Source organism: Chionomys nivalis, chromosome 18, assembly GCF_950005125.1.
Source record: "Chionomys nivalis chromosome 18, mChiNiv1.1, whole genome shotgun sequence".
Classification (NCBI taxonomy): Eukaryota; Metazoa; Chordata; class Mammalia; order Rodentia; family Cricetidae; genus Chionomys; species Chionomys nivalis.
The window spans coordinates 58,226,306-58,298,394 of NC_080103.1; the positions used below are offsets into that span (position 1 = coordinate 58,226,306).

Below are 72,089 nucleotides of genomic sequence, written 5' to 3' on the forward strand. Positions count from 1 at the left end.
GTGAGGAACCCACTTTTTCCTAACACTAGGTAACAGGAATTCTCATTAATGGTTCTTATACAAGAGCCTTTTGAGCCTTACGAGGCAGGCAGTTTATCTGACACTTTAGTTAAACTGTGATGGTTTAAATTTCTTTTCCCACCTGTAGTGCAGCCAGGGTTCTTGGAAGCTGTGATTTTAGGTAAATAGTTTCTATTTCATCTATTTAAAGTGATATGAGGTTACAATGGCAAAATAGTGTCATAATAAAGATAAAATTAGAGAACTGGTAAGAACATGAATCTAAAATTCTAGGCAGAAAAAGTTGATTTTCATAGCTTCATGAAGCCTGTGGGAAATCAACTTCGTCTTAGCTCAGAAGCAGAGAAGTGGTGAACACCCTTGGTACTGATGAAGGAGACCAGAATCTCACAGAAGAAAGGAGGCTTTACACTGTCATTGCAACATGGCACGACATCTACAAGGTTTATGCTCACAGCTTCCACAGTGGAGTGGTGAAACAAAACAAAACTAATGTTCTAAGTAATCTCACAGTTTTGTGTTGGGTCAGATTCATAGCTGCCCTCAACCACATGTGGGTCCATGACTTTCAATTTGATATACCTGGGACAGGGGCTGTTTACTCCCCCAAGATGATACGTTGAGGCAAAGAAAAAAAGACCTCTCTTTGTCACATTAAATAGTTTGAACTTGATCCTGTGGACAATGAAGAATAAAAACCAATTTCAAAGCAAAGGTGTAAAACAATTATTATTTTCAAGAATCAAATTTTGAATTTGTTGTGAAAGTCAAAGTACTAACTGCTCACGAGAGAGTAGGAGGAAACACAACAATCATAGCTACACATCAAGCAAATGTAGCCATGCCTGACCTGCAGTGGCCAAAGCAAGGAAGAGGGAGTAGAGAAGTCTTTCAACAGCGGAGCAAAGGATGGCTGGCATCAATCAAAGTACCACTGAACACGGATGCTCTAAATGCAACCTCTATCACGATGGTGTCAACATTTTACAACTTGATGAATTTCATACTAACTTGTAAACAGTATTCAGAATTAGAGTAAAAATACTGAGTTTTAGGGAGAGCTTATCATCTTATAAAGAGTTATTGTTAATGCCTCTGAGAAACAAATGATTTCTAACAATGCTAGATCAGCTTCTGCTCTCAGATTTCATGTTTTCTTCGGAAGTTGCTGACATTAAAATCTTCCCTGCTTACTCTCCAATGCTTCCCCTCTCTGTACCTCAGCAATCTAGTAAGTTCTTAAACACAGATCAGGTGGGTGATGCTAATGCTAGTCAACAGGCTAAATGGTTTTATTGTTACTTCCTTAGGTCAGAAGAAACTTCTATCTTAATTCTGAAATAAATTTCAGCAAATTGGTGCACAATAAATTTTTATTTTTGTTGGATGTAAGTTATGATGAGAGTAAATTTATGAAGATCTAAATGACCTGTCTCACTGGGGTCAAAGACGAGCTCGCTGTGTGATGTGGGATTCCCCTCTGTATACTGTGAATACCATGGTTAATAAAAAAAAACTGGCTTGGCCTGATAGGGTAGAACAGAGCTAGGCAGGGAAAACTAAACTAATTGCTGGGAGAAAGAAGGGCAGGGTCAGGGAGAAGCCATGGAGCCACTGCCAGAGATAGACGTGCTGAAATTTTGCTGGTAGGACACGACCTTGTGGTGATCACAGATTAATGGAGATGGGTTAATTTAAGATATGAGTTAGCCAGAAATACGATTAGGCTATTGGCCAAACAGTATTGCAAACAATATGGTTTCTGTGTGATTATTTCAGGACTAAGCAGCTGGAAACTAACAAGCAGCCTCCTACAATAGTGTGTATTTAGGAAACATGGAAATGAAACCCAGTTGGTTTTCTAGGTGGACATTGTTACACAAATCCTGTGCTTTCTTCCTTGGACCCAAGGTACTGGGCTCTTTGCAGAAAACTTTTTGCTCATCTTAAATTTTACCACCTGCCTAGTTTAGATGAAAATAGCCTCTTTAACTCCCAGGTCACTCCTGAGCTTTGTTTTTCAGTGTCTCTGGGAGGAAATCTCCTTATAAATTGAGCTCACAAATGTCACAATTCTAGAAAAACAACTCTGATTGCTATTTCAGCTATCCTAATCACTCAAGCTTAGAAGCTAGTGTGTTTGGCCCTGAGATCTTAGGTGGGTGTGAAAAAAAAGAAAAAAAAAAACTCCCAAACAAGCCAGGTGATGGTGGTACACGCCTTTAATCCCAGTGCTTGGTAGGCAGAGATAGGCAGATCTCAGTGAGTTCAGGGACAACCTGATCTACAAAGCAAGTTCTAGGACAGCCAGGGCTATTACACAAAGAAACCCTGTCTTGAAAAAAAAACTTTGAAAATGCATAGTAACCAACTACAAATTCCCCTCAGGAGGAGGAGGAACATCCGTAGAGGAGTGGAGTCTTGCAAAAGGGTAGCTTGGGTTTCTGAGTCTATAGATTCTGGTGTGTGTGTGCATGTGTGTCTGTGTCTGTGTGTCTGTGAATTCAAGCCCAACCTGGTCTATAGAGCGAGTTCCAGGACAGCCAGAGCTACACAGAAAAACCCTGTTTTGAGAGAACAAACAAACAAAACTTTAATAAATAAATGCCTTTAGGTTGAGACCTGATTGTCAATGTGTTTTTATTTTGTTCTCATCCACTTAATCTCAATTGCCGTTCTAATCCCATTGAATAGAATCCATTTTAATAATTTACTTGCCATAGAGTTAAAGTATTCACCTCCTTCTCATCTTATTTGGAAGTACTCAGAACTCATCTTGAAAGCCAACAACTAACTAAAGAATTTTTTAGTATGGTGGGAAGTGATTTTAAAACCAACTGAACTCAAACAAGAGTGGAAAATACCAAGATCAAAGAAGAATAGAAATATTGTAAACATTGGAATCATAGGAAGGAAAACATAAAATCAACCCAAATGGCCTTGGATTCTTTTAAGAAGGAAGAAGGAGGGAGAGACCCCAAAAAAGAAACGTTTAGCTATGAAGTCAAACTTTAAATAATATTCTAAGAGTCTAGTGATGAAATTTCATCTGTTTTCTGAACAATCCTTCTAAAACTAGTAAGAGACTAGAGACCAGCTAAACCTTGTCTCACTATCTGCTTGTGTTGTTTTTATACAACTTCTTGTCCATATTCTTTTGGCAGACATTTTTTTTTCCTAATCAGTTTGCTTAGAGTTGGGGAGAAAACTAGGCTAGGTATGAAACAGCCATTATGGAAACAGTGATGAAATTTTCCATTGTTACATAGATCATTTATTTGTTCTTTGTGCATTTCAGGCTGCAACATTTGGTTGGTTACCTGCATGCTCAAGTAGAAATATACCAATGGTTCCCAAAGTGTGTTCTTCAGACTAGCATTGCCTGATACCCTCATCTGAAATCCAATTACAAAACACATTCCTCTCCTACAACCCCAAACTTACCAAACCAGTCAATATAGCAGGTCACAGCAGTTTGTTTTAAGAAATCACACATCTCCAAGGTATGCACACCAATATTTAAGACTCGGTCCCTGTGTGTATCTGCATCTCGATGTCACTGTCTGTACTGCTGCTACAAATGAAATTGTAACCTTCCAATTGTCATATATTATAATTATTTTTGTTAGTAGGATCTTTCTGTGGTAACTAAAGTCAAAAAGATAACAAGAATGAGTCCTATTAAAGTTTGTCTGTGGCTGTCCTCCTCAGGAAAAACAGGGGCACAGATGTTCAAAGAGGGATGACCACATGAAGACAAGGGGAAAAGACACATCTACAAGACAAGGAGACAGATCTAACCATACACTGATCCTTCTAAGCTTCTGCAAACATAAGAAAAAGTCCAGCTAATGTCACTGGCTCAGGGTGGCTCTTTGCTACAACAGGTCCAGCAAGCTAAATACCTTCCCGTCTCACCACAAACCATGTGATGTGAATAGCAGTGTATAATGGTGGCAATTCAAGTTTGAGTTCTCTGAAGTGAGTCCAATGACTAGATTGCTTACTAGACAGGAGCCATGGGCAAGGTGCAAGCCTTTGTAAGGGTTATAGCACTGACATTTGAAGCTGTTTGATACGGTGGACTTCTGTAGGGGAAGTGAGGCTCAGGTAAAAGAACCAGAAATGACACAGATGAGTGGGCGTGGAATGAGTAACTAAAACATAAAAGAAAATTAAAGTGCTTACCACTTACCAACAAATACCAATGGAAATTCCCCTTCAAGAGTCCCACGTATGTACCACTTCCTAAAGCCAACTAACCTTTTGTGATAAATATTAGTCCATGCTTATCACAAAGCCATTTAAAGTTTCAAGCCAGCCAAAGCTTTTAGACAGCATGCAACACATACAAGTAATAGTATGTATGCATTAATGATGCAAGTAATAATATATACATATTATTATCATTTACTCTTTTACTACAAGTGTGAATAGCACAAAACACATTCATTCACATAACAAAGGAACCGCTCATTTCTTCTTCAACTGAATTGTGTGAGTAATGAGTTGAAGTCCAACACTATTTACCAAGTGAAAAATCCTTCTGAGAACCGGGTAATGAATTAAGAAAATGTACAATCCCAGTTTTTATATTCTGATCCTAGAAAGCAGTTCATAAGCAGGCAACCCAGCATTCCATAAAATCTCATTATGTATATTAGTGAGTACCCTTATTTAGCTCCTAACCTCACATTTGGCACAAAAACGAGGCAGAATGGACTTTTAAGACTAAAAGGGAGAAAATAAAACTATTTGGTGCATAACAGATACTCAATTATGTGCTAGTTGGTATCTAGGAATTTTCTGCTTCATATACAATTAAAAGCACGTTCTGTCTTTAGAGTATTTCTGTCACCTCATGAAGCCCACCAGCAAGTAGCATGTTTTCTGTCGGTACCCACAAGTAATTCAATTCAGTATGCTCTCCTGGAAAATAAGTGACACGCCTTTTATCCCATTTTTATTAAACAATTACAAAGACTCCAAAAAGGTCGGATATGTTTAGTGCTTGTTTGCCTGCAAGAATCTAATTCTCCAGAAACCAGTGTTTGGATAGTGTGTGAAGGTATGTACAGTAGGTGACCTCATGAGACAGATTATAAATGTCAAAGCAGAGCTTACACACTCACATCTGTGAGCTTGTTGGAAACATTTCTACCATTTATTATATGAATAAGAACAAACTCAGTTTACACACTGATAACTCAGGAGTTACCAGTGAGTGCTCCCCTCCATTGCTCATTGTTCAATACACTGTGCAATAGGTCAGCTCATTACCCAACACACTGTGTGATAGGTCAGCTCATTACCCAACACACTGTGCGATGATAGGTCAGCTCTATACAACAGTGACAAGGACAAACAGAATTTTGGAGTCAGATATACATTAAACTTTTTTTCCAATTTTTTATATTTACATTGTGTGTTTAGCCTCATCTTAAGATCAGTTAAATTGCCCAAAAAGTAGGCTTAGAGAGTATGGATAAATTATCCAAAATCTGTAGAGATTAACTCCTTTGCCACTTCCCGGAGCCTTGCCTCCACCACACGATGACGTTACAGGATGGTCTCATTGCAGATGCACATGGGCAGGGTGACAGCATAGCCATGAAAGGGGCTCACAGAGAAGGGACCCGGGGCCTCAGAGCAAGTTTCTTCTCTGTGTCTTTCCCCAGCTGAAATGCACGGACATGTGCATTGCAGAGTTTTAGCAACTACGATGAGGGCAGATGGAGACTGGCTTCTTCATGTTGCAGTTTATAGGATGCCAATACCTTATTGCTATCGGAAATAAATATCGGTTCTGAAAAGAAGTGAACCATCCAGAAGTTTTTCCAAGCTGTAAGTGCTCTTGAAATTCAACATGATAACATTTATGTAATATAACAGCAATCACAAACTGTAATGGCTTTTTACAATCATATGCATTATATATACATGTGCACATACAATACATAGACACACAAATTCATACACATAATGCATGTACACTTGAACATGCATACATACATGTATACATGTGTACACCACAATAACCAACACATAGTTGTCAGCTTAAGTTTAAATTGGGCACAACCTTTTACAATGTCAGGTCCAATTTACACAAGGACATTGTTGTCTATTATCTGACACATTCTCTACATGAGAATCAATTGTATTGTTGATGTTCTTATTGTCTTTAAGTTAAGATTGTTGCACAATTACAGTATGTATTCCTTGTAAATTCACTACAAATAATTTCCTTTGTGTCTTCAACAAGGCTATTTGCTGATTTTTTTTAATTTACTCATGAGAATTTACCAAAATCAGTAATCGTATCTAATGTAAACTATTAATCAAAAGCAGAAATTTATAAAGATACTAATTTAATTTTATTAAATTCTCAGAATTTCTAGAATCTGAAGTATTTACAGGTAAAAGCAAGTCTTGGAGTCTGGAGGAACAGCTTAGCAGTTAAGAGCACTGGCTGCTCTTCCAGAGAACCTGGGTTCAATTCCCAGCACCCCCATGGTAACTTACAACCATCTGGAACTCCAGTCCCACAGGATCGGATGCCCTTTTCTGGTCTCAATAGGCGCTGGAAAGATACATGATGCCCAGAAAGGCATTCAAGCAAAACACCCATACACATAGCAAAGGAGGGGGGAAGTCGTATTTTTATACAGCCAAACTTGATGAAAGCAAGGACTTTTTAAATATAAAAATGCATTTCTTTGTCAAACATAACCACTAACCCTGGTCACCAGTGAAACTACAATGCTCCAGATGACTACCGAAACCAAAACTCTTTCTGTTAAATTACACAAACAAGCAAAGAAGTGTGAATTAGGACTGGGAAACTTGGGGACAGAGTCTTGTCCCTTGATCTCTGATTGACTATAACAATAGGTCCCCAACTCTGTCTAATCTCAGATCCTTCCCCTCCACACTGATAACACGGGCCTTTGAAAATGTGGTCCAGCAGATACAGTGAAACTGCTGTCAGCAGAACTTCCCTATGTCTGTGTCTGTAAAGCAGAAACACACGAGCTGCAGACAGACTTTATTTGATTGGTTCTCTTTTATTCTCTGACTCAGAAATGACAGCTCAGATGATGCAATATTTGCCCTGTTTTTGGCATGTACCACTGGGATCTAGATGGTTTACATAGCCCACGATAAGACATAGTGGGTGTGCTACCAGAAGCTGAATCTGTGCTAAGATAAAGCCTGTGTTTCTCTACAATTTTCATAGGAAAAGAAGATCACTTAAACACTGATAATCAATTACTTTATAGAAAAAAAATTCTTCAAACAATAATTGGCCTTCATAAAAACCAGCGCAAGCAAGGACACGTGTCAGTTGTGACAAAAACGGCCATGCTCACCAGCCTCACGAGGTCAGACTGACCCAGTGGATATAGTGGTCTTCACAAGCCACTGTGCATCCCACATGTCATGGTCACGCAGACATTGACCGAGGGCATGTGGACTGGTAAACTGACAAGAACCCCACACACAAACAACTGAGTCTCTTGTCATTTTGAGCCTAGCCTATAAGTCAATGAAATGACCATTTCATGGTATAGGTAGCATTAAGGTATCTTGGAAAATAGGTCAAGTTCATTGGCATCGGGCTTCAACAGATTTATTTATTCCAAAAACACAAGTCACACAACTAAACTCAAAAGTTGCGTTCCGCTCAACTCCACCACATTGTAACCGTCTACCTCCTATTGACAAAAACAAGTGAAAATGCACAACCATGCAGCAGCCAGTACAACAAAATCCAGAAGCTGCGTCCCTCCAGTGTACTCCCGAACTACACACCGTGGTCCAAAAGTTCCAGTTAGGCTATGGATCTGATTGACTGAGATGTTTCCAAAACTCCCCCGATTTCCTTCCAGCCCTGCACAGACCTACAGTCCTGCTTCACTAGATTCTTGCTGACTCTCCTTCTCTGCCGCTGGAGACTCAGAAATAGCGGCAACCTTTAATGAATTCTTGATGGAGCTGAGCTCCCAGATGTGCAGACTGATGATGTGCACGCCGCAGCAATGACTGGCAAGCTTATACAGGTTCTTAAGGACGGCCTTCCGCAGCAGAATATAGACCCAGGGGTCTAAGATCTGATTCCACGTTGCCATCCGGAGAGCAAAGAGTGTCGTTTCACAGGACACTGGGGAATTGTTTCCATTTATTGCGATGTTGGCCATTGTTACCTAGAAAATAAGCAAAACAGGGAAAGCTGTTGATCACAGGCATTTCTTTGGTCCCATAGTTTTCAACTTGACTACAGATGTGACATGACCTTTGTACCGCATCCCACAAAGCGCTGCTATTTTGAAAAATACTGGGGAAATATGGTGTAAATTGTGCATGCAATTTTAATTCAAATTGACGTGAACACTACAATAATGATATCCCACGGTATACAAACAGACTCATGGGCAAACAAATACTGATATCAGCAACTAGCCTTATACTTCTGGGAATGCAAATTTTAAATAAATAAACATTTGTTTATTCAATAGAAAATGAAAGTATAGTTAAACAAATAAATTATACATAAGTTTTTAAAACAATGAATTTTGCTGGACACTGTAATACTGGTATTCTAAGTTCATGAGGTCATGGCCAGTCTGAGTTGCACAGAGAGTCTCTGTCTCAAAAAGAAATTTAAAAAGAACTTTAGAATTTCCCTTTAGTAACTACAATATTACCAGCCTCTTCACCTGATACCAACAATCCTACTTTTCTTCATCTCCCATCTTTACTCAGCATTCATTCCCAGGAGTCTGCATGGAACTTTCCAAAGGCTTTGTAGAAATGACTCCCTGCATCAGCGGTGGCTTAGCCATAACAATGTCCATTTCACATATATATTGTTGTAAAGACCATTTGTGGGACTGGTTGTCACCCTATATTAAAATAAGACAAATCACCAAGTCTAGCTTTGACAACCACACACAAAGTACCAAATAAGAGAATATTGAAAATATCCTGTCTATGAAAATGGATAATAAATAAATTAATATAAGATAATTCAGAAAAAGTATAAATGCATTTGGTCCATTATGTCATCTGGATTACAAGATTATATAGCAAACCTGAACATTTTAAATGAAAAAAATACCAAGACTGTTGTGGGAAAGAGAGGTCTCTCTTCACATCAACAGCATCAATGACTGAAGGGTGGGGCCCTTCAACCAAACCTTCATTGTCCTGACAGCACACTCCACAGTGGTTGCTGCCTGATGCACCCAAAACTTGATTCTCACAACCTCATATCATAGGGACAAACCCTCTGCTCTCACTGCTTGGGAGGCCTCACTCGTCCCAGGAGTATAGCACCCTTCTGAGCATCAGCTCAAATTGCTTTTCTTTTAAAATACTGCCATACTTTCCTGGTCACTAATTCCCACCCATTCTACAACCTTCACCTAAGAATAGTCACCTCCCATTCATCATCCCATCAGAATGAATTTGGAGCTGAGGTGGTTCTGGTTCCTATGCATACCTACTTAGCCACTCACAACATATGCCAATCCTGAACTGACCTATGCGCCTTTGAGTTCTTTTTATTTCTATTACCGAGTACAAAGTAGACACTTAAAATGTACTTCATAAACTCATTCACGTTTTTATTCCTTGAGGCTGTACCTCACAGGCCAACTGATCACCTGAGAAACCTTGGCCCAGTCCTCACAAAGGTCCAGTATTTTGAGCCGTTTAAACTTTCTAAGTGCTTCTGCAGCAGCATAAGCTAATGGGGATTGCAGGGTGGTTTGATGCCCCTCAAAAGAAACAGGGTCTTCATCCCAAGCAGATCCTTTGGGAAACAGCTTCCTTTCCAGGAAAATAATGGATCCAGCTGCAGACCTAAATGTGCTGCAACCAACGAAATGAAAAGTGTATCTGATGCTCCAGAGAGCACCTGGATCAGATGCAGCCTCCGTTACTGCTCCCCCTAACCATGCAATATGAAGAAACCTACCTATATGGGTCTCAGTCCTCACAGAAAAGGGCCAAGACTTGACGGGCAATTGGAATGCGGTGTTTTCACTTTGCTTTTTGTCTTCACTCATCAAATACCCATTTACCTCCTTCGGCCAGGCATTGAGCACAGGTTGAATAAAGCAGGAACTGTGAAATCTATCACCTGTCTGTGGGAATTTTATCATATTGGTTTTGGTTCAAGAACGAATGAGTAAATATTTATCTTGCCTTACAAATATAAAAAGCATATGCTTTCTATTAGTGAATAAACTGTGCTCCTGGTATCTCAAAGCTCAGCCAGACACAGCCCTGTAAATCCGGGAGCAAACGTTCTCCATGCGATCGCATCAAAGAGCCATCCTTTTGCTGGAGACACGCACATTGAGAGAGCCTGTGACATGGCGGCCCCCCTCTGACTCGCCTCTCTCCTGGGAACAGTAGTTTGACCACCAGGTGACTGTGAAGAGGCAGTCAGTCATTTGCTGAAAGGGCCTATGTCCTAGCCCCTCTCTAGAACACAGAGCCAGTTCCCAGCCATTCGTAACTCCGCTACACACGGTAGCCTTAGCCAGAAAGAGCAGTTACTCCAGGGCCAGATCATTAGTTAGATAGCCATTAAGAAAAATATAGGCAGACTATTTCTGTAAACGAAAACACCAATTAGGATGTTATTGATAATAGTACAACACTGAGGGTTGAGCAATCATGGTGTCCAACAAAGGATAAATTGTGGTCATAATGAACTATACACAGGAATTAGTGTTGGGGTTTAGTGCTAGCATAAAGAAAGCAAGTCACATAATGATTTTTATATGATCTCAATTCTGAAAAAAATGGCATTTTATGCATGCAATAAAAACTATAGAGGTATTTATCAATGTTTTGCTGGTTTTCCTTTTTTGTGTGTGTGATTTAATAACTTTTTTAGTAGGTTACACATTGCTTTATTAAGCAGTACCTCTCCCAGCCCTGGGAGTTTGTGGAAATAACAATTTTACTAAAGAATAAGAATACGTGGGGACTGAGTCCATGTTAGCTAAAATTTTGCTATGGAAGATAATATTAAAGCAGCATATATTCTGTGTTTATATGGGTGTTGATCTGAGTCAGGACTCCAATGGCCATTTAGAAGTAAAAGCAGTGGTAAACCAGACATGATGACACATAATCCCAGCACTTGAAAGGCTGGACCCAGAGTATCTCAAGTTTGAGAGCAGTGTGGGTTACATCATAAGTGTAAGCAAGCCTGAGTTATGCGATAAAGCCTTGTCCCCAAAACAGAAGACAAAATCAAACAGCAATGGCAAATTTCAAAAGTGTGTTTATGTTTCTGTCTCTTTGAGCTTTCAAGAAACACACTAATCTAGAAGTGAATGGATCTCACTGCAGACTGTCCAGGTGTTATGCAAGATTGCCATGATACTGAAGCAACAATTAAGAAAAATCCTTTTAAATAAATGATTAGTTTAGCTTTGTTATCTAGCCAATCGTCACACTAAATTATTGTCATCTCAAATACACATTCTTTTGTCTGACTAATTTGTCTGCACCTGACTTACAGCAGGATAATCAGGTTTTGTTGGGTGAATTGGGACCTATAACGTCTCTAAGTGGAGAGACCAACATGATGCAGTTATAATACTGCATGTAGCCAGGCGGTGGTGGCGCACGCCTCTAATCCCAGCACGCAGGAGGTAGAGGCAGGCAGATCTCAGTGAGTTCAAGGCCAGCTTGGTCTAGAGTGAGTTCCGGGCCAACCGGAACTGTTACACAGAGAAACCCTGTCTCAAAAGCAAACAAACAAATAAAAATGCTGCATGTAGCATAGTAAAGACAGGGAAGCTGCTACAAGGAGGGCTATTTATAAACACCAGCATGGAAATACATTTGTCTTTGGAATGTTGTACTGCATTAGCTCATCAGTTGTTCCGGCTTAATTAATTTAAAGCGCTGGAGCTGCAGCTGAATGGTTAGACGCTTGCAGAGCAAGCATGAGATCCTGGATTTGACCAGCGCACATGAGAACATAAATGCCGCTATTGTTTGAGCCGTTCTGAACTTCGCATCCTTCAGATGTAGAATTGATTTTTTCCTTGGCACAACATTTTTTAAATGATTTAAGTGACTATATAATCAAATCATTTCCTGGAGAAATGCCCTATTCTTAGATACCAAGGCCTTTATGGAATGGTCACAAGAGTGCTTTCCATATGAATGACGTTTGTGAAAATTACATAGAGTTCTCGTCTAGTCATTGAAGCAGATTAGGCAGGCTGGTTTTATGTCAACTTGACACAAGCTAGCGTCAATCCAATTAAAAAAAAAAAAAAATGGAGTACAGACCTAAACAGAGAACTCTCAACAGAGGAATCTAAAATGGCTGAAAGACACTTAAGGAAATGTTCAACATCCTTAGTCATCAGAGAAATGCAAATCAAATCAACTCTAAGATTTCATCTTACACCTGTAAGAATGGCCAAGATCAAAAACACTGATGACAACTTATGCTGGAGAGGTTGTGGGGTAAAGGGAACCCTTCTGCATTGCTGGTGGGAATGCAAGCTGGTACAACCCCTCTGGATATCAGTGTGGCAATTTCTCAGAAAATTAGGAAACAATCTTCCTCAAGACCCAACAATACCACTTTTGGGTATATATCCAAAGAATGCTCAATTGTGCCACCAGGACATGTGCCCAACTGTGTTCATAGCAGCATTGTTTGTCATAACCAGAACCTAGAAACAACCTGAATGCCCCTCGACCGAAGAATGGATAAGGAAAATGTGGCACATTTACACAATGGAGTACTACACAGCAGAAAAAAATGACATTTTGAATTTTGCAGGAAAATGGATGGAGCTAGAAAACATCATTTTGAATGAGGTAACCCAGACACAGAAAGACAATTATCACATGTAGTCACTCATAAATGGTTTTTAAACATAAAGCAAAGAAAACCAGCCTACAACTCACAATTCCCAGAAAACTTAGACAACAAAGAGGACACTAAAAGAGACTTACATAGATCTAATCTACATGGGAAGTAGAAAAAGACAAGCTCTCCTGAGTAAATTGGAAGCATGGGGACCTTGAGGGATGGCTAAAGGAAGTTGGGGAGAGGCAGGGAGGGTAGCAGAGAAAAATGTAGGGCTCAATAAAAGTCAATTAAAAAATCAGTTTTAGTAGAAGAAAGCTAGAATATATCCTACCAAAATTTGAGGCACTTTTTTTTAACCATGCATTTTACGGCACTGTGAATTCTGGTTTCCTGTAATGCTGACTGCTATTAAACCCACAGTTAATATAAAAATCTGTTTATATTCTAAATATAGACACAGGCATTTTCATCCTAACCAAGAAGTGTTTATCCTTTATGGCACAACCAGAGCGATCACAAACACCATGTGTATGAATTATGATGAAAATGACGAGCTGGAAGCTGGTCACAGGACTAGAAAGGCTTTCTTTCATGAGCAAATCCTACTGTATTTGTCTGTTTACAACATGCCTCGTATAGCAAAAGCAGACGGTACCAATAAGGTGTTTTGGTAAGCCATCTGTCCTGAAACACAGAATGTTTTTCCAGAGAGAAATTTCCAATTGCCCCAGTGGTTTGTTATTGCAGTAGTTTGAAAAGACTGCCCAAAGCATTTCTAAGCTCTAATACAATCATTTGTCGTTTGATGGGCACTCTTAATGAAATGGGTGTCCCATTAAAAATAAAAAGACAGTCATAAATTTTAGAGAAACGAAGGATTTCAAAAAGCCATCCCAAGCTCACAGACCACATGTGCTCTCCACAGCTCTCTGGGTAATTTTATATTCTCTTCCAGACAAGGAAATGGAACTGTGGATTGTACAGCTGGAAGGAGCTGGGCCAGGATGAGACATGAGGACTGCTTGACTCTAAAGCAGAACTGAAGTATAGTGAAAAAATACATACAAGCTTCTGTCCAGGAAGTGGCCCTTGCTGATCAGTCAGCCAGACTAATTTAGATAATTTCAGTTATGATTTTTTTCATCCATTTACTTAATGAGTAACTATGATAAGACAATATAAGTTATTGGTGTTTAGCATCTGAACTAACCCATTTAGGGTCATATAGTTATGCTTTAGTTTGGTCTTTGGTTATTTCTCAGTTTTTTCACAAGGTTTTGGGTAGCCAAGGATGGCTTCAAACTTACCATGTAACTGAAACTAGCCTTGAATTTCTTTTTGTGTCTACCTCCTGTTTCTTCTCCCCAAATGCTGAGATTTCAGGAATGTTACCATGCACTCCTACATCTGTGCTTCTAATTTTCTTCAGAAAGGAGTAGCAAGCTGAAATCCCTCTTCTTTGAGAGTCATAACTCATGATTACTACTTGTCGACTTGAATCTTTGATAAAATTTGCCTTTGTCTATGTAATTTTCAGCACTTTGAATACCCATCCTATCTATCTATGTATAGATATAGATAGATGTCTAAATTTATATATGTATAAAGTACATATAGTCTAGAATTCTTGGCCATTGAATGCTACACTTTGTGTATTTCCTTGAAATATCTAAGTTCACAGTGGTTACTACAGTAGAGACATGGATCAGAGGTCTCAATCCATGGCCATTAGGTACCAAGACTTTTGGTGGCAAACCAGAGAAAACTGTTCACCTAGTGACATTTAGGAGCAAGGAGTAACAGAACAGGAATTAGAGTCTCAAAGGTATGCCTACAATTATCTAACATCCTTCCACTAGACACCATCCCCAAAACTTTTACCATGGACCAGAGCTTCAACAAATAGGCCTGTAGGGTACATTAAGATCCAAATTATAGCAATGCTTTCCGAGAAATGTCACTGGGGGCTAAGAAAATGGCTTAGTGGGGAAAGCACTGTTGTTCAGCAGCTATGAAGACGTGAGTTCAAATCTGAGTATGCCCTCAAAAATCTGGGCATATTTCTAACTCTAGCATGGGTTGGGGGCAGAGAGAGGTGGATCCTGAAGGCTCACAAGCTAACCAGCCTAGCGGAAACAGCAGACGGTTCAACGAGAGACCCTGCCTCTAGGCAACAGTGTGGAGAGGAGCAAATGAACGCACTCTGTGCTACTTCAGCTGTCCGGATTTGGGCTGCAGAGTCCTGGTGGCGCCCAGCAGAGGGCAATGGCAGCTGTCTGCGCAGGAGGAACAGGCTGCCTAGCCAGCCTATAAAAGAGAGATTTTATCTTACAAAAAAAAAAAAAAAAACAACAACAACAACAAAAACCCAAGGTGGATGGAATCTGAGGAATGGCATCTGAGTTGACTTCTCACCTCCACAAACAGGTGTGTAACATGTGCACATGCACCCACATACATGTGGACACACATATATAAACATACACAACACATACACTTTCTTAAAGAAAAAATAATTTCTCCCATCTAAGGATTTTCCTAGCCAGGAAAAACAACACAACTATGGCACAAAGTTAAGACAACTCAGAGATTGCAGAGAACAACAACAAAAAAAAATAACAGAATAAAGAACAAGTCTACAGCTCTGGTGGAGAGGATTTAAAAAGGCAGTTAACCTATATGGCCAGCACCCAACCAGCAGAATGGCCCTCCTATCCTGCTTGAGGGTACAGAGTCAAAACTACAGCTTAGATGCTTCTCTATGTACGAGCTCGGACTTCTTCCAAACACATGCATCCTGGAAACCTTGCCATGACCTGACTTCTGACTGGGAAATGACAGAGTTAAAAGGCTCTTTTGGAAGTTCACACTAGGGCCCCAGGGAGCAATCAAAAGACAGTGTCAAAGCCCAATATCTTTCTCCAGAACCTTGACACAGTTTACCACAGTGATGCTGGGTAAGTAAACATGAAAAAACAGTTATCAGTTCCAAATTGTTCATAAATTGTGAAGACATTCAAGAAAGGCAACAGAGAAATCTTTGTGTGTATTTTATAACCATTTCCAAATCGAAAGCATAGTGCCAGCAATCAGTATCAACCATTCTCTTGTCACTCTGTAACACCAAGTCTCTCTTCCTCTGGAGAAATCAATGGATATCAGAGAGTTTCTTGTCTGCACGACTGCGTGAAACTGAAGCTCACGTTCTACCAGCCTTTTTTCCGTTATATTATTTCTGCTACTTCTTTCTATCAAGTTGCCAGGCCTTGTGGTATTATTTGTAAAGCCAAGCCTTGCTCTGCAGTTATGTGAAAGATATTGTATTCTTGAGAGGTTTTGCAAGTAATGCCACAAAAATGGCCTCACTTAAAACAATATGGTTTCTCTAGAAACACGCAAGAGAAAATAAATAGAGCCAACGCCTTGGATTCCAGTCAACTAATATGGATGATGAAGTGGATTGGTATCCAGATTTCACTGACGGGGTTAACTAGTGTCTAGTATGAGACACAAAATCCCTCTAATCCTGAACCCCAGAAGTCTAAACTCCCAAAAGGTAATGGAATCTAGTTGGCACCTTAGAGAAGATTTGATTTGATTAAGCATGCTCATATTAAAAAAAAAAAAAAAAAAAAAAAAAAACCTGGGATACGGCATGAACTTCTAATGGCATTTGCTACAGTTGTGGAAAAAACGTATGAGGAGAAGACAGGGCCATTAAGCCCATGCAAGAAAAAAAGTTCATGAATTAACAATAAAATTCAAAAGGTTCTTCTCAAAGAGAACACAGGTAAGAACTCATTTCACAAAACAGAGGCTAAAGCCTCTCCTCCCTGCTGCGGAAGCTGGAATGAAGTGCTCCGAAACCATAGAGACCTCAGGGCAGAATTTGCTGAGGCTGATTGTGGTAGCACCATCTTTCTTTTTTCTCTTCAGAAACGTTTGCTTCTTTCGGGAACTCATTAAAATAGTGTAAGGTCTTCTTTAAAAAAAAAAAAAAAAAAACCATCTTCAGTGTCATCCAGAGCTGTGCTCTTTTAGACATGCGCTGTCCGTGCCATCTGAGCTAAAACATCCATATACCAACCCCAGCTCAGCGTAACCATAATTTGAAAACCTTCCTGATAATTTGTGTGCTAACCTATTCCCTGTTCCTATCTACACTGGCCTTCATGCTCTGTGACCAACACCCACAGAAGAGTCTACCCTTCACAGGCAGGAGATACTGACCACTTCACGGCATAGCCTTAGCTTGAACAAACATGGACAAATGAATGCATTGAGGAAATATTTAGGGAATAAATGAGTAGATATTTGTAAGCATTAAATTTACATATGTGTTTCCATTGGCTTATTTTTAAAAAATGGTAAATTTTCATTAATGCCATACCTTTGGATTCACTCAAAAAATCAAGAGCTTAGAGTTGGAGAAATGACTCAGCAACTAAGTGCAAGTACTGCTATTGTAAATTCAGTTCCCAAGACCCACATCGGATGGTTCATAACTGTCTGTATCTCTAGCTTCAGGAAATCCAGCTTCTGATCTACAAGGGACACTATACTCGTGTGCATGTAGACACACATACACGCATGCATGTGCACACATACACACATAGGATGGGGGTGTGAAAGCATGAGAGCCTGAGTTCAGATACCAGAACTCACATAAGAAGCTGGGTGCTGCCATGAATGCCTATAAACCCAGTACTTCAGAAGAGGGACACAGGAGCACCCCCTGGGGCTCACTGACCACCATTCTGGTTCCAGATTCAGTGAGAGATCCTGCCTCAAGGGAACAAGATGAAGACAGAGCAGCCTCACAACTCAGGCTTCCCCATGCACAGGTATGGATATGCATAGAAGACATATACACACACAAAGAACTATGATGTTCTCCGAGTACAGACACATCTGGGTATGAATGCAAGCAGTGGTGCACTGATTCTAAAGCCATCAGATGTTCAAGACACTTGGGCCAATAAGCATTCTATTCGAAGTGAGATGAATATAACAAGAGAAAGATTTGCTTTATTTTAACCAAAATGCTACACCAGGCCTCTCGCACCTTCCTCTGGTTTTAATCAAAGTCTGGCAGGTCTTGGTCTGGCATGAACACAGTCAAGGGTGACCTCTGGGTGACTGTGAACACATGGGAATGACCCCCTCTGGGTGACTATGAACACATGGCAGGGACTTATGACCTCTGTGTGGAGTTTTAAGATTCCAATTACAGAGGTAAAGATGCTTCTCAAAGACCAAAATACTCCTAACAAAATTAAGAGTGATTTTAATATCCATTGCCAACCAACGGGACTGCCTATTTTTAAATTTGGAAATTTTAGGTTTTCTCAGGTAAATTAGAGGTTAGTTTAGATCAAGGATGAAAAAAACTAGAGACTAGGAAATGTCATGGTCTATAAAGGAGAAGAGAATAATTCCCTTTAAAATTATTTTAAGTGCTAATTTTAGCAGATTTGTTCCAACAACCCTTTAGTCAGACCTACATTATCATAACAATAGAATGAAAATGAATACTCTTTTTAGTCACATTATTTTTCTCCACAAATCACGGTCAAATCAAAGTTTTTATATTTTCCTTGTGTCAGAACACCTTTGGCCTTATGTCTGGGGATATTTTATTTTTAACTAAAATTTCAGATATAATAATGAGTGACTAATGTGTTGGATAATATGTCACAGTGCTAAATACAGACTTTGTAAGTTGTTACATCCTTTGGGTTAAGCCCTCCAAATACTCGCTAATGCTCTCTGTGCGTGAGGACAGATAGAAGAAGAACACTGTGGGAGTCAATAGGTTGGCATCTATAAGGTACTTTGAGCCCTATCTGCCTGTGTACACAGTAGGAGATAGGCATGCAGGGTGTTTCTTAATACATTCATTAATTCTGAATTCTTAGAACAAAACTTCTAAGCAAGAACTTTACAAACAAAACAATCACCACAATGACAGTTTTATAGTTATATTTCAAAAACGTTATAACATTCTTCAAAAAATATTTTTCAAGCAAAACCCTTATATGACATCCTGGACACTTAATAACCGTTGCCATAAGGATATTATTTCCTTCATGGATTTTTATTTGTGATTAAAGGATTTTAAAGGACGAGCTGTGTTTTCCTTGGGCCTTTCCAAACCACGTACGAGGCACCAAAGGAAGCAAAGTAGAAACAGATGACGTTGGCTTGTCACTAAGGAGTTTCCACTAACTTGAGAGACAGTCACCAAACAAACACACTAGGAACAGATCAAATTTGATCTGTTTCGTCCAATGTAAGATAAATGTAAGCTAGAATAATCAGCACAGGTTCCATAGAGAATACAATAAAGGTAATAAAAGGCAAATCAAGAATTTCAGGATTACAATTCAAAAGAAGAATTCAATTAATTTAATGTTCTGTAGCAACATATTATTTTGTTGTTTGTTGATTTGTTTTGTTTTATTTGTTGTTTTTATTTTTGGTTTGGTTTGGTTTGGTTTGGGGTGGGTGCAGTTTGGGGGGAGAGGTTTTTTGTTTTATTTTATTTCGTTTTGTTTTTTGTTTTGTTTTGTTTTTGGTCAGAATCTCAGGTAGCCCAGGTTGGTCTTAAACTTAATTTATATCTGAGACTGACCATGAACTCCTGATCCTCCTGCCTCTACCTTCCAAGGTAATATACTCTCAGAGATGATTTTCATCTCTTCCTTCATACCCAGGAAACACTTTTAGCATGGATGGTCAGTGTTGAAAAGCAAAGCCCTCTGCCCACAGTCACACATTTAGAATTATTTCATCTTTTTTTCATTACCAGAGTAGTTGTTTGTGTTCCCTTGAAATAAGAAAGAGTTGGCCTTAGCTGCTTTGGGCTTTCAGTGGGGAAAAGAACCACCATGTACCCTACAGAAGTCCTTGAACTTACTGATTTTTATAAGGACTTTAGATGTTTGTTTCTTTGTTTGACTGATTGTTTTGTTTTGTTTTTTAATTTTTGGGATGGTGGGTACTTTTCTCATTTGGAGATAGATATGACCTCTACAGTTTAAGGTGGGTCTTTCTTCTTGCCCTAACTTTATTGGTATGACCAAAATTATCAACACCATACAAGTCTACCAACCTTGGCAAAAATGGATGAAGAGCTGAGATGAACTCAGAATAGGGAAAGGAGAATCACACACTATAAACTCTGGGAACTACTAGTGGTAAAATTATAGGGAAGAGAGAAATGCAATTAAATTATAATCTCAGGAATAGAAAGGTTGACCAGATCACTGGAAACATATGACACTAAACTGCATCAGAAACACTCTCCAGGGGCTGGAGAGATGGCTCAGTGGTTAAGAGCATTGCCTGTTCTTCTAAAGATCCTGAGTTCAATTCCCAGCAACCACATGGTGGCTCACAACCATCTGTAATGGGGTCTGCTGCCCTCTTCTGGCCTGCAAGCATACACACAGACAGAATATTGTATACATAATAAATAAATATTAAAAAAAAAAAAAGAAAGAAACACTCTCCATTCATTGGACAACAGAGCCTTCTGTTGCTCTCTTAGTTACACTTAGGAAAGGAACTGAAATACTAGGAAATAAAGGACATGGAGATCGTCACACGGTTTTATTCCTCCCATGAGCAATTCTATTCAAGCCTTTCTGAAAAGAAACATTTCTTATTTAAGCAAACCCTTAGGGTGTGCCACACTGGGAGGAATTCTCAGAGGTGTCTTACTAATACACAGGTCTTGAGCAACACTGAACCCAAACCGTTCAGGACTACGAGAGGGATGGGGTAATTCCAGGTACTGAGGACCACTGTGGTCAGCACCAAGCTCCTGGAGCTCTTTAAAAACAACCTTTTAAAATGGGATTTATCGCCGGGCGGTGGTGGCGCACGCCTTTAACCCCAGCACTCGGGAGGCAGAGACAGGCGGATCTCTGTGAGTTCGAGACCAGCCTGGTCTACAAGAGCTAGTTCCAGGACAGGCTCCAAAACCACAGAGAAACCCTGTCTCAAAAAACCAAAATAAAATAAAATAAAATAAAATAAAATAAAATAAAATGGGATTTATCCACACTCTTCCACTCTCTGACCCCCATCTAGTTTACCTTCACATTTTCTGAATTAGCAGAGAAAACATCTATTCAGATACAGGCTGTGGCGTGGGGATAGGAAGTTTCAGCTGTGTAGGAGAAGCAAGTTTCTAACCATATTTGATTTTTTTGCTTCCAGTCTCAAGCGCCAACCAAAAGGCACTGAAGACATGAGAGATGAGAGAAGAGGAAAGGAAATCTTGACCTGTTTTGCTTGAAAGATGCGTTTCAGGAATGTCTATACCCAAACACAGTCTGCAAGTCAGCTCAGTGCTACGTGGCTATGCTGTTCGTTCCAGCAACTTACAGACAAAATTACTGCATTGGCAAAAATCACATATTAAATTAATTTGACATTGTAAAACCAGTTTTTATTGTAAGAATGTGAGTTTTGAGAAACAATGACCTATGTGGTTTAAGCAAGTGACTCATTCTTCATGCCCTGATTCCATCAGCATGGCCAGTTCGTGGCACCTTCCATGACTACTAGCCTTACCAAAGAAAGTGTAAAGAGCTGAGGGGCTCGGTGGTAGGGAGACGGGACTGCAGTGTAAAGTGGGCCCTGGCACTCAGTCCCTGACTGTCTGTGGTGTGATAAAGGCAGTCATAGCTGCCATTCAGACTAACAAGGGCCAAGGTGAAATAGGGGCTGTGCACAGGTGACCCTGGCTATAATAAAGCATATGGAAAGAGGATTCTCATCTAACCCATGCTGTTTCCAAGCACACAGGAAACTACTATTACCGAATTCCAGAATACAACCAGTACGATAAAAACAGGACATCAGATTTCTTCAGATAAATTGTGTAGAATTTTGTGAAGGAAAGAATGAAAAGATGCACATGCTGGATAAAAGGGAGGTAAATGTGTAAGCACAGTGGTGTATACCTTTAATCCCCATTCTGGAGGCAAAGGCAGGGGAGCTCTGTGAGTCTGAGGCCTGCCTGGTCTACACAGAAAGTTCCAGGATAGCTAGATCTACAAAGGGAAACCTTTCCATAAAAAAAAGAAGAAGAAGAGGAGGAGGAGGAGGAGGAGGAGGAGGAGGAGGAGGAGGAGGAGGAGGAGGAGGAGGAGGAGGAGGAAAAAGGAAAGAAAAAAGAAAAGAAAAGAAAAAAGAAAAGAAGGAAAAGTAGATAAATGGAATTGGCTAACAAGTTTGAGAAGATCAAAATATGTACTGTACAAGACTTTCATATACAGTCACTAGTTATTTGAGGACAACTAGATAACTATTCAAAATAAAACCCAGATTATTAACTTTCAAATCAAGCCAAATTGAGCTGTAAATGTATTTAAAATCTAAACATCATGGAGATTATGGAAAGGACTCCATGGCAAGAGTCCTTCCTATGGAAACATGAGGCCCAAACCGTGAAGGAGAAAGGCAGCTACCTACGAAAGGCTCTAATCCAAGCACTGGGAAGCAGAGGCAGGCAGAGTCTAGGAGCTTGATGGCCACATAGAAAGACAGAGATACAGATGTGATGTGTATATAGACATATACATAGATGAAGACATAGTTATGAATGGGACTATAGATAAGGATATATAAAAATAAAGGGTCCATGCTAGAAAAGAGAATACAATAAATATTATCACATCAGTTTTTCTTAGAAAATCACTTCCTATGCACCAAACAAAAGGCAATAACCACAAAAGAAACTGATCAATTTCCTACCTACAAAATAAGTACTAAATTAAATTCTAATAAAAATTGAAAAATATTTCTGAACCTTGTGTAATTCATTTTCCAATTATTTTAAAGATCAGAATTATCTGTTCTTTGCTATCCAAAGAGCTTTTCAAAACCACTTAGAAAAATACATATGCCCTTGCACAAAAGAGACCTAGCAATCAGTGGGACGGAGAATCTTTAGCCCATTAATCAAAGACCCAAAGTGACAACCACCCATGCTATCTGAGCAGAAGAAGGCAAGCAGACTGTGAAAGGCAGTTCCGTCAGGGTAGCAGGGTTTAGAAAATCTGACCCTCACTTGCAATCTGCCATGCTTTTGACAAAGGTTTTGTAGCTAATGGAGCCTCCCCATGTAGCTTAAGAGAATGCATTTCATGAAACTGATTGTTCTTCAGTGATAACAGCTGTGGATGTGAGGGAAGCCTTGCTTTCCAGCAGTGCTCCTAAGCAGGCCCTGCACGCGCACGCACACACACACACACACACACACACACACACGTCTCCATCTCCATCCCTGCCTTTCACCTCCCAGCCATCAACCCATTTCAAACTCCCTTTCTCTCTTCTGAACCTGAGCCAGGTGAAAATGTGAAAAGCCAAATGATGAATATGTGATCATCACAACAGCTAGTCACTGCTGTGTGGCTGCTACGAGCATATGATTGGTGCTCAGTCATGTATGTCTGTGCTCCACCCAGGGCTTCATGGTTGGTGAGCAGTTAATCCCTTGCTTGTTCCAAAAAGAGGCAAGAAAAGAAAAATTGTTATGCCCATCCCATATTAAAAATGGATTTGTGTGTAGCAATTAGATTTACTAGACAGATTGTAGACATGCATTATAAATTAGTTTCATTACACACAGGTATTTTTTCAGGACAGGGATTTACTTTCAACCTTCTACATTCAAGAGCAAAGCTCTAACCACTTTCTAGCGCAGCCTGTGAAGCTGGCAAGTCTGTTTCTGAGAGTCCACGGCAATTGTTTTCCAAGGGTGTTTCTCCTACTGCTTTCTCTGCCCCTACCTGGGAGACACCAAGTCCTTCCCTCAGAAAGGAACAGGGCAGTGAAGGAGTTAGTAAGTAAGGAAAAAATATAAGTACTTTCTTAGTTTCACAATTTCTATTATTAAAATTCATAGAAATTTTAATTATTATTTTTAGTCTTTTCCAAGACTAAGTGCTTAGAAAGTTCTAGAAACTGCTACAGTTCCCTTTTCTCAAATGGTTTATGTGTCTTCTCCATTCTAAGTCATGTCACTTATCCGAAGATTGTATGAAATATTAATTCATCATTCAATATTTATTATCTGTTTTAATTGTTCTATTGTTCACTTCATTGCTTGAAAATTACTTCTTAATATTACTTCACAGCAGAGCCATGCCAGGATGAGTGGAGTGAGGGGAAACTGTGGTCACAATGTATAAGAGAATAATATTTTTTCAATTTAAAAAATATGAATTCTCCGCAATCTACTGTATTCTAATGATGTTACAACCTGCACAAATGACACTGTCTCCAATGCACACTTTTCTATCTGTAGACATTATTCTTTTCTCTTCTTGGTTTTAACTACTACGTACCTTGGCTTTGGATTTCCATGCCAAGTAACTTTTCTTTCTAAAAGACATATTCTAGACACTTTTCCATTGTACAAATCGTCAAAGATAGTCTCATACATAATAAAATACCTCCTATTACTTTATTTCAACTTCTGACACTCCCCTCCACCTTATTTGAATACCCTTGTTTGAGGATATAAATTTTAGGAAGAGTTGAATTATAGCAATTGATATTTTAGAATAATATAACAGGGCCTGCCACATGATAAACGCCTAATAAGAATTTGTCAAATCAGTACTAAGTACTAGTGAGTCTCTAAAGTGGGAGAAACAGCTCCTCATGCAACACTCATATCATTAACTAGGTGATTATAAAGTCCCTTAGATTATCTCATTAACAAAATTGCTATACGATAGAATTGTCATTTAATAGTAACAGCATCAATAAAATAACAGCATAATAACTGAAAATACATAGCACTTAATGTACATGAGACATGTTTTTAAGTGCTTCTTCACACATATTCATCTACCCAGTTTTGCCACAAACCTATAAACCGGGTGCTATTGAGATGCCCACTTTGTATGAGAGTAAATCATTCCAATCACATGGCCAAGGGTGAACAGGGGGCTTGCCCGGCAAAGTGCAAATGATAGGCAGGCGTCATCTGCTTTGGATGGGACACTGAAATAAAGATTCGAATCAGGAACAAGGAAAAATTTCCAAAACACCTCCCTGAAACTGTAAAACCTTCTACCCTTTTCCCGTGCCTCAATCAGACCTTCTCAGTGGGGAAAAAGCAAGAAGAACATCTATTTGAATTAAACACAAGTCATTTCATCAGCACGGTGAGCAGAAACCACGGCAATAGCTTCACAGAGTGTTGCTGCTGCTGCTGCTGCTGCTGCTGCTGCTGCTGCTGCTGCTGTTACTGTTGCTGTCTACTGTGTGCCGATGGCTCTGTTGTGGTTTTCAGCAAGTCATATGATTCGCCCCAATAATATTTCAAATAAGTATTCTTATTGCATTCAGCTCCCATAAGTGCAAAATTAGCTGAGGGTCACTCCAAGGTGATAGCTAAGAGGTGGTGATGCGCACGGTCCTGCTCCCAGTCTCTGTGCTCTAACTGCTCTCAAGGGAAGGCTTGGTTTTCCACACAGCTCAAAAGGCTAGGATGATTGCACCTACAGAATCCAATTGCCTCCATATCCTTCACTGTCACACCACAGCCCCACTCCCTCTCAGCATCCTACAGTCTGGTTTTCATTTGAGGAGGAGTGAGGAAACTGTCTCCCCGTCTGTGTAAACCATAACTGCGTCCAGTCCTCTGCGGCATTAACACCCTCACATCCAGGTCAGAGCACAGACAGAGTGACATGTTTGTACAAGCGTTGAAAGATAAACTTACAAGGATCAAAAGATGAATTTCTCCCACTCCCTCCCGAACACAGATAAACAACATGGTTGCCAGCACAAATTGGCGTGGCTGTGAAGACCTTCCCAACAAATACAGATGTGATCGCACTTCCTATACCTATTGTTCACATACATCCAGCATGTAAAATTATGTCTGTGAATCCAGAAAGATCTGGAAATATTCATATCTTGAATTGTTCCTTAAATGTATGAAGGCTTAATAAAAATCCCACACAGCAAATCAGAAAACCCGAGGACATAACTATAATTCACATGTTTCTGACTTGTTTATACTTAAATGGTTCAAGTCATGTTTTGTAAGCGTTGTCTCTTTGTGACATCTTTGGGCATTTTTACGTCTTTCTTCTTGAAAACAAGAAATCTTGTTTTGCCAAGAACAAATGAACTTAAAATAACACAATCTTTCAGACCACCCTGCTCATTTTAAGCAACTGATTTTTGTGTAATTTCTCAGCCTCATGGTGTCTTTTATTTAACTAATCAACACTCACTGGGCAGATTTTCCCATGGGGAAGAATGTTACTTTTCTCAACCAAGTTCAGTTCCATATACAGAGTAAAATATGCCTTTCTGGTCCAGTTTCAAATCTATAGGCAAAATACTTTATATGTAGATAAGACTGGAGCAGGCAGACTTCCAGGAAATTAGCATTGAGTTGGAGGTCTGTACATCAAACCCTTTCCAAACTGTGGGTCCATGAGGGTAGCAAGACTAGGCAGAAGACAAGTTGTCAAGAAACTATGAGTAAAGCCCTCTACTGATACCTCAGCATGCCTGAATGCAGGAAGTGCCCTGTAAACATGTCCCAAGTGAGACACAGGGCAGAGTTCTCCAGTTTTATGCCTATATATTACTATATAGAATGACCACAGACAGAGACAGTGGCAAAATCATGGTCATGGTAGCTACCCTCAGCTGAAGGAAATATCCCTGAGGAAGACTCACCAAGAGACCCTCCTTATGGGATGCATCCACATCCACAGACACGGGCTGCCTGGTTATTCTAAGGACTGGTTTCTAAATATAAAATGTGCCCTGTCTTCTAGTCTTACTAAACAAACCAAGAGCTGGAAACATGACCTGTGTGGTGGCCTATACCTGTAATCTTAGAATTCAGGAGGTGGAGATAGGAGTTTGAAGTCATCTTTGGCTGCAAAATGAGTTTAAGGCCATCCTGGGATATCTAATACCTACCTCAAAAAATATACAAATCAAGATATAAATAGGAGGTTAGACAGGTAAATAAATAGCTAAACACACACACATATTAATTCAATCAGCCAGTAGAGACATGACAATATCAAGCCCAATGTTAGACAAATTTCTATATTTAGAGTAAAGATTTCACTTTATGGCAGTGAGCAAGCCATATCTAGAAGTCTTTATTCTAAGTAATTTTTCTTCTTGCTCCCTGGCATGATTCCCACATGAATGGGGAATCAGGAAAGAGAAAGACGATGAAAACTATTGGGATAGATTATACTACCTTTTGGGGTTTTTTCCTTAATATTTTCTTTTGCCTCAGTACTTCTCATTTGGTGCTTGGGTTATTAGCTTTTTGTTAAACACTTGTTGACTAATCCAATGTCCCGGTGTTTAGAAATTAAAACCCAAATGCCATAAGGCACAACATCAACGACCACTGAGACTATTGTAAATAAGAAATAAAAGATTATTGTAAATAAGAAAATCCCAAGCCTTATTTATCATAAGATTCTTCTAAGATGCTAAGATTCTAAGTTCTAATTCAGATTCTCCAGGGTTCTCCAAGGTTCTCTTGCTTGGGAGACTTCAGATGGAAGTTTTTCTCCTCCCAGGATATTCCAATTCTAATCATGAATTGGAGGTCCAAATCCAATCAACTCATGGTTTAGAATGCAAAGCTGAGACAGGATGGTCACACCGTAAGCATTCCTTTGTTTGATATTCTGTTAGCCCCTACAATACAAACCAACCACAGGCACCAAACAGGTCTAAGAACTGAGGATGTAGCAATAAAGAAGGCTCCCTTCTACCTTTTGGAGCTTACGTGCGAGAGGCAAAATCCAAATAACTATAGGCAAACTAAGAAATATTACATACTTCTGAGTGCTTTGAGGGAAATAACGCAGAGGGGGGGATGAGAGAAGATGTGTTTTATTGTGTTTATTTTAATTTCTTTACACAGGATTTCTCTGTATAACAGCTCTGGCTGTCCTGGAACTCTCTTTCCAGACCAGGTTGGCCCCAAAACTCACAGAGATCTGCCTGCCTCTGCCTCCAAGTGCTGCAATGGAAGGCGAGCACCACCACTGCCCTGATGAAATGTTATTTTTAAGACTGCCCAGAAGAGGTAATATTTGAGCAATAAGAAAACAGCATAAAAGTCACAGGAATGTAAGAAGAGTGTTCTAGGCAAAAGATGCCAAGACTCGGGGTTGGAATGTGCTCCTAGAGTTTCCAAGTTCACTGCTGTGCCAGGCACTCAGTGACCCTTGCTGTTCTCCATCGCATGCCTACCAAGTGTGAGAAGGCTGCCCTCACCTGCATGACTCACACGGTGCTGGCACCGTCCCACTTGCTGTGTTCCTTCTTCTGAACGGAACTCCCAAGTGTATGTGTCTGAGCTGTTGGGTACCTGTAGAGAAGTGGAACCCGGGAGTCACAGATTCTGCCAGGGACCTGACTGTGATGCTCATGTTCTAAAGACTCACTGTCATTTAGGACGGAAAGCAGCTGAGACAATGGAAATCGGCAGCAATCCTCCAATGATAACCAAAAAAGAAAAAACCACAAACAAGCAAAAACAAAAACAAAACAAACAAAAAGGAAACAAAACACCTTTTGCCAAGGTAGGGAATAGCAGCTTGAGAGTCGAGTCCATTCTGCTCTTTTTGTTTGTTTGTTCACTTTTTTTTTTAACTTTTATTCTTTCATACATCACATTCCTACCAAAGTTTTTCCTCCCTCCACTCCACCGGTCCCTTCCCCCGCCTCCACTCTTCCCCAGAGTCAGAGACAGCCCCCACTCCCACTGAACTGAGAAGCACTGACCCTGTCTGAGACTGAGCTGTCTTCTGCATATACCTTATGGTTAAGTAGCTTGGTATCCACTTTGCTCCTAATCTCAGTGGAATCCCTTCTATTTGACATGGTCAGACACAAAGGTGTATTAGTTAATAGTTTTAATTTTGTACATAATTTAACAATTGTGTGTGATCTCTCTCTGCATGTATACATATATGTATATAAATATATGTATATGCAGATGTACAAATGTGTATTTTATATGTATGAAAATACATATGGCACTGGAGAGATGACTCAGTATTTCCCAGCGCTTGCTTATCTCCCAAAGACCCTGAGTAACTCCAGCTCTAAAGAATCTGATGGTCTCTTCTGACCTCTGAGGGTACTTGCATATACATGGCATATATCAAACACATACACACACACACATACACAATGAATAAATAAATATAAAATAACAACTAAAAAATCTAAGAACATACATTATATACACACTTCTTATGTACATACACACACGTTACAGGCACAGATTTACACATATCAATTTTTGGTTGACTGTCGTCTACACAGAATGTGAAGAGATTAGAAATGTTTGGCCAAGATCCAGCTCGAAACGCATGTTTATGGATTTTCTATATTTTCTTTTTACTTAACACATATAGATTTGTATTCATCCACAATCCTTCAGTGCCAAAGCAAGGACAGAGATACATAGAGATTTCTATTCAGTGTTTTTAAAAATTGATGGGAATCGGCGTTCCAAATAGCCACAGGGTAGATAGATATCCTCTATCACCATCATTGGCTCCCACTCTGTAACACCTGCTCACTATAACACTGGGACCTTCAGCAAATTCAAAGTGAAACTAACCACCCAACTGATCTATATGATAATCACCCTAAAGACTAAATATTTAACTACAAAGGTGACTAGAGGCATTTCCATAAGAGTTACAACCTTAGAAAAATTAAAATTCAATTCTACATAAACAAAAGAAGGCATTTCTTGGGTAAACTCCATACAAAGGAAATCATCTTGTTCCTCAAATGCTTCCTTTTCCTTCCTTTAAAATTATCCTTCTGAAGAGGTAGTGAAATAAGCACCTGGTCTCTACCAAGAGACAGCTGAATGTCAGCAGCTCATAAGCCACAGGTCCTGTTGTAGAACACAGTAAAACTTACCATTTGACTTCGGTACTTCCTTAACTCTTACCTACAAAACTCAGAATCCATTCTGGTCAATGATTGCCAATCTCTTGACATCCGTCCTACCTAAGTTTCAATCAACCAGTTAACAAGTATTTATTGCCCTACCAAATTTGAGAAATATGCATAGCAATTGTAGTAAACTCCTTTGAAAGTTATACATTCTATGAAGACAGCATTAGAAAGGATCGTTGCATATACAAATACAAAGGCAAAACAAAGATTATTAAGAAATGGTTACTTGGAGCTGGGCACAGTGGCACATGCTTGTCATTCCAGCCCTCAGGGGACAGCAGGAGAGGACAGACAGCACCACAAGTTCTTCAAGGACAGCAGGTCTACCTAGTAAGTTCCAGGTAAAGGTACTTTGCCTAGAACGCTCAAAAGATCATTTAATAATTGTTGCTTGACTCTCAGAGATTGGAGTGAGCGTATTTCTATGGAGAACTCTAAGCTAAATGCCTAGTGTGGTTTCTTACGTTTGTCGGCTGGAATTTTAATTCAGTGAATTTATCTGAGTTAATCTTAATTACGGTTATGAGATACAGATACGGCAAAACCTAATGTTACCAGGAAGTTATACTTTAAGCAAATGTAATGTTTATTCTTGACTTCTAAATCTCAATTCCTGGGGAAAGCAACTTCCATTTTCCTCCTCCATGAAATGAAATATACCATACCACCTGGTTACAAGCCAGAATGGGGTGATCGGCAGACACTTAGCAAACCCTTCGAATGGCTGAAACCACTCCTAATATCATCCGGTGGAGAGACAACTGCACTGTGTCTCCTCTGCACCCTACAAAGGAGGAATTACACACTGGAAAGCATGTTAGATGTAGAAACACATAAGTATGTCAACAGTTCCTAAAGGAAAGAGAAAGGAATGCCTCAGGAAAGCCTTACTTAGCATGCTAATCAAAAAGAGAAGGAGGTGGAGGAGGGAAGAAAGCGGCCTCATAAAAATAAAACTCACTGAAAATTATTCAAAGTATAAATTAAATCACATTATCTATCCAATCAATAAAAGAAACCAAATTTCCCAAAATTTCTTTCCCCATAAAAGAGAAAATGTAAACATATCCATGGCAAGAGTTTGGGATTCCACTCTTCCGTGGTCTTACGGGAGGTAATTTTCCACTCCAGTTCCTCAAAGTCAAAAACCAGAGCTAAATGGAACCTTCATGATGATCGGAGACAAATCAGCACATACCTCAAGACACCTGGTCTGAGTGAATTGTTTGTCCCTTTTAATTCTCTCATTGCCGGGCCTTATAAGCTATGGCCTTTGCCCTTCACACTCAAAGTTTCCCTAACATTCCTACCCACATTTTTTAATTTTACCTCCATGTAATTACCAAATTAAGAACAGTTCATTCAGCCTCATTTTGTATTTTAAAAAGCCACATTAGTTTAAAAACTTAAGAAATTCTTTTGCCAAGTACCATATACTTACATTAAACCACTCAAAAGGAACACTGATGAAATTCAAAATGTTTTATCCAGTTTTTGTCCTTCAGTTAGAACATTATGCTACTAAGGACAAAGCAGACTCCAGACTCAGGAGACAGCATGCAGTCTTCCAGAAGCTGAATCGTCATGAATAATCTCAGCACTCTGAAGTGGACCATTCTACCTGGCTAGTCCAGGGAAAGTGTGAATAGATTCCTAAATGATTTAACAACTGAAGAAACTTAATTGAGATTGCAAGGCCATAAAATGAGAACAAATGAGTGTTATAAAACAGGTCTCTTCTTGGCCCCTGAGCATGAGCCATACTCACCACCTTTTGTGTGCACAGCAGTCGTCTATGCTGTGTATCAGAGCTGTGCATTCTCAGACAGCTGGTATACTTGGGATACGGGAAAGTGCATGACCAGCAGACCTTCAGCTAACATCCTTTGTGATTACCATACCCAGCATTGCCTCTAGCTCCACCTTGACTCTCCTCCTGCCTCATTTCGACTTTTGGTCCAACCTGGATTCTCATCTCTGGATGCCAGCCACTTCCCCACCACTGTGGCAAGGGAATGCAATCACCTGACACTCTCCCTTCCTCTTACAGAAGTTTGGATTTCCTCTCTAATTGCATATTATCATTCCTCTCAACACAAAGTGAATTTGGTGAGTGGGCTTGGACCATAGCTTCTCTTACAGTTTTTCTGTCTTCTATCTGGAAGAGAATATGAAAGCTTTACAAATTTCTTTATTTCCAGTTTAAAATACCAAGCTGTCACATGTACCTGCTGACGACAGAGCTTCTAAAGAAAGTAAAAGGATGAATGTCTGACCTTCCCGTCAATCATCCTTTCTGCCTCCCACACACACTGCCTCAGCATCACCTGTCAATCATCCTCCCCGCCCCCACACACACTGCCTCAGCATCACCCGTCAATCATCCCCCCCATATACACTATCAGCATCACCTGTCAATCATCCTCCCCGCCCCCACACACACTGCCTCAGCATCACCCGTCAATCATCCTCCCCGCCCCTCCACACACACTGCCTCAGCATCACCCATCAATCATCCCCCCCATATACACTATCAGCATCACCTGTCAATCATCCTACACACACACACACACACACACACTGTCAGCATCACCCATCAATCATCCCTCCACACACATACACACTGTCAGCATCACTCTGGCCTTAGCGATCTTCTCTTTTTTATCTACAGGGTTGGCTAACCTGTCAGTTATCCCAGCTCATCCCATAGTCGGCAGGCTGTGACTTCATCTTTACATGTTAGAAGTAACATTGCAGCTTCTCTACTCCGCCCACAGATTCAAATCTGTGTCACTTCCTATCAAAACCCACCTGATTCTGACACAAGGGTCTATCAACATTTTAGTGGATAATCACACCTGGTATATGGAAACTACTACTTAGGCTACTTCACACTGTCCCATGTGGAAACAAGAAAGACTACGATTACCCTTGTTTGGAAACACATTTAATTTGGGGCCTATGGGAAAATAAACATGTCGTCCAGAGCTGAGCTTGGAGTCAATTTTAGCATTTAAAAGACTGGCATTCTAGACCAGGAACCCTGATAAAGACAACAGACCTTGCACAGAACGTAGGTAAACCCCAGAAAGCAATACTTTAAGATCTTACCAGGAAGGGGCTCCAGCAGACGCAGGAGACACACATTATGGCCAGGAGCTGAATGACCATCTCGAAGTGATGAGATCTGCCTTGCCTGTGCTGCTGACTCTTAAACTTCACCCTTAGGAGTGTAACTCCTGTGATGGCATTGCACGAGAATGACACACCAAGAGCTAAGAGGCCCAGAAAAGAAAAGAACAAGAGATGAAACCTGTCCTCCCAGTCTTCAATGTGCTCAGTGTTGTAGAAACACCAGGTTCTGGATGCTTGGATTTGATAGTCTCTGTGTCCAAGGATGGGCAACAAAGCCACGAAAACAGCAAACATGCACACGCCACCCAGTATCATTTTCACGTGTTTCGATGTAATTTTCGTAGAATGGAATATAGGATTGGTGACTCCAATACACCGTTCGATGGCCATCACACTGCCTAGGAAAAGTGGGCACAGACCGGAAAACACCATGGAGATCCCAAAAACACTGCAGAGGATGTTTGACTGATCGAAGCGGATCCAGTCCTTATCAGAAGCATATACGAAGACAGCTATCCCCCCATTGATGAGGTGGCCGAAGAAGTCTGTGATCACGAGGCCACTAGCCAGGAGCAGAAAGGAGGCCTTTGACTTCTGTCTAAATCTCTGATATGCCTTCATGAGAATGGCAATGGCCAGGCTGTTAGATAAGATTCCCACTGTCATGAAGATTATTGAAAAAAATACTGAAAGTCGGTTTTGAGTTTGGCAGGTCGTGTTGGCGATTAGTCCAGCTGCAGGAAACACTGGCTGTTTGGAACTGTTCATGGACATTGTTGTGGAGATAGAAGAAGTCCCCTCAGGTCATCTCTCCGTCACCACTGGGTAGTCTCAAAGTGCAGACATCTGTAGCATACAGGACAGGAATTTAAAAGACCAAATTGCCCGTCATCTGACATTTAAACCAAGAGCCCCCAGCACCCTGGGCTGGGGTGAATTTACCCAGCCTATCATAAGTCAGGTGGCAGCATTCTGAAACCAGCATGCATCCGCTGGATTCTTTTTTCTCTTCAAGGTAAAGATGCCGCCCAAATTAACAACTGTCAGTTCACTTCCCTCTAAAGACAGAAATCTCTGAGAACCCTTCCGACACGTAACTGGTATCTTAAATCATTTGATGTCTTCCTAAAGCGTGAAGATTAGATTTCAATCCAATGGGTTTTTGAAGCATGACCATTTATTTAAATAACTAATCCTTTAAGCACTTGGCCTTTTCTCTATGGGACCCTGACCAGCAAGTAGGTGAACTTCTAGGTGAGCACCTGCTTGCCCTGCAGATACAGCTTATGTAAACTTCCAGGGCTTCTTCTGGCGTACTCCTGCCAAATAGGACCCTTCTAAAACCTAAACCATGAAAGGACAGCACACAGAAACACACACTCATTCCGGGGTGGGAGTGGGAGAGAGAGAGAGAGAGAGAGAGAGAGAGAGAGAGAGAGAGAGAGAGAGAGAGAGAGAGAGAGAGAGAGACTCTCACTTTGACTCCTGGAAGAAAGTGTTAAGGCTCTAGGTACTGATTTCAGAGTTTTTCCCGGCTCTCCTTTTGCCAGGGCAGAAATCCCTACGCAAGACTAGCAAATGAGAAAGCATCGTCCCCTCAACACTTTGGCCTGAAAGATGCTGTCGGGTTCGTCCAATCCCCAGTGACAAGTACTGTATTGTCCTCCCCTCCCCCCCCAAGGCACCCTCACTAGTTACAAGACCACAGCCACTCCTCCGCTAGCTAATTAGATTGGTTTCCCAGAGAAGCTTTCCCGGAGGCCGCGGATCCGACAGCACAGTGGCTTTATGGGCCCCAGGGAAAGGCTGGCTACCCCCTCCGTGTCTTACTCACAGGCTGACTTTCGCCAGTTGCAAACCCCGCACCCCATGGGGCCTCAGCTTGCAACATCGTCTCAAACCCTACCCAGCTTGCTGAAACTTTTTGCAATTCCTCAAACTCCCGAGAGTTCTTTTCCCTCCCACCCTGGAGGGCGCCAGAGGTCTGTGGCAGACTCTATGAAGGACGGTCAGCCGGGAATCTCAAGGAGAGTAGTCTGCCCGGTTTGCCTGCTTCTCTAGTGGAGGGATCCTTGCTACCGAGCCCCATCCATACAGCCCAACCCAAACACCATTCTCTCTACACTCTCTACACAGTGCACCACGAATTGGGTCCAAAATCACTGCCATTAAGACTCTCTCCACCAGGACCCCTACCGTTGTCTCCATAGGAGTTTATCAACCCTGGATTCGGCTGGGGAATCCAGGGACCGTGGGAATCCGGCCGTGGGAATGCAGCCACCCGGGTTGCTGGTTACCTTGACATCGTGGGCCACCGAGTGGCTGTGTCCGGAGTAGAAGAACTCTGCGCCCCGCTTGCCATGGCGCACCCAGCCTCGCGCAGCTGCAACCTCAGGCTCCGCTGCTCAGGACTTCCTATGTTCTCTCTGCGCCGCGGGACCTGCTTGCCCAACTGTGCCCTGAACTCCAAGGCACCTCGCGATGCTCGCTCGCAGCCTCCGCGGTGTGGAGGACTCAATGACCTCCGCCCCTTCCTTGTCTCTCTCTCCTCTCCGCCCCCTTTTCCTTTCCACACAGAGTGAGGCTCAGGCACGATCCTCTGATGCTTTGGCCACCCAGCAGCAGCAGACAATACTTCCAGCCACCGGACAGCTACGGAAAGTTTTGCTTTAAACTCATTTCCAAATAAAAAGGGCCATTTCTGAGTCCTCAAGACAGGAATGAGAAGGGCCAAGGCATGTCTCGACCCTGATGTGTTCGGTTGTGGAATGCAGCTTACAGAATAAACTCGTTCCAAGCCCAAACAAAAAGGGGTACAGGAAGAAAGGGCTGCCTGTTTGAAAGAAAACTTCGTGGCAGATAGCTGCTGTAAGCGGAACAAATTTAGGCTCCAATGTCACTGGAGCCTAAGTCCCTCTGGGTAAGGGAATGAGGAGATGGTGCGAACAACATTCCCGACCACCTGCTGGCCTTTTGGTAGCATCAAAGTCCTTGAGAGAATATCGGGTGTCATCCACAGCAAAGGATGTGCGCCTGATAAGTTTTGTAAAAATTCGTTAATGATCAAATAAAGACATGCTTCTTTTTCATGATGAATTGTTACTTGGACCCAGTTATATCGTAAATGTGTAATGTTGAATGAACTTGTACAGTGCGAGTCTTTTTTTTTTACCACTACAATTGCTTTCAGCCAATAATGGATCACCGCACACCTGTTAACATCTCGTTTCCCATCCCAACACTTTCACGATTCTATTACTGCTCTTCTGAATTCAGTAAAATATTGTCACTAGCTGTGTGGCAGGGGGAGGGGGGAACAGCGCCACATCGAGATAAATCTGTTTCTCCATTCCAGAACCACGAGGCGCTTCCGAATTCCTGAAACTTGAAAGGGATCATAAAGCGCAAACGTGAGATAAAATAAATTAGCCATTAACTATGGGAAAGAACAATTGCACATCCCCCCCCGCCCCGTGATGGAGATAGAGAATTTTTAAATTGATATTATCATAGCATGTTTTAAACTGTTCCTTGGGTATGGTCAGAGAGTTGAATGTTTAAATTAGTAGAAAATGTGACACTGAGCGCCACTCTTCCCTTTAGTGACTAACAGTCCTTAGTCACAGTGCAGCCTGCGGATGGTTTCCCTTGTGCCTCCGTCACTGAAATGAACCTCCACAGAGGTCTTAGCCATCCTCCCTGTCCTCACCTGGGACACCAAATGTCCTCCCGCCAAACCACTGAGATAAAAATGCTCTAATCAGTGTTTCCATTTCAGAGCTCTGCAGCTTGAAGATAGGGGAATCTCACACCAGCTGCCCTGGCGCTGGGCACGGAAGGAAGAAACGTGCTTGCCCATCCAGTGTCAAACTCTTAGGGCAGTCAAAGCAGTGGCGACCCCTTTTTCAAAGTGCTACGTAAAGTGTCTCGTTTGTCTTCAGTCTGCTCGCCACCTCTAACTGGAATTCCTTCTTTAGTACCATATTCCTTCACCAAGACAGAGCTCACCTGGGTGCTCACTAGCAGTCCTAACTGTCAACATGTCTTCCCGAGACCAATAGACATATTATCAGGGAGAGCGGCTATGGAAGAGTAAACAATGAACACCTTTCAAAGATACACCCCAAGCCCATGTGCAACCCAAATCTGATCCTCTACTTATATTCCCCAAAGACAGCTCCTGAAAACCGGAAGATCCACAGAAAGGAAAACTTTCCGATCAGAGAGTAGAGGGTAAGAGGCTGGTAAGCCCTTTTAAAATGTAGTTTAATCTTATTGTTGCCTGTGAGAAGATGACACTCCTTTAAAGGTATTTATCGGCACATCCAACAACAGATTCAGTGAGAATTAGCCCTCTGCCCGTACTGTTTCTAGGAGACAAACATGACTCCGTGTGAGGAAGCACAGAGCCCTGTACTGCATGGCTACAGCTAGGAGATGAACATGCTCCCGGGGGAAGCATGTGATCGGGTTTAGAATACCAGCATCCTCTCCATCCTGAATGGAGAAGACAACATTGGTATCTCCACTCAGAAGACAAGGACGTAACGTACTGCATGTGTGTGCTGAACAACCATCACTCAAGACTAGATATGGAGGAATTTAGACAGAAGGTGTGCACACTTTGTGGCATTGAATTAGAAATAAAACACCACAAAAATCAAGAAGGAATGCTGAGTATCGAGTTTTGTCACTTTAATTAAACTACCCACAAAGGTTTATTGGACTTTGCCATCAAGATCAAAGGAGGAAACATGCTACAGTTTGGTTGTTGTGAAAATAACAGAGCTAATATTTTCATTTTTAATATGTAAATACTTGACACATAAAAACTAATATATGTAATACATTTGTGAGTGGTAAGTTTTAAAAACATAATAAAGTTAACCATTGGATCTAACCTAATGAAGGATGTGCTAGCTTCCTAGAGTTGTGGAACCAAGTATCACATACCAGGCAACATAAACACAGAAATCCGTGGCTCTGGAGTGAGTAGCTAGGATCCAGGATCCAGGTGTAGGGAAGAAAGGACGGATTCGAGGTTAGAGAGGGCCTTCAAGGGACCCTCCTCTGAATGAGGCAGAAAGAGTTGGAAGCTGAAGGCACTGTCTGGGCACATGTAGTGGTTCAGGACTTTTAAGAACACTCAACTGAATATGTCTGAATCAAGGAATGAAATTCTGAAGAAGTAATTCAAGTAATAGATACAAATAGGTAGGAGGAGTGGCTCGGTTTAAGCAGGTCCTTGACAAAGAAATCACTACTCTTTCAACTTTCAGAAACAAGAGCTATAATTTGACGTTGAAAGAGTCAGCATTTCCTTTCTCTCCACACCTGGAACTGTGACCCAGAGCAACAGTTCTGCTCCCTCAGCTCTCTGCCCCATCTCCCCTCTGTGCGAGGATGAAACCAGTGCAGGCTGCCAGTCATGTGTCAGCTGAAGGAGCTTATCACAGGCTGGCCACAGGACAGGAGATCCGAAATACCTTTCTTTTAAAAAAAGTTATTTTTAAATTGCATTTATTTAGTTGTTTTATGTGCATGTAGGAGGATGTGTGGCATGAGCACAAGCATATCATAGGATGCGTGTGAAATTCAGGGGATAAGCTGGGGAAGTAGTTTCTCTTCTTTCATCATGTGGGTATCAGGAATCAAATTCAGATCATCGGGCTTGGTGGCAAGTGCCTTTTACTGTTGAACAGCCTCCCTGCCCTCCGAAATGTCTTTCTCCTCAATTTCTCCTCACGTTCCTTTCTCTTTATCTCTCAGTCTTTCTACACTGTCACCACATATAGTTAACAACAACAATGAAGAAATGTCATGGCTGACCTTAGATGTTTTGAAAGAATGTGGATTGGATATTACAAAACCTTCTGCACCCAAGCCAAAACAGTGCAGATGTCTGACTTTCTTCTGGTTTAGTTCTCAGCAGCAACCTTGGATATAGAGGACAGCACTCCATGTTTTATTAAACCCAGGGCTACATGAAGACTTGGGAAGAGGACAAGCCTGTGGTTAGACAGACTTGGTTTCCTCACAATCTGCTTGCTGTTCAAGAAGCTAAATTACTGCCGGGTGGTGGTGGGGCACGCCTTTAATCCCAGCACTCAGGAGGCAGAGGCAGGTGTATCTCTTTGAGTTCAAGGTCAGCCTGGTCCACAAGAGCTAGTTCTAGGACAGGCTCCAAAATTACAGAGAAACCCTGTCCCAAAAAAAGAAAACAAAACAAAAAGCTAAGTTACTTGACTTCTTTGTGCTTAGGGTCACATGTCTTGTGTTTAAGTCACTTCATTAACTCATCCATTTGTTCATTTGTTTCTAAAGACCTATCACAGCATACAAAGGTGCCAATAATATGATGATTGACAGCGTACAACACAGATATCAGTCTTTCTTGTACAATACAGATCTCTGAAGACTGACTGGGAGTCAGTTATTGTCTGAGTGATCAGGGCAAGATTGCAAAAAAAATTGAGAGAATTTTGTATGAAGTTTTGCATATTTCAGAAGCTAAGGGTGTGAAGCAAAGCCTTCAAAGAGTGAGGGATAAGAGGCAAGCCTTGGGGGAGAAGTAGCTGGATGGACCGAGAAGGCTTAAGCAGGAAGCTAGGTGAAGTAGGAAAGCACTGGCAAGAGCACTTCTTACATAGTACTTCCCAGTGGGTCTAGAGTTCAGAGGGGCCTAAGACCATTATCTACTTTGTGGAAGACTGACAGTGTTGATTGATTTTTTTTTTAAGAATTCTGTTCAACATTTGTTTAAAAGCTTTCCCAAAAGTGATACATGTGAAAAAGTATTAACCTCCTGTGGACTGAGAATCCAAGAAGGTGTTTGGAAAAAACAGAAATGTATTTCCATTATAAATTAGGGACTAATAAAATCACATGGTATTAAATAAAGATACAGCAACAGCAACTACAGACAGAGTTCTAGATACCTTTTTAACTACTTAATTTAATCCTTGTAACAAGTCTGTGGTGTGGATAGTGATGTCTTTTCATCATTACAAGGAAGAAAACAAAGATTAAGGAATTCGGTGGTTTCCTTAGGTTACATAACAACATCGTGTGTGAAAAAACTTGAATTATGAATTTGGTCAGTGTCCTTTGTGGGCTGGTATACCAAAGACCAGTCTAGCTGTGTCGGAAGGTATGTCAGACAAGAGTCAAAAGATACTAGAGACAATGAGGAAGGGGATTGTTACTGTAATTCTGACAGAAGTTATTGCAGATGTACCCACAATCATGGCTGGAATAACTTAGACTTCTAGTCCAATGTGACTTGAGGTCTTCAACCATAGACAACCTGGTAAGGGTGTAACACAGAGGTGTCCACACACAAGTGAAAATCAAGGTGTAAACTGAAGTGATGTAGCTACAGAGTCAAGATCTCCAGCCAAGCCCCGGCAGCAACATGGCATGGAACAGATTCCCGCCACAACTCTCAGAAGACCTAACCTTGTTGTCACCGCCACTTTGGGATTCTAGCCTGCAACCACAGGAGACTAAACTTTTGGTTTTCCTCAGACTCACCCATGTAACTGAGGATCACCTTGAGCTTCTGAACCTCTTCCTTCATGTCTCAAGTGCTGGGGTTACAGGCGTGCTGTCTTGTTCAGTGCTAAGACCAAATCCAGAGTCCTAGACATGTTACATGAGCATACCAACTAAATTACATCCTTAGGTTCAGCTTATGTGGTTTCTATGACCCAGTTTGTAGCACTTGGTTACATGCCTCTAGAAAACAAACATCTTTTGTTGGCTATTAGATTTGTTGGTTAATTTTATTATATTCTTGAGAATCAGCCCATGTAGTCTCATTGAGCATGAAGACCAATGGTTGCTATGTTTAAAGTCAATACTGGCCAGTCACCGTCCTGACATATTAATCCTTTGCATTTAAGTTTGCATTTTGTAAGTATACAGAATGATAACAGAAAAATAGAGCATGGGTCAGAAACCTGGAACCCCAGGTCACTGCAGTCCTGCTTCCCCAAGAAGGGCCTCCCTAGAACCCCCAGGACTTTCCTGTTCCCAAAGCCCTGTGTGTTCTTCTCTCTTCTTTCTCACCCATGCCCAGTAGCTGTTCTGACCTTCCCTGGGGACAAGTTAGGGTCTCAAGCTGGACAGCATTAAGTATGGTCACAGATATCTTGTGGCAATTCCATGCCAGGGGAGGGGAGAAAGATTCTCAAGTCCACTCTCACCTAGACACTGGCACAGAGACATGTTACCACTACAACACGAGTTAGAGTGATGGAGACAAGAAATTAGGACACGCCTGGCCCGGCAGCCCCACATACAGTCATTCCCTTGGATGCTGTGCTTAGAAGACAAACTCATGATCCAACAGGCTCAACAATGCATAGATGCAGCCTAAATCCCTAAGCAGGAGTCTTAGCTGCCTGTGAGGATCAGTGTTGGCCCCACAAGAATCCCTACATTCAGCCGGGCGGTGGTGGCGCACGCCTTTAATCCCAGCACTCGGGAGGCAGAGGCAGGCGGATCCCTGGGAGTTCGAGGCCAGCCTGGTCTACAGAGCTAGTTCCAGGACAGGCTCCAAAACCACAGAGAAACCCTGTCTCGAAAAACCAAACAAACAAAGAATCCCTACCTTCTAAGTGCTGGCTGTCGGCTTTGTGCCTGTGAGACTCCTGATTCTTCCTCCCAAATTCTTCGACACTGACTTCAGTCTTTCTCCTCTAACCAGTTAGAGTCACACATTTGAAAGGGGAGCCATGGAATAAAAGTCGCAAAATTCTGTTGATTTTCAAAACAAATGAAATGTTCTATTTGTATTTAAATTGGGATTGTACAGTAAAAACGGACAGTAAATTCATGATAGTAACATGATGCTTTAACTTTATTTGAGTATATCACCAATGACTTGGCTTTCTCCCATTAGGCCTCTTCTAAATTTTTCCACCTCTTCTAGGTAAGCTGCATAGGCTGAGTACCACAACTTACCACAAGAGACTTTTAGGGAGCTCCTGAGGTTGAGGCTATAGTATAGAGTGAGGAAATAAAAGCCAAAGAAGTTATTCTTGAGTCATCCAAAGAATAAGGTTGAAAAAAATATAAAAATATTGATAAAAAAGCATTTTCATCCTTAACTTTCCAGTCAATTCTCCAATTTTCCAAATGTGTCTTCTCCAACTGTAGCAAAGGGTCACCCCTTTCTGGCAGCTTCCTCTAATAAGATGACATGGATTTCTACTGGGAAATTTCAAAATTTTTAAATGTATGGAGGAGTGGGGTCTGGAAAGATGGCTCAGTGGGTGAGAGAGCTTGCTGCTCTTCCAAAGGGTCTCAGCTGTGTTCTCAGCACCTGCATCAGATGCCTCACCACTACCCCTGACCCTGGCTCCACGAAATCTGTTTCTGGCCTCTTCAGGCACCTATACTCACTTGCACATACCCACATGCACATACAACACACATATACACTTAATTAAAATAAATGTTTTTCTGAAATGTGTTAAAAAGTAATTCTGTTTTCAGAGTACAGTTTGATATCCAAAGAGCATCATTTTACAAAAAGATTACCCATGCCAATTAATTGCTAAGCAAAAGGAATAAAATGGATGCCCAATGTTATACCTGAGAAATAAAAATGAATTTACATGCAGAAGCTTGTTCTTTTCTACAGTTAAATCTTTTCTCTCCCTGGATACCATCACACAGAAATGTCTCTGTCTACTACCTCACAATATCTCTGCCACAGTTAATGGTTTAAATAGATACAGCTTCCTGACATTGCTTTCAACGTCACCAGCAGGTCAGAGTAACCATCATCATCAGTACCTTCTCCAGTCCCTGAAAACTTGATCATTTTATGTAAGCTGCCAGATTCCTCTGAGTTTCAGATGTCTTATCTGCATCCCAGAGAGCCACATGGAACTTGTTTCAGTGGGAAGAGAGACAGAGAAGCTACGACCGTCCCTAAGACTTTCTATTAAGGCTCTATAAAGAAACAGAGCCAGCAAAGTGTGTGTGTGTGTGTGTGTGTTATGCATGTATGGTATGTGGGGGCTGTGTGTATGTATGTGTTATACATATATGGTGTGTGGGGGCTATGTATGTGTGTGTATTATGCATGCATAGTATTGTGGGCTGTGTGTGTGTTATGCATGTATGGTGTGTATGTTGTGTGTGTGTATGTGTTATGCATGTATGGTGTGTCTGGGCTGTCTGTGTGTATGTGTTATACATGTATGGTGGGGGGCTATGTATGTGTGTGTGTTATACATGTATGGTGTGGGGGTCTCTGTGTGTGTTATGCATGTATGGTGTGTGGGGGCTATGAATGTGTTTGTGTGTTATGAATGTATGGTGTGTGTGGACTGTGTGTGTGTGTTATACATGTATGGTGTGTGGGGCTATGTATGTGTGTGGTGTGTGTGTGTGTGTGTGTGTGTGTGTGTGTGTGTGTGTGTGTGTGTGAAATAAGGAAAAACAAGTGAAGGATTTGTCTCACTCACCTACAGAGGGTAAAACCCTAACACACTGGAGTTCGAAAAGCACCAGTGATGCCCTCCCCACCCAACTGCAATCAGCCATTGACTGGGTAGATATTCCAGCTCCAATCTGAGGACAGTCTCCAGGAGAATTCCACTTTGCTGGAGGAAGCTGATCCTAGTGTTCTATTTACATTTTCCACTGGTTCAAATGAGGTTTACATTATTGAGAGCAATCTGCTTTATCTAATAGTAGCTAACTGAAATATTAACCTCATACAAAAACTTTAAGTTGATAAGTACAGTAAACTTTTATAGATTCCTTCTACAGTACAGATGCTTGATGTGGGATTTCTGTCTGTATGCTGTGATTACCACTAAGGAATAAAGAAACTGCCTTGGCCTGTTGGTAGGGCAGAACTTAGTTAGGCAGGGAAAACTAAGCCCAATGCTGGGAGAAAGGAGGTGGAGTCAGAGAGATGTCATGGATCCACCGCTGGAGACAGACATGCTGAAGCTTTGCGGGTAGGCCATGATCTTCTCTTTTTCCTTATCTTTACCAGCAAGCAAACCCACCTGCCTTCCAAATATACCCTAGATTTCTGACATCTGTGCCTTTGCACACATCAGCTCCTCCTGAAATATCTTGCCTCAGTTCTCTACATGTAAATCTTGTCTATACTTTAAGCCCTATCTAGTGACCATCTTCTCCACCCAAACCTTACCCAAATGTTCCTCTTACCTATTTCCAAGTGGAAATCTGGACCATAAAATAACTACAGATATATCTTTCATTCTTTCAAAGTTAAAACTTTGTGTTTTTCAAGATAGATGTGTATGTGTGTACATATGGGCTTTTTTTATTATTATTATCCCTAGTCACTACTAATTTCTTAAGATCACAGATACCAGTTAAATGTTTTAATGGGTAAAGACACATGTCTCTGTAAGTGGGTATGCAGTGAGGTTTTTGAACAGTCAGATCTGCTAGGACACTAATGACTCAGTGTATACATAGAAACACATATGCATATAGTTGGAGATATATAGATAAAGAGAGACACAGAATACTGTTTCTCTGATAAATCCCAACACATTCCTCCAATCCTATTCTTTAGCCTACTGTAGGAAACTTCTCCTTTATAACTTGTAAGTGGCCAGGGATCCAAAAGGCCCAGCACTCAGGTGTATCACCAGATCCACAAGGAAATTTGGCATAGAAAAGAAGCCAAAAGATGAGTCTGCTTGTCCACAGCTGATGCGTTGGGTAACAGAAGACTCAGCTGAGTAGACCTGCAGAAACTAGGACTCACATGGGCACTCACTGTAGCACTAATAATAGAAACCTAGAGACAGAAATTGGGGTTCAACCTGAAAACCAGAAAAGCAAAAGCTGCCAAGTCACTAAAGAAGTCTTACCTCTACCAAGGCTGGCGACCACAGACTAAGCAGCTAAGCCTCTTTCTCTCATTTTATATTCCCTCCAGTCCTGGGATTAAAGGTGTGAGACTCCCTAGGACTGGGATTAAAGGTGTGACCCACCACCACCTAGATTTGTAGCCCAGTGTGGCCTTGAACTCACAGAGATCCACCTACCTCTGTTTCCAAAAGCCTGGGATTAAAAGTGTGTGTCACCATTGCCTGACCTCTAGTGGCTTCAGCTTTGCCTCTGGTCTTCAGGCAAGATTTATTTATTAAAATGCAAATAATATACCACTATACCCCATGTGGGAAGTGTTTTTCCAGCTCCTTTCTGCAAACACTGTGGGACACTGAAGAGCCTTCCCTTCATATCAGACCAGACTCAGCAAGGTGTGTAACGTAAAAGTTAACTGAAGCCAGGACAGGCAGGACAGGCACCCCCAACCAGGCCCCCACCCCACTGCCTCCAGCCAGTCCTCACACTGGCCTATTCATGCAGTCAACAAATGTTTGTTTATTTACCTTGAGCAAAATTCTAGATACAGCAACTCTCCAGTTTCTGGAGTTTGCAGAGATTGTTTTTGCCAGATTTTCAGTGAGCAGGCTAGCACTGATAGAACAGGCCCGATAAACCTAATCCAAACACAACACGAGAAGAAAGTGAGGCTGACTCCCAATTACACACATCTGCAGGTGATTTCAGGATTTAATCACATCCAGGGTGTGGAATGGAAAACACATTGGGTAAACCCTGTCTTAGCCGAAAGCTCCAAGGTACTTGGAATACAAAATAAGCGCGGGGCCAGCTGTGTACTGGCTGCGGCCACCATGTGCCTGTGACTTCCACTTTCCAGGACAGCTGCTCCAGGAGATCACACCAGGCCAACCAAACTCAGGCCCTATTTTTGATATTCTGGTCTCACACAAAGAATCAGTCACAATTTCAAATCTATCAAATATGCACGTAGGTGATACCAAATGCAACTCCTCCCACCCAGAACTGTGTGCTCAAAGAATTAAGAAGTTATTTCAACAAAGTTTTCAAACTCTGAAAACAATAAAAATGATATTGAAAATAGAAGAGCAAATTATTGAAAGAAATTTATTCAGCTTCCAATCTGTTTCTTACCTATTTACACTGCAATTCTATAAGAAAGTATTTCATCTTTCTTATAGCATATAGTTCTGTACAGCGTATAGAACAGCATGGTGACTGTCGTAACAATGATGGCTGTGTATCTCAAGTTATAAAATTATCACATTCTCAATGCAAAACTGGCAGTAATACTAATCACCCGCCAAAATCAATGCACATCATGTCCACCCGTGAAACTGCCACACTGCAGCATAAATTTCTACAACTGTTATGTTCTAATTAATAAGGAAAGTTAAAATAACTTTGAAAACTGTGGAAGCCTTTTCTTGCACTAAAGCAATCTGCCTGCAGGTTTCTTCCTTCTATGTCTACGGCATTTTGAAGTTAAAAAGGAATTTGTCTACTTTACTTTGTTGGTAATCTTGCTCATTGAAAGCTCTTTTACTGAAGTGACAAGATGAGCTTTCACTTTGGTGGCCTCCTTTTTGGTTTTCTTGTTTGTTTGGGGGGGGGGTGCGTGTGTGTGTGTGTGTTTTCTAAAATACACCAGATAGGCTCCAGTTTAACGTGTTCAAACTACCCCACACTGCCCCTGGAATGGCCTTCCACAGACACAGCTAAGTCTTGCACCAACTTCATGTCTCCTCTCAGACCTCACAGTCTCCAAGAGATCTGTTTGTGCCCCTCTAATTAACATTAGTAACCCTTCCCCACCTCTAAAACTGCACAGAGACAGCAACCAGCTCGTGCCATTTCCTTTCACTTGATGGCTGATCAGCCGGTTTATAGCAATTCCTAGTACTCTCTACCTCCTCTTCTACAATGAAAGCCCTGTGGATGTTTATTGTTGTGGCTGCTATAACAAATCACCACAAGCTCAGTGACTCAAAACAAGAAATGAGTGTGTCCACTCAGTTCTGTAAACCAAAAACACAGGTTTCTTATGTAAAATCACGGCTTTGGCAAGAGGGCTCTGAATGGAAAATTATGAAAGTGTGGATTTGAAAATGTTTCAGCTCTGTAATCATCCGCTTCTTCATGTGTCATGAGATGAGACCCACGGTGCTGTTCTGGAGAGTAACTACGTGATGCACGGACCATGGATGGTGTGGATGCTGTAAAGGATTATTGAGCAGGGCTAGCTGTGCAAGTTACGTGAAACTGTGCCTCACGGGAGGCAGGAAGCCGTCATCATCCATGCCTGGGGAACTGTGCCTGGTGGGCACATTCCCATTTACTGTTAGAAGTTTTCTACCACTCGTTTGTTACAGTATTCACAGCATTCAAAGCAGTCTATAGTTCTGTCTCTACCAATAGTTCTTATAAAATAATTTTCAATATATTAAGTAAAAAGCCTAAAGTTAGTCAAACTTGGTGGTTCTTTTTTTATGCATAATTTTGATATTGGTGGTTCTTTGGTGGTGTCTCATTTGCTCACCTTACCAAGCACAACTATTGTCTTACTTTCCCCACAAATTCAGTAATAAAGTACATCCTGGTTCTTCAGCACCACAGCAAGCTGGCTCCCAGCTTTGCAGGGATGTCTGTCTTGCCCCTGTCTTTAACAGAACAATGGCCACATCTCATTTGATAGGGGCTTCTCTACTTCTCCAGGTCATTTATCTGACATTTAGTAACTGCCTTGGACTGCTGGGGCCTTGAAAATTCTTGACATTCTCTATTTTCTACACAAACTTAGTCAACAGAGAGCTTGGACTTTTTGAAGGACTCAGCAGCAGTGAACACCTACTAGGTGCCCAAACACTGACCCAAGTACTTGGCATGTGTTAGCTCACTAGTGCATTTTACTCTTGGGGTGGCACTATTAGACGTATATAACTGGGATGCCAAGAGGGCAAGACCCATGCCTAGGGTCTCACAGATAAATAAAGTCAGATCATGAGATTCCAGAATCCACATCCTTAGCCTGGTTCTCAAGACTGAGCCCACAACAAAGAACAAAGGGAGCTGGAACATATGCTGTTGGCATTTCACTCCAATGAAACTGGGAATCATCCAAAGAGAAAGGAAGTACACAACTGTAGGGATAAGGTAGTCTTTTCACCCCCCAAAAAATAGCCCCTCTTCCTCCTCTGTGTCCCTCTTAAATCAACAATTGTTTGTACTTGAGTCCAGCATTCCTGAGGTATTCGGCAGCTTGCTACTACGCTATGCATGAAAAGCAGTCTTCTCTCCTGACTGAGGAATGCGTGAATTAGGACATTACATGACTCTGTGCCAAGCTTGACATCACACACAGCTGCTAAACTCTCATTCCTTGTAAAACCAGAGGAAGGATAAAAGTTTAATTAATATACATAAGAGGGCTGGAGAGATGGCTCAGAGGTTAAGAGCACTGACTGCTCTTCCAAAGGTCCTGAGTTCAATTCCCAGAAACCACATGGGGACTCCCGACCATTTGTAGTGAGATCTGGGGCCCTTTTCTGGTGCTGCAAGCAGAATACTGTACACATAATAAATAAATATTAAAAAAATATACATAAGAGTTATTAAAAACTAAAGCATCTAGCATAACAAGTTAAATTATTGAGTTAATCCCTATTTTATAATATATAACTGATTTTATAACACCTTCCCACACTGTAATCTTTCATATTTTACATTTAAGTATACTTTTATGAACCAGATGTATAGGTAAGCACAGGGGTACTCACCTTTAATCTGGTTGTTCAGGAGGCTGAAGCAGAAGAAGGACAACATTTCAACCAGCCTAGGCAAGTTAATAGGGTCCTGTTTCAAAAATACAATATGGGTAAATGGTACAATACGTTTTCAGAATTTGTCATTGAGTTCTAGGGACAAAGGCTTCATGGTTGAGCCACTTGATTAATACAAACAAGGCCTAAGGTTCAATCCCAGTAGTACAAAAATATTACTAAATGGATGGATAAGTAGTTTATACATGTATATATTCTATATGTAGTCATGACTTATTCATATTTTAATTTCATTAACATTTTGTAACCTTTTGTCACTTTGTTTCCATATAAAATTTTTAACTACATATTGCTCCAAACTTTTGTAGACAAAAATAATGATAATAATTATAATAATAACTTTTCCTAGCCAAATCCGGTTATAATTCTATTTCATGTTTTTTGTAACTTAGTTCAATACCTAAATTATTTACATCACCATTTCAGGTGATTTTTCAAAAAAAAAAAAAAAAAAGCAGTCAGACATTTAAAATCTTAATGTCCTGTGGCCCACATGACCCCATAAAGTGGCACTATTAGGAGGTGTGGCCTTGAAGTAGGTGTGGCCTTGTTGGAGGAAGTGTGTCACTGTGGGGGCGGGCTTTGAGGTCTCTTTTGCTCAAGCTTCACTCAGTATGACAATTTACATCCTGTTTCCTTCTGATCAAGATGTAGCCAGCACCATGTCTGCCTGCATGCCACCATGCTCCCCACCATGATGTCAATGGACTGAACTCTGAAACTGTAAGCTGTCAGCCCAATTAAATATTTTCCTTTCTAAGAGTAGCTATGGTCATGATGTCTCTTCACAGCAATAGAAACCCTACGACATGTGCCATCTCCTCAAATCCCTGCACTGTTCAAACAAAGTGCATCTCCATAAGGTTACGTTTCACAATGACAAGCTATGTTTGAGCCTCAATCCTTTTGCCCATGATTTGGGGGATAATCAAGCATTTTCTTTAGCATGTATATTCCCCAGTTTGAGATCTGGTACTTAAAATAACAAAATGTTTTCATTACAGAAGATAAAAAGGCTATCTATGAATGGTCAAGCAAACACACACACAACACATACAGACACACACACACACAACACATACAGACACACACACACAACACATACACACACACAACACATACACACACACACACACACACACACACACTCCTCCTAGACATTTTCCACCACTAGTCTGCAGAACTCTCAGGGTCCTTATACCCTGCTCTAGCTAAGTAACCGGAAGCCAGGTCCACAGCCCTTCGCTCATTACCTATCAGGTCGTGAAATGTCTTGAATCTCATTTCTGCCTTCCTACTTACGAGGAATAAACAAGTTTTCCACCTATTACAGTAATTTTTAATAAATGTGTACTGTCCCTTCAATCTCAGTGGCAGTGATCCGCTGCCATTTCTATATACACCAGTTAAGTATGTTGTTCCTAATGTCCCCCTTGCTATATAATAGCATAAGGTCTTTAGCTATCTGAAGGACAAAACAAGTGCTTCTCAGAATAGTCTGTCTTCCAGTAAAAAGAAAATCCCAGTGAAGGAAAGTTCAGCTGTGAATACCTGCTTCCTTACTAGTGTTCATCAGAACCACAATGCTAATAACTTATTTAGTAAATGGTATGACTGTATATGGCTACAGTTATAACATTTCTCTCTGTAAAGCATGAGCTTCTAAAGTATGTATTTCATATTTGGTGACTACCCTAAATGTCATCAGAGAACCTTCAACCAGTGACTGATGGAAGCAGATGAAGAGACCCACAGCCAAGCTCTGATCTGAACTCTGGAAATCCTGTTGAAGAGAAGGACGATGGACTGTATGAGCCAGAGGGCTCAAGGACATCACAAACAAGGGAACCCACAGAAACAGCTAACCTGGGCTCATAGGAGTGCACAGAGTCTGGACCAACAGCCAGGGAGCCTGCAGGGGACTGACCACAGGGATGACAGCTGTGTAGCTCCATCTACCCGTGGGACTCACAGCGGGAGCTGCTGTTGTCCCTAATGCTTTCGCTGGCTTTTGGGAACCTATTCCTTATACAGGGCTGCCTGGCCCAGCTCTAATACAAGGGGAGGAGTGTGGTCCTACCTCACTGTGATATGTTATGCTTTGTTGATACCCATGGGAGGCCTGCCCCTTTCTGAACAGAAACAGAAGAGGAGTGGAAGAGGGTACAGAAGGGAGGTAGAAGGGGGGGACAGGAAAATAGGATGGAGGGGAAACTGCACTCAGGATGTAAAATAAATGTAAAAATTTAATTAATAGAATAATACACATGTATATGTACACATATACATTTCATGTATTTTCTCTGGAGTCCAACAGGAATGTGGTTAAATAGAAAGAGCTATTTAACAGCATTGGTAAGACAAAAGGAAAGTTTCAAATTAACACTTTGGAGATTTTTAACATGATTGAATGCTCGTATGACTAAAAAAGGTGAAGTGTGAAGTTCAACCTTGAAAACATTTAATTTACCATCTCTTACAAAATGAAGCCTTTGGGTTCTCCTAAAGGCCCTAAAAATCTAAGCTAAAAAACAAGCTTGGTATCTGTGTGTAAGCATGTCTGTGTGCCTAAAAAGGGTCACAGTACAGTATCTGTGTGTAAGCATGTTTGTATGTCTATGAAAGGCACATGGTGGGGCATCTGTGTGTAAGCGTGTTCGTGTGTCTACGAAAGGCACACAGTAAGCTAAAATGGGTTCTAGATGAACTAATATACTGTGAGCTGCAGATAACACCCAATGACTTAACTAAATTCATGTTCTTATAAAAACTAAGTAATAATCAATGAGAAGTCCTCTCCCACTGCCAGCCGTTACTGAGCTCTGACTCCGTTCTGGCATCATTTTCTCTCTATAGGCCTTCGGGACACATTGTCTGCTTCGTGACACTAAAAACTCATCTTGCATTTTTATGAGGTGTAAGAGAACTTAATACAATCTGAAGCTTAGGTTCTGGGTCTCCTCCAGAAAGCAGATAATACACAAAAGCCACCCTGCCCATGCACCCACATCTTTTTAATACCCAGAAAAGCAGAATAAGAAATTCAGAGAAATTCACAAATCCAAACACCTCCGTCAAGCTGTTCCCAACAGCCGCAGGCGGAAGACTATGCAGGGCCAGCCTGGCCTGGAATGGCCTTGGTCCTGCCACTCACATTCTTGTAGAGAAGTGGCAAGTCTTAAAATATTTTGAACTAGCTGGCCAGAAGATTCCAGATAAATGTTTAACCATCACTACCATTTTTCCTTATTTAAAAAAAAGGAAAAATAAAGAGTTTCCACCTAAAAATAAATAGCCATTTTCTTATAAAGGAAAATCCTAAAACAATGCATGATTTCAATTAAATGTTCTTTGGGCAGCTATAAAACACAGCTTATCAGAGGCAAAGGGAAGAACTAGAAGTTTAACAGCAAGAGTGATGCAGAGCAGGATGTCAGCTGGGTAAGAGCCTCCTTATCAATCAGCTCTCCATAGAAACATCGAGCTGAGGTCATTCACATACCAAAGTATCTTCCCAAGAGCCTGGGAATCTAGGTGAGGGGTCCCAGGACCTGGCTTCCACATAAGAAGAAGACAGCTACATGAAGAGATAGGAAGGTTACTCACGTGACCATTTACTCACATGACTGTCCCCCAGCTCGAAGCACTAGCAGGATGGTTGGGAACCTTCCCTGTTTGGGGAGGGAAGGGAAGTGAGTTCAGGATGTAAATTTACAACCCAGTACCAGGAAAACCTTGCTGCGAACCAGTTGCCCCTCAACTCAATCCCACCCAACCCCACCCCTGCCCAGTTTCACATCAGGCAGGTGACAAAAGACAGCTCCTAGTCCCCCTTCACAGCCTCAGGAAGCACCAAACACCACAGGCAGAACTCACACCTGCTGGGGATAAGATGGAAAAGTAAGAACAGAACTTTGTCTTGGAGCTGTAAGGTGTCAGGCTTACTACAGTGAAACCCAGAATCCAGGGACACCTTGTCCGCTGGCCAGTGTTTACAAACAGTCTCTGGACCTGCCAGAGTACCAAGGAAAGACCTGTGCCCTGGTAGGAAAGTCTCGTGTTTCACCCTGCACACCCCCTGCTGTGGAATGGGCCTGGGGCACAAACCCAAGATCATGAAGGTTCCTGAAGCCATGGAACTCAGAAGCAACCAAGCTTACTGTCAGCATTAGGGGCTAAGTTACTGTCCACCTTACTCTTCCCCAGCCCCAGGAAGCACAGCAGAGTAATCTCTACACAGTGAAAGAAAAGAAAGCTGAGTACTAAGCCAGGAAATAGGAATCTGAACTAAGTCCCTCTGCAACTGAGACCCAGAACCAGGCAGCTTCCTGCAGCACTTGTTCACAGATGAATGACTGTGGGTGTGGCCTCTGGGCCTGCCCTGGTGAAAGTTCTCAAGTGTGAATGAACCTGCTAAGAACGCCAAGTTCATTTTGAATGTCATTACCAACTGCAGCTTTTGGACTGATTCTTGTTTGGTGCCCCCTCCAGTACAAACAGTCACAACACACCACTTACATGCATGGGGCCATCCTTTTTTTTTTTAACTTATGGTGTCATCGAGTACTAATACAGCTGAAACTGTCAAAACTTCACTAGAATTAAAGGTACAAAACCAAACTATAACGACAAGAACAAGTACCTAATTACTCGGTGAATAAACAGCTTTGTTCACCAATACACATCACAAACCGTCAAAGAATGGTGACTTCATGGAGCATATCAGAAACTGAGTGTGTAGCAAACAGTATGTGTGAACTCTGGAACACAGTATCCAAGAGTTGTGTAAACCAGACATGGTGGTACATTGTAGTAGGAGTCCGCTGAGCAGCCACAGACAAACAAGTGGCCTCCTACAACAGCACATGCCTTGACCAGTCTAAAATCCCAGAATTCAAGAGCTGCAGGAGGACCATGAGGCTGAGGAAAGCCCCAGCTATGTAACAAGGACCTTGTCTCAAAACTTTTCTCAAAAATTTTAAATACTAAAATCATATCAAGTATCTTTTCCAACCACTATGGAATAACACTGGAAAACAATATAGAGAAGTACAGAAATTATACACATACAAGGAAACTAAGCAACTTCTGGAAATTAAGCAACTTCTAAAAATCCAATTGATAAAAGAAGAAATTAACTAAGAAACTTTTAAATTATTGAAACAAATAAAAGTAGAAGTACAACATACAAAGACCTGTAGGATGTGATAAGACATTACTAAGAGAAAGTGACTGAAGTTGACGAGAACCCCAAGAAGACAGAAAGACACTTAGGCCTGTGAATTCAAAGACTCGTGCGGATACTTCCAAATGCCCAATGTCATCACCCCAGTGTAGTCTCTATCAAAACATCGGCGATAGTCTTCACAGAAGTAGCAAACCACAACATGTTCCACACAACCAGAGCAACCTTGAGCAAAGAGAACAAAGCAAAAATCATTATACAACGTCGTTTCAAAAATTACTTGAAGGTGTTAGTCAGGAAACCACGACACTTGCATAAAAACAGATGCGTAAGTCAATGGAACAAATACCAACCCAAGACATAAATTCAAGCATCTGCAACCAGCTGGCTCCAGAAAAAGTGGCATAAACGTACAATTAATGAAAGAGAGCCCTTTTCAGTAAGTCAGATACCCATAATGCAGAAGGTTAACCTTTCTCCAGTATCTTAGAGCATACAGGAGCCATGAAGAAAGAGAGAGGGAGAAAGGTAAGTAAGGAAAGTCCAAAATAAAATGGAAAATCTTTGAGATGTGGTACAAGCAAAGAATTGAGACACCCCCCCTAAAAGAACAAGCAAATTAAACAAAAAGGGGTATTATTCAGTGTTAGCCTCTGAACAAGAGAGGTTGGGTAGGCCCAGTCCACAATCCAATGGCCCCTTATCTTTAGGGTCATGGTGAGACAACAGATCAACAGGTCACATGGAAGACTAAAGCTTTGGCCTCATGACCCAAAAAGCAAACAGAAAGTAAAGAGGAAGCCAAGGTTCCACTGTCCCCTTCAAAGGCACTGTCCCCTAAAACATCATCCATTAGGCTCCACCTTTTATAACCCACGACCCCCTAGTCACCAACGGGGGCATCAGCTGTTTAACACATGGGCAGAGATCCCATCACAGTAAGACAGCTCCACACAGTGAAGGAGGGAGTCAAGCCTGAGGAGAAAACAGGAGAACAGGGAAAGTGAAAAGTGTTTGGCTGACAGGTGTATGGAACCCAAACCCTCAAATGTTACAAAAAGAGCTAATTTCATTAAGAGGACAAATCATATGACTATATTTTTAATGGTCCAACAAACAGCCAAAAAGCATATAAACAACTGCCCATTGTCACCATGGAAATGAAAACTAAGACAAAAATTCGACATCATCTCAATGCCCATAAATAGAGAAGAGAGGCTGAGGGTGTAGCCTAGGGAATAGCATTTGCCTGGTGTACACAGGCAGGGGTCATTTTAGTACAAAAAAAAAAAAAACACTAAAGACATAAAATAATAGGTTAGTGTGGACGCAGAGGAAGAGATACACTTACACACTATTGATAGGGATGGAGATGAACACATGAATGTAGTGGGAGCTGAGGGCTGCGTTCCTGCCGCCCCAGCTCCTGGTAGCCTGGCTAGCTTATGCCCCAAAATAACAACACACAAACTGTATTCTTTTAAACACTGCTTGGCCCATCAGCTCTAGCCCTTACTGGCTAATTCTCATATGGCGATCGACCCATCTCTAATAATCTGTGTAGCACCAGTCTTACCGGGAAAGATTCAGCATGTCTGACCTGGCGGCTAGCTGCATCGCGTCTGCTCTGGAGAGGAGCAGCATCGCGTCTGCCCCAGAGAGGAGAGGAAATGGCATCTGAGCTCACTTCCTCTTCCTCCCCGCATTTTGTTCTGTTTACTCCACCCACCTATGTTCTAACCTATGAGGGCCAAGCAGTTTCTTTATTATTTAACCAATGACCTTCCTCCATCACATGAAGTGTGAAAACAGTATGGAAAATAAAATAAAACTGATTATAAATTATTGTGTGATCCACTGATCCACTGCTGTGTATCCATCAAAGGAAATGAAATCAGTATTTTAAAGAGATGCAGGAACCCCCTGTGTTAATAAGGCATGGTTCATAACAACCAAGACCTGAAGTCAACACAGGTTTTAAGAGTCAGGCAAATTAAGAAAGACAATGCAGCACACGTATACAACAGACTTCTGCGCTGTGTCAGCAGCTACCAGCATTTTCTCTTCCTTCAAAGGAACCAGATTCAGTGCCAGCACTAGAGGGTAGCTCACAACTGCCTGTATCTCTAGTTTCCTGGGATACAGTGCCCTCTTCTGAGCACTACAGGCAGTAGGCATGCAGAGTGCACACACATCCATTCAGGCAAAACACTCATACACAGAAAATAAATTCTTTTTAAATCTAAAATAAAATAAAATCATAGCAGACACTTATCAGCTATAGATAAGAATTCTGCCATCTGCAGCAGTACCCACTGGCCTGGGGGACATTATTTTCTGTGTGGTAAGCAGCACATGGTAAGACAAATACCACAGGCTATCACTCAAGGGAGAGAGGAGAAAGACACATCAGATGACCATCAGCAAGCCAAGCGGGCAGAGGAACTGTTCTTGAACTCTATTGCAAGTGAGATAGCTATGGGTATTTCACAGTAATTAACAAATGAGTTCCATGGTTCCCAACACAGAATTTACATGTGTGGATTAGACAGGCCACTCAGAAGGTAAATGTTTGCTGCATGAGTGTGAGGACCTGAACTCTGTTTTCCAGAATGCATGTTCTAGGATGGTGTAGCAGTGCGCCTCTGCAATCAGTGCTCCTGCAGGAAGATGGGATAAGATACAGGAGAAGCCTGGCAAAGCCACAGGTCAGCTAGATTAGTGTACACAGAAGCAGATATGCTGTCTCAAACAAGCGAAAAGGCAAAGGTGGGACACCCAAGGTTGTCCTCTGCCTCCACCTGGGCCGTGGCATGAGTGCATCTGCACTTACACACACACACACACAGAGTGGTATGGGGCAGATAAAGAGACAGACAGACAAGCAGAGATAGACACACAGACATAGACAGACAGGAAGACAGAGACTAGATAAAGAAGAAACTATATTTTCAAGGGGAGTAAAAATGTCAAACTGTATGGTCATACTAGAACATAAAAATGCACAAATAGTGTATCAGTTGAAAATTAATTAATTAAGAATATGTAAAATATCAACTGTTAAAAAAATGATCTGTGCATTAACACAAAGTCCGCGCACATCAGAGCTACCTAAATCCTGAGCCCTGGCCTGCTGGGCACTCTGACCGTGTAGGAAGTCAGGGACCACTGTTCTGCAGCCCAACAAGGCTGAGGACAGCCAGATGAGAGGCTGATGCTCCTGCCTTGAGCAAGCTGGGACATTTTTTGCAGTCTATGTGCTATCATTTTTTTTTAACATCAACTTTGTTATTAAAAACCACTGGAAAGCAAGTCCTGAGTCGGGATTCAATCCTGGGTTTTCTTGCATAAATCTCATTTCCTCTGCACTCTGCTAAGCAGATTCTGGAAGCCATCTTGCCCGCCAGCCTGGGATCAGCTTCCTTCATGGCATTAGGCTGATGCTCATATTCTATTTCTCAAATTGGATAATGATTACCTCATGATAACTTGTCACATTATATGTATGATTTGGGGGCATAAGTACTTCAAATTGAGAGGACCCTGAAACTCAGATTTCTGGCTACCACACAATTAAAGGATTGGCCATAGCTTAGCTGAGATCAGAGAAGGTTTGGGGATGTTTGCTTGTTTTGGAAGAGTTTTCTGGTTTAGAAGATGGGATAAAGAACAAATTCATTTCTCTTGTTGCATGAGGCATGAGTAGTAAAGCAAGAAGCAGCCTCAGCATTTCTCACCAACTCCCGAGGAGAAGCTGAGCAGGGACGTGAGGGATATGAGATAAGCCATGGGTCAAAGGAGGTTGGTGCCACTCTGAGTCTGGATGAGTCATGTGACCAGGAGAATAAAAGCTGATTGAGAGAGGCCAAACAAGCACAAAGGAACAACATGATAAAAAATGGATGTATCATTGTATCCAACTGTCTTAGAAATGTCGAAGAGCATTGTGTTTAGTCCTGTGAGAGCAAAGAAACTAGATCTTCTGGTTACAGTTTGCGCAAACATAAGTAATGCGCATACACTTCAAAAGCATCTCCTTAAACTTCAATGGCACTTCTACGCTCTATATCTTTATACTGCAAACACGACCTCCACAACAAGCTTCAAAGAGATGTGGGGCTTGCTTTCTTCCTAACGCCTATAAGCTTTATTTAACCCAAGTGAGAAAATAAAGTTTCACTAAAATCTAGAATCTTAGCGGAGTAAGATTCTGGTGCCTGAATCTATCTACTCATGTTGGAAAGCTCTGGGGAAAAAATCAGGATGAGAGATAATGGCACAACAATAACAAAGAAATTAAAGATTAAATGATGACGAGGAAACAGGAAACCATAATCGCCAGGTTTCCAGGTCTAATGACTGCACAGACCACAGCTCTGACAGGCAAGACCAGCTTGAGGATGAGTCTCCGGCCGTGGAGATGCCTGCTTTGGTCTCAGTAAGTTTGGGATGTCTCTGATGACACTCAAGAAAAATGCCAGGCAGGAAGCTGGACCCATGAATCTGAAGGTCAAGGGAGGGGCCTGATGTAGGATAGGGCTGGGAGACAGCTGGCACAGACAGCAAGCAAGTCCGTAAGAGGAAAGATGTGGCCTTGTGAGAAAAGAGAAAAGGAACATGTTGAACACAACAGAGAAAAGGAGAAATGGACACAATACACAAAATGGGAGACATTGATGAAGTCATCAAGAGCTGTTCCGGTGGCTGATGAGACTAGATGGGGTTGGTGTCAAGTGAATGTCTGTGAGACAACAGACAGAAAATCTAAAAATGAATGGCCAGTACTTCTGCACTCTGCATTCTGTTGTATCCTTATGAGATAGTACTGTTATCATTCCCATTTCAGATGAAGAAGGCAAGTTCTAGAAAAGATAACTTACTTAGTAGTAATGACTATTAAGGACAGGGATTTTTTTTTATAACTATACATTATTAGTAGTATACTTGTATACTTTCCCTAATTCTAAATATTTTTAGTTTCTTCATTTACAACTTTCATTTATTTATTTGTGCTCCACAACAGTTTAAAACGTTCATAACAACAGTGAGCAGAAGTGTGAATAGTCCCTTCCCTTAGTGTGTGCCTGGTCCTAGTGTGACTCGATCAATAGTTAGCATTAGCTATGATGTTGATCATTTTTTCCATTCTTGCTTCTAAGAGTTTTTAATCGTAAATAAGGGTTGGATTTTATTTTTCTTCATTTACTGATATAACCACCTGAATCTCCTCCTTTATTGTTATTGGGATCAATGAGATCAAGTATATTGATTGATTCTTTCTTTTTATTCCTTTCTTCCTTCTACTCCTTTCTCCCTCAGTCCTTCCCTCTCTTGCTCTCTTTCTGAAGGAAAGGATTTGAATCCAAATTCAAATCCTTCTGAGTCCTAAACTCGTAGTTTACAGTACCACTTGATGGGGCAAGCTGCAGAGCAGAGGCTAAACTACAGATCTGGGGATTCGGCGGCTTCCTTGCTCAACAAGTGAGAGTTAAATTATTGATCTAAAATGGAAACCATTCAAAATGCCTAAAAACACTGGTTTTCAATACCAGGTATACTGCACTGGACCTGAAGAAAGTACATCAACAATACACTCCTAACTCCTATTTATTCAACACAATTATTTCTTGTTACAGTTTGACACTGTCCGTCCAGATACTAGTCTAACTACAAGATTCTCAGTTCTCTGGTACTATACTAAGAAAGAGTCTCAAGTCTATTGTCAATTGAATGAACCAACTTGGCTACTACTGCCTCCATCAGAATGGTAAACCACAGACAGTGGTATCTAGATGGTATTTGCTAATATTTTCATGTGGGATAGTGATTATGTATTTCCATTTTAAGAATTCAAATCTACTTCATTTCCCAGGTAACTTTAAAATGATGAAAAGTTCATCTTAGTACATTGCTTACCCATTTATTTAATTCATTTGATTTCTTCATTTTATCAGGGAAGCAAGAGCACCAAACGTGAATATAAACTATCATGTCCTTCTGCATTGTTAAAATACCAATGATTCAAATGTGTTGGCATTTCAATTAAATTCAAGAGGTGTCCAAGGACATTGTCCACTTCCATTCCTGAGTTCTTGAGAGCTTCCTTCAGCATTAGGCTTCTCTAGCAATCATTATATTATAATGTGTTCTTTCTTCTGATTAGTCAAAATCATAAAGTCTCTTTATTAAATAAATATGAAATTTTTACATTCTCCCTTGCATTGCTCTGATGTCTTTCCAGACTTTTAAATTTTTAATCAGAGTTTTCCATGAGGCTACAACAGCCAAACTCTTGAAATGTGTACTTGGTGTTGATCCTGCATTCTTTCCTAGAATTTCCATGACTGACTTTTTACCTAGCAAGCTAACAAATTGACAAACACCTTTGGAATTTATATATAAGTATATATAGAAGATATAGGATGCCATGGAGATCCTGTAGCTTAGGATGTACAGGTCTGGTGCCTTTACATGCTCCAGCAGTTCATAGACGAGACAGATGTTGGGGTTGGCCAACTCACAGCCCTGGTTCTGGACCTGGGTGGTAGCTGGGTTGGTCAGCCTGCCAGCTTTCCCTTGTCAAGCTTTCCAACCCTGCCCAAGCTACATCACCCTTTGAAGTAGGCAGGAAGAGGCAGCCCCACACCCACATCACCAGGGCCAGCTCTACTGTGCTGCCCGTGTGAGGTGCAGAGCCCACTCTCCTGAGCATAGCCGCTGATGAGGCGCAGGGCCTGCTGCCCTAGTGCAGAGCCTGCTGTTCTGTTGCAAAGTCTGCTGTCCCGGTGCAGGGCCAGCTCTCTCACTCTTGTGCTTCCAGATCTCCTGCCTGCCTCAGGTGGCAAAGGGGTGGGGAACTTGACACAAGGCAACAATAGTATAACCAAGAGGGACCCAGTATCAAAAGTGTAGCAGAAGACAGGCCTCAAACCAGACCAATGACGCATTGTAATGAACACTTAGAAGGAAAAATGTATAGACTAAAGGGTATACTGTCTGACTCACGATGTCACACTGCAGCTTCCATGCTGAGACTTTTTTTGTGTTTCTTCATATTTTTTGTTTTTTCTTTTAAATTTTGTTTTCTTTGGGAGGGGAGATTGCAAGGGCAGAGGGTGGATATGAAGGGATGTGGAAATGAATGGGATTGGGATGCATGAAATGAAGTCCACAAAGAATCAATTAAAAGTTTTTGAAAAAATAAGATATAGAATATAGGTATATACATGCATTTATATATCTGTGTGTGATTACTGACAATTACCAACTTTACCAACATTTTTATTAAAAATTACTAGCATCACTACCACATATGTATGTATATGTATACATGTATGTATATATACAACTTTGACAACAAAGAGATATGTAAAATATATATATATACCAGAATATTAAAATACTGCATTAAAAGTAATAATACATACACATTTATAGTCTAGTTGCAATTTTGTTCATTCTTTGACTTTTAAGCTTTGTCAATTTCATAACTGAGATTGTTTTCTGAGAATAATAACTGTTTGCAAATGCAGAGAATCCAGTGCTTTTATCTAAATAGAATATCACATAGGAGTGCAACCTTGGCATCCTCCTTGACTTAGAAATGATGCCAGGCTTCTTCAGACAGTTGAGCAGCTACTGATCTTTTGCTTCTGTCATGTGACAAAGCTGCTCCCTCGCCACGTGAATTCTGAACTGGTGAGAATCATGGTCACCTCCTACAAGTGACCATCATGCAGTCTGTGTCCTCTCAACTGAGTGGGTCTGCTTGGGTACTATCTTGGTCAAAACCATAAGCCAAGTCTCTGAAAGTATAGTCTAGGCACAATACCCATGAGATAAAGCAAATCAAAGAAAGAATAACATACCATTTTATTGAAGGAGCAAAATATCACAATCATCATTGCAAACTCAGGTCCTTAAAAACAGCCTGTTTTGATTTTTTTTTGGGGGGGTGGTTTTTTAAGACAGGATTTCTGTGTAGCTTTGGAGCCTGTCCTGAAACTCACTTTGAAGACCAGGCTGGCATCGAACTCACAGAGATCTGCCTGCCTCTGCCTCCCAAGTACTGGGATTAAAGGTGTGCGCCACCACCGCCTAGGAACACAACTGTTCTTAATATCCCATTTTAATTCTGCATCTATTTTCCAGAGGCCCAACAGCTTGAATGTTTCTGCTTACTTTTCTCATTGCTCAGTCTCTTCTGTGTAGGACACTTGGACTTGAGCTTTCTGTACCAGTCGAGAATTCCCTCTCACTGCATTCCTTTTCCTCTGCACCATCAGCACAGACGGTTACAGCATAAGTCATACCTGAGACATGTAGAGGACTCTGTGCTACTCTCCTAGCTTCGGCTTGCTTCCTTGGACCTCCCATACAATGTCCAGAATAAGGCATTTCATAGAAACATTTACCAACATCACTGGCATGTGTAGTGTGCCCTAACGGTACTCTGCCAAAGCAGCTCAGCCTCCCACTGTGCCCACTCTGTAGTTCCTCATGATGAAGGCTGTGCTAGAACATTAAAAACTGAGAAGAGACGCCATTCACGAGCAACTACAAAAAAAGGGGTGCTCTAAAAAAAAATACAATGATCCCCAGGAGCATGTGTAAGATGAAGTGGAGATAAATTAATAAAGACATGGGGTTTAATTTACCCTTCCTGAAGAGTGGCTGAGGGTAGAGGGGAGGTGGGTGAGGGAGAAGAGGAACGAAGAGAAATTGTGGTTGCTGTGTAAAATACGTTGCAAAGTTTAACAAAAAATAGTTTGGTGAACTTGAGTTGCATTAAATTTAAATAACAAACCCACATTCTTTTTTAAATAACTAGAGATTGCCTCTAAAAATAAATGGTATAAGTAAGACACAAGGAAATTATAATAGATCCCAAAAAGCTGAACTGATGTAGGAAATAAAAGTAGATGATATTAACAGAAACCCCTTACAACTGCCTGCCAAGGATCTGTTTCCAACTGGAAAACCTTCTTCTAGGTGATGAGTTGAGCAGGGAGTGAGATGAGGGCCATGGGAGAGGTTGGGAGGAAGAGAAGAAGGAGAGATTATGTGATCATATGTATTATCTTTAAATTAATTTAAAAAACAAAGCTCTCTTAAATAATTCAAGTCCAATGAAAATACTGAAACTATAGTATTTTAATATGAGTGTAACATTGATGCTTAACTTAAATGTAAGGTGTAGCCAAGAGGCATGCAATAAAAAGATACAATTCGAATGTACAGTCAAAACTAGGGAGTATCAGGACTGGAACTTGCTTGCCCAGTGGTTAAGAGCACTTGCTGCTAACAGAGGGAAGAGCTCAGTTGCCAGCACCCACAAGAGCTTTACAACCACCTATAACTCCAGTTCCAAGAGACCTGACACCCTCGTCCAGTCTCTGTAGGTACCCATGCACAAGTGAACATACACATACACACAAATAAATAAAAATAAAAGTGAAATAAATTAATTTAAAAATAAGAACAAATAAAACAGGCCAGAAAAAAAAATTGATAGACAGATGGAAAGCTAATAGAACAATAACAGTCCTAGGAGTTGCAAATGGTTTGAAACCTGTTCTAGTATCAATTGAAAAGTGTGTGGCTGCTCTGAGTAAGACCAAATAATGGAGAGAAAGCAATATGAATAATTAGGAGTAAGGAGCCCAACACAACCACACACAGACTAATCTGAAAATCTATACAATGAGTTCTAGACCCTCCTGAGTTACAGAGTGAGACCTTGCCTTACATAAATTAATTTATTTATATGAAACCACAAAAAGGTGGTCAAGTTTTTATACACTATTCTAAAAGTCACAAGGACCTTAATATCTGTTATTATCCACATTCAGCAATAACAAGCAGTTATTACTAGCAGGCATCATTTGCTGGGTGCCTGGCATTTGACCAGCACTGGACTCAATTGCAGTGCTTTGTTAGGTAACGGCTGCCTTTCTTCATTTCACACACAGGAGACAGAGCCAGCCAAGGTTAAGTTGTCAGCTCTCAAAGAGCAGATACATGGCTGGCCAGGCACTAGAGTCATCAGCAAGGACTCCACAGAACTCATCATCTACATGACAGGCAGGAATGATGGACCAAGGACTGGACATTAATTTTAAAGAGTAAAGATGAGCGTTGTTTCCAGAATTTTGAAAAGACATTTTTTAAGTAGAGTACCCATTCCTGAACTTAAAACAACACTCCACTTCTTTTTCACAATTGATTTAAGAAAACAAGAGATTTACTAGGAGCCACCAGCAAACACAGTACTCAAAGAGTCTACCAAACTTGCATTATATTATATGTCTATGAGTATGTTTATAACATATAACCTTCCCCAGAACAAGCAAGTCCAGTAATAAATTAAACAGATTTTTTTATTACGAGAGGATTTCTCAATGGCTTTAATGTGGTAATATGTTTGTTTTGGTACTTTCCCAGAGGGGAATTTCCCAGGCTATGGTACGCTTAGCCCTCTTTGGGAACTAGTGTCCACTGCTAGATTAGAAAATGCTGCACTATAAGTTGAAGGCATCTGCACTACATCTACCAACAAGGTAAAGGTTCCCACAGTGACAGCCACAATTCAATATTGCTATGGACTAGAGAAACTAGCCAATGCAATAAAAGAGAAAAGATAAGATGTAAATATCAGTAAGGAAAAAATCATTATCTATAAATAGTATGCTTACATAAAAATATCTAAGAGTTAGATAATCAATTAAAAACTAAAAATGACTGTAATTTAATAGTTAGATGCAGACAAGTTTGGATATAAGTTGATGTCTATGAGAAAGGAGCCCATTTGTCCAGGCAGATTTATTTGTCATTATATAAAAAAAAGAGAATAAGAGACACATAGGATCATTAAAAGTGTGTAAACTATTTAATAATTATCCTATACTTATTTCAAGTATCAGAAAAATGATTGGAATAGAAGTTCACTTTCTTTGTTCCTAAATATTATATTATCATGGAAGACTGATTTTTCCATGTCATTGAGTAAAACATTTAGAAAGAACTATCTTAGCCGGGCAGTGGTGGCGCACGCCTTTAATCCCAGCACTCGGGAGGCAGAGGCAGGCAGATCTCTGTGAGTTCGAGGCCAGCCTGGTCTAGAAGAGCTAGTTCCAGGACAGGAACCAAAAAAAGCTACGGAGAAGCCCTGTCTCAAAAATCCAAAAAAAAAAAAAAAAAAAAAGGAAAGAAAGAACTATCTTTATATTTTGTTACACAACTTTCCACAAGATAATTTTCACAAGTTTTAAGAGTTTATAGAAACTTAGAATAAAAAGAGACCTTTTAGAACACTTAGCATGGCCCCCAAAGTCTTATAGATATTTATATCCTAATCCCTTATGTCCACTCAGATAATTTATCAGAAGGACAAAGTAAAAAATAATTGCAGTTGTGTTTCTCTTAAACTACTAGATGAAACTAACAAGACCGTTACTTAAATCGTAGTTCGTTTTCACTGTGGATGGGCAGTAAATATTATAAGGCCACATAAAAATACTGAATGTGTAGAAAATATTATGAGGCAACATCAAAAAGTATTTACACTGCATAGTCACAGAAAAAAGTTGTTTACAAAACTGTGTGTGCTGTGTGAGCCCAGATGCTAACAGCCAGCACCAAAGAGGAGTTACTGGGAAATGATGGTTCCTGGGGAAGGGAGGCCACTTTTCTCTGGGGCGTGGCCAACAATAGACTGTTAATGCCCCAGTGGAAGAGCCCAAACCCGTACATATATGAGTAGTACTACTTGAACTAATTAAATTAAAATAAAAAATAAATATTTTTAAGGAATATAGACATTTTCCCCAGTTTGTTTCTTTTTATAAATAATTTTTATTTTACTTATTTTTATTGAGCTGTACATTTTTCTCTGCTACCCTCACTGACTTTCCCCTCCCCTTAAACCCTCTCCCATGGTCCTCATGCTCCCAATTTACTCAGGAGATCTTGTCTTTTTCTACTTCCCTTGTAGATTAGAGCTATGTAAGTCTCTCTTAGGGTCTTCATTGTTCTAAGTTCTCTGGGATTGTGGTTTGTAGGCTGGTTTTCTTTGCTTTATGTCTAAAAGTCACTTATGAGTGAGCACATATTTGTCTTTCTGGGTCTGGGTTGTCTCAGTCAATATGATGTTTTCTAGCTCCATCCATTTACCCACAAATTTCAAGATGTCATTCTATTTTTTTTTTTTCTGCTGGGTAGTACTCCATTGTGTAAATGTACCAAATTTTTCTTATCCATTCTTTGGTCAAGGGGCATTTAGGTTGTTTCCAGGTTCTGGCTATGACAAACAAAGTTGCTATGAACATAATTGAGCACATGTCCTTGTGGCATGATTAAGCATTTTTTGGGTATATACCCAAAAGTGGTATTACTGGGTCTTGAGGAAGGTTGTTTCCTAATTTTCTGAGAAATCGCCACAGTGACATCCAAAGGGGTTGTACCAGCTTGCACTCCCACCAGGAATGCAGGTGTATTGCCTTTAACCCAGAACTTCTCCAGCATAAATTATCATCAATGTTTTTGATCTTGTCCATTCTTACAGGTGTAAGATAGAATTTCAAAGTTGTTTTGATTTGCATTTCTCTGATGGCTAAGCTTGCTGAGCATTTCCTTAAGTGTCTTTCAGCCATTCTAGATTCATCTGTTGAGAGTTCTCATTCAGGTCTGTACTCCATTTTTTTACTGGATTATTTGTTCTTTTGATGACCAATTTCTTGAGTTCTTTGTATATTTTGGAGGTCAGCCCTCTGTCTGATGTGGGGTTGGTGAAGATCTAGAGTCTGCATGCAGCACATCAGTCCAAATCCTTCTGGCTTTTACTGTCCACTGAGAAGTCAGGTTTGATTCTAATAGGTCTGTTTTTATAAGTTACTTGGTCTTTTTCATCTGCAGCTTTCTTTGTTCTTTCTGGCTAGTGTTTTAATTATCATGTGGCAAGGGGCCTTTCTTTTCTGATCCAATCTATTGGGTGTTTTGTATGCTTCTTGTACCTTGAGGGGCATTTTCTTCTTTAGGTAGGTTAGAAAATTTTTCTTCTATGATTTTTGTTGAAAACATTTTGGGGGCCTTTGAGTAGGGATTCTTCTCTTTCCTCCATACCTATTATTCTTACAGTGGATCTTTTCCTGGTGTCCCAGATTTCCCGGATGTTTTGTGTCAGGACTTTTTTAGATTTAATGATTTCTTTGACTGATACATCCATTTCTTCTATTGTATCTTCAGTGCTGAGATTCTCTCTTCCATCTTTTATATGCTTTTAGTGAAGCCTCCTGCGTAGTTCCTATTCAAATTCCTAAATTTTTCATTTCCAGAATCACCTCAGTTGGTGTTTTTTATTGATTCTATTTTAGTTTCTTAAATCTTGAACAGTTTTATTCATTTCCTTCAACTGTTTTTGTTTTCTTATATTTCATAAAGAGATTTATTCATTTTCTCTTTAGGAACCCCTATCATCTTCATATAATTGGTTTTAATGTCTTTTTCTTGTGTTTGAACTATGTTGGAGTATTCATGGTCTGCTGTAGTCAGATTGTTGGGCTCTAGTGGGGACATATAGCCCAGGTTGTTAATGATTATGTTTGAATGCTGCCATCTAGGTGTCTGGGTTTGACATAATTATAGGTCTAGGTGATACTTTCTGGATATGTCTTTGTTGGGTGATTATTATTATTATTATTATTATTATTATTATTATTGAAAATAGATTCTTCTCTCATATAATATATCCCAACCACATTTCCCCTTCCTCCACTCCTCCCAGTTCCCCCTTATCCCCTTCCGCCTTCTGTTTCCTCCTCAGAAAAGAGCAGGCTTCCAAGAGACGATATCCAAATAAGATAAACAAGATACAATATGACAGGACAAAAGCCTTCATATCGAGTCTGGAAAAGGCAATCCAATAGGAAGAGAATCTCAAGAGCATTCAAAACAGTCAGAGACACACTTGATTCCACTGTTAGGAGCCCCACAAAAACACGAAGCTAACGGCCATAACATGTACTCAGCGGACCTGGTGCAAACCCATGCAGGCCTTGTGCTTGCCCCTTCAGTCTCTGTGAGCCCCTGTGAACCCTGACTAGTTAACCCAATGGGCCCTTTTATTCTGAATTCTACAGTCTTTCCTTCCACTCTTCCATGAAGTCCCCTGATCTCCAAGAAGAGGGAACCAATGGGAACCTCCAATTTAGGCTGCATAATATCCAGCTGTGATCTCTGCACTGGCTCCCATCTGCCACCTGAGGGAACCTTTCTGATGATGACTGGACAAGGCACCAATCTATGAGTATAGCAATCATTAAGGAATTATTTTGTTCCTTGGCTTCTGTTTCTCTCTGGGTTTTCAGAGAGTGTGATAGCTGCCTGTTATCCTCACCTGCTCAGCTGATGTGTCCACAAGGAATGCCTGCTGGTGTTGGAGCCTGCAATGCTAGGGTGAGTTGGGGGAAGGCAAGCTGGGGGAGAAGGTATTTGCGATTCACTGGGGATGGGATCAGAGAGGAAAGGTAGACCACAGCAGATTTCCTGCTACAGAGATGTGGATGAGACTGGAAAGATTGGCTCCCAGGAGCAGTAGGAAAAATCTGGGTCAGCCTTCAGCCTGCTTATTGTCTTGGGAGGAGTGGCCCTTGGATTAGCACTGGGTACCTGCTTGAACCAGGAGTCCAAGCAACAAGTAGGGTGTTTAGAAGGGAAAGATCCGTGGAATCCACAGGAGGTGGGGACAGGGGGCCAAGAAAGACCGCCAAGGGTGTTCTGCTGCAGAGCCAGACAAAGGCTGGAGGATTGAATCTGGGGAAAGAGAAAGAGGAAAACAGATCTGCAGGTAATCTACCTGGTTATCGCCACACAGAAGTATTATTTTAATGTAGTTACCATATGCAGGCAGCTGACTACAATGAATGGTTTTTCTCAAGAAGATAATGTGGTAGAACACACAGTTTGGCGTCTGTGCATCTTCCCGAGTTATAAAACAATTCAATTAACTAAATTCATTGCGATGCTGAGCCAAAATAATAACATTTGATCTAATAGTGTTCCAAACAGGAGTCTAATGGCATGTGCTCTGAGAGTCAGAAGAATAAGCTATTACTCTTAGTGATAGCAGATTCCACATGAGCAAATCAGCAATATCACCTATGATATGCCCAGAGAATACAAACACTCAGCTACACATTAAGAAATCAGTCTTATGTGATATAACATAAGTATTTGGATGGAAAATTCGGAGTGTGACTTAAAGAGCCTGCTACACCTCTAACCAATATTCATCTGTTCAGTCATCAAGTACTATGGAAAAGATACCCGACCCTGGAGAGAAGGAACAATGTAGGTCAGAAGCATAGTTGTAAGACACTCATGAAACACAGGGGCAAACAATATTGCATACACATTCCCAGAATGCGTATGTCTTATTCTAATAAAGAAAGGGTCCGTAGAACCATTAGAGAAAAGGAAAAAATAAATCTCAAGATCAGTTTCAAAACAGGGTAGCATGGAAATAGTAGAATATAAATAGACCTCAGCTGTAACACGGCTTAAGACTTAGCTTCTGCTTCAGACAACAATGCTGAGCACACAAGGAGATATTCTCCTATTATGAGAGTTCAACAATAAACTGCACCACATAGGTTTTCTAAGCGCTCAAGTTACAAAGAACAACACAGTCAGAAAGCTAAGTTAAACATCATGGGACCTAACGGGGATTCCTGAAATGGAATCATGAAAGATGGCTTTAATTCGGATTGCACAGTCTTCTGTGCTCTGTGACATTGCAGAAATGATCAGGCTTCTTCATGATATTTTTTGGCTATAAATTAAAATGAGATACATAAAATTCCTAGGTGGCATAATTGCTTATAAAATCTTTCTTAGGATCATATTTATTTGACCTAAAGTCTCCTTTGTTCACCCCTATCTTTCCCTTGCAGAATCCCCTTTCATTCTCTGGGGGTTCCCTGGTCCTGAAATCATCCCATTTTTCCATCATTGTCAGCTCCGTGGTTCCTGGTGGTGTTTCCATAACCATACTTGACTCATAAAGTGCAGTATTTCTTTTTTTAATTAAAAATTTATTTACATAGGAAATAAATTTGTTTGCATACCAATTTATAGAAGTTTATTTACATATCACATTAATAAATTTATTTTACATACCAACCACAGTTTCCCCTCCCTCTTCTTCCCCGTTCTCTCTCCCCACCTCCCTTCTACCTCACCCCCATCCGCTCCTTCTCTGTCTCCATTCAGAAGGGGTAAGATTTCCCATGGGAGTACACAAAGCATGGCATATCAAGTTAAGGGAGATTCCTCTCCCTTGCACCAAGGCTGGGAAAGGCATCCCACCATTGGAAAGAGGTTCCAAAGAGCCAGCTCATGTGCCAGGAACAAACCTCCATCCCACTGCTAGGAGCTTTACAAACAGACCAGCCACAGAAGTGTGGTATTTCCAACATGAGTCTTCCTCAGTAAACTCCAGGCTCATTCAAAGCAAACACTATTTTAAAATTAAGTGATAGTCCATATTCTTCCAACATTAGAGGGCTTAAATCTTCCAAGGAGGAAGATGATAACTTACATAGCTTTTTACAGAAAGATCTTTGGTGTTTTTCACATGGACTGAAATTACCCACAAGTGTGCCATGAATGGTGCCATTGTTTTTCTCTGGCTCCTTTATCCATCTCCTGCCTGCCTGTCAAAATCTAATAAAATCTTTATTAGAGAGCCGGGTGGTGGTGGCCTACACCTTTAATCCCAGCACTTGGGAGGCAGAGGCAGGCGGATCTCTGTGAGTTTGAGGACAGCCTGGTCTACAAGAGCTAGTTCCAGGACAGGCTCCAAAGCCACAGAGAAACCCTGTCTTGAAAAACCAAGATAGATAGATAGATAGATAGATAGATAGATAGATAGATAGATAGATAATCTTTATTAGAAACATAGCTTTTAAATAAGTAAAATATGAACCAAGAACAGTCACTCTGTCAACCAGGAAATTAAAAGCTGAAGTGGGCAATTTTCCTGTAAACACCAGCTGCGTGGGTCGTCCTCACCTGAGACAGCCTCCCTCACATCCAACAAGTCCCAGGCACTGCAGGAAGTTGTAAGTGCATCATTCACCCTTCCTGTCCACAATGGGGCAGCCCACAAGTGAGTCCATAACCAAGATAGGCCTAGAAGAGTTCTGCCTCCTAAAATTTAGAATTTAGAACAAAACAAAAATTGATCTCTCTTTTGGTGACTAAATTTGTCATAAAAATTTCAGAAAGTTCACCCAGCCATGCTTTTCCAGGCAAAAAAGAAGTAAAATAGGCCTGCTTACAGAAAAGAAAACTGCCTTAATGTCGTTAAAGCCACTGATCAGACAGCAGGAGCCAGGTGGTGCTGTGGCCGCTGGTGACAGATGTGGCTGCAGTCCTAACTAGTCCTTAGGCACCAGGAAGACCCTGCATTCTCATCCTCAACAGTATTTGAATCAAATACTGTTGCCTATACAAAAAAAAAAAAAAAAAAAAAACCATATTATCATTGTCTAGGAATGCTCCAACTAAGGTCTAAGAGCATAGGGAATTCAAGCTGTCTCCAGTGCTCATCTTTCTTGCATGGTTCACAAGATTCCATGGTAGCATAAACTGTAACAATTGGGGCAGGAGTGTGTCGCTGGCTCTGGAGAGAAGCTCCAGGTAAAGACAAAAGAATGAAACTTCTAGACTGGAAGGAACCTAAGCTTGGCAGTGCCTTCTTTGCAGTTCCCAACCCCCAGCCGACACCCTCCCATTGGGACAAACTCAAGAATCACAGCAAATGCAAAAAAAAAAAAAAAAAAAAAAAACCGACCAGGATGGGGATAAGAGGAGATCCAAAGATAGATGAGATGAACTCTGCAATTATCATCAAAGTCACAGAAGAAAGATGGGCTGTGATGGGTGACGGGTAGAATCCAGTTTCTGAATACCATAATTATAAGAATAGTATTGCCGCCCCCTTTAAAAACAAGAAGAAGCATGCCTGTTAAATTATTGGGTTTTCAGATTATAGGAATTCACTAGAAAAATGAAAACATAATCTTTTTTGAATCTGTCAGAAGTAGACTTTTTCCTTAGTAAAAGAAACTTCATCACAACAAAGAGTGTCCACAGAATCGCCCAA

The 72,089-nt window shown here is 41.0% G+C and overlaps 1 protein-coding gene across 2 annotated transcripts; it reads right to left on the reverse strand.

Moving 5' to 3' along the window:
* Positions 1–5,363: 5,363 nt before the first annotated feature.
* Positions 5,364–35,526, reverse strand: Ptgfr (prostaglandin F receptor). Of its 2 annotated transcripts, none has more exons than XM_057793508.1 (3): positions 35,326–35,526; positions 33,005–33,874; positions 5,364–8,225 (listed from the first exon to the last, which is right to left on the reverse strand). In XM_057793508.1, the coding sequence occupies exons 2-3, from the start codon at positions 33,800–33,802 to the stop codon at positions 7,923–7,925; spliced, it is 1,101 nt and encodes a 366-aa protein (XP_057649491.1). In that variant the 5' UTR covers positions 33,803–33,874; positions 35,326–35,526; the 3' UTR covers positions 5,364–7,922. The 2 variants fall into 2 exon arrangements, with proteins under 2 accessions (XP_057649491.1, XP_057649492.1); XM_057793509.1 differs by lacking the exon at positions 35,326–35,526 and adding an exon at positions 33,971–34,049.
* Positions 35,527–72,089: the final 36,563 nt, after the last annotated feature.

Excerpts from the sequence above, each read along its gene's own strand:
- Ptgfr (XM_057793508.1), bottom strand. The coding sequence starts at position 33,802 with ATGTCCATGAACAGTTCCAAACAGCCAGTGTTTCCTGCAGCTGGACTA. Across the intron at positions 8,226-33,004 it reads TCTGCTGGAGCCCCTTCCTG|GTAACAATGGCCAACATCGC; the intron begins GTAAGATCTTAA and ends CTTATTTTCTAG.